Source organism: Silene latifolia, unplaced genomic scaffold (assembly GCF_048544455.1).
Source record: "Silene latifolia isolate original U9 population unplaced genomic scaffold, ASM4854445v1 scaffold_70, whole genome shotgun sequence".
NCBI classification, from domain to species: domain Eukaryota; kingdom Viridiplantae; phylum Streptophyta; class Magnoliopsida; order Caryophyllales; family Caryophyllaceae; genus Silene; species Silene latifolia.
The window spans coordinates 391,687-463,775 of NW_027413609.1; the positions used below are offsets into that span (position 1 = coordinate 391,687).

General features: G+C 39.8%; 2 protein-coding genes and 2 long non-coding RNA genes across 4 annotated transcripts in view; 2 read left to right on the top strand and 2 right to left on the bottom strand.

Annotated features, from left to right (window-relative positions):
• Positions 1-10,563: 10,563 nt before the first annotated feature.
• On the top strand, positions 10,564-12,444 carry LOC141640018 (uncharacterized). Its single transcript, XM_074448979.1, has 4 exons — positions 10,564-10,707; positions 10,753-11,236; positions 11,346-12,187; positions 12,244-12,444. Exons 1-4 carry the CDS (start codon positions 10,564-10,566, stop codon positions 12,442-12,444), a joined length of 1,671 nt encoding a protein of 556 aa, XP_074305080.1.
• A 63-nt stretch (positions 12,445-12,507) lies between these two features.
• Positions 12,508-14,119, top strand: LOC141640019 (uncharacterized). The gene is made up of 5 exons (XM_074448980.1): positions 12,508-12,700; positions 12,896-13,056; positions 13,176-13,492; positions 13,735-13,813; positions 13,946-14,119. Exons 1-5 carry the CDS (start codon positions 12,508-12,510, stop codon positions 14,117-14,119), a joined length of 924 nt encoding a protein of 307 aa, XP_074305081.1.
• Positions 14,120-28,115: 13,996 nt separating this feature from the next.
• On the bottom strand, positions 28,116-30,090 carry LOC141640001 (uncharacterized). The gene is made up of 3 exons (XR_012542796.1): positions 29,970-30,090; positions 29,390-29,450; positions 28,116-28,295 (listed from the first exon to the last, which is right to left on the bottom strand). It is a non-coding gene; the product is annotated as an uncharacterized LOC141640001 (long non-coding RNA).
• Positions 30,091-63,790: 33,700 nt separating this feature from the next.
• LOC141639996 (uncharacterized) overlaps positions 63,791-72,089 on the bottom strand; it is a 9,570-nt gene continuing 1,271 nt past the window's right edge. The window contains exon 3 of the long non-coding RNA XR_012542788.1: positions 63,791-63,912. This is a non-coding gene — a long non-coding RNA (uncharacterized LOC141639996). The remainder of the gene's footprint in view (positions 63,913-72,089) is intronic.

Sequence of the window (72,089 nt, forward strand, 5' to 3'; positions counted from 1 at the left end):
ATTCTTGTTAAGTCCTCCATTAATTTTCCACATCGATTATGTCGTCACGTTCATCAAATTATAGTGGTTCATATTATTCATCCGCTGATGATGATGATGAAGAAGCATCATATGAACCTCTTGCAGGACCCCCAAGTAGATTTATGTACGCTAAACCCTTTACGTGCATCATTCACAATCTCCCGTATACAGAAGACGGGCATGGAAAGGCTATATTGTCGTATAGCCTTGACTGGTTAATAGGTTTGATTCGGTTTGTCGGATTTAATTTGGTTCAAACTATCTACTCGGACAATGATGCGCATGATGGCTTCAGGCGGTGCGCCCTCATCGAGTTTGGCGGGGGTGAGGAGCGGGAATGCTTTCGTCAGGCTCGCAAACTTGAGCGGGCATTCTATAACAATAACTCTTCGAGACTCTGGTTTGATCACGATGATCAGCAGGTAGGCCCATATTTATGGGTAGCGAATGAATCTGACCGTCTCCTACTACTTACGATTCTGCACCGCCAAGGTCGCATTGTCGAGCAGGGGACAATGTCGTTGAAACGGGAAAACAACTGTGTGGATTGGGCTGAAGGTGAAAGAGACATATATGGTGATATTGTCTCTGTATTCTAGAGGACGGGGTAATAAAAAACACTCCCTCCATTCAACTCCACACTACACATTTGCTTTTTCACGTTTGTCAACGTTTTTTTACGCGATTTTTTTTTTCTTTAGCTTGATATTTTAATGTACTCCTAAAAACCTAAGTCTTTATAATAAAAGTTTGATATTTTTTGGTGATATTGTCTCTGAATTCCAGAGGATGGGGTAACAAAAAACGTAACAAAAAACATAAATAATTAAACATTAATTCAAACCACCACCATAATCCAAATACAACTTAAAATGCCAGATAATAGTTAAAGACTTAAGTATTAGAATCTGATGAAATATTAGGATATTCATCATGAATTTCAGCATAGAGCAAGTCGTAGATGGCCCTTCATTATCACCGGGAAGCGCTGGTGGAATGGCCTCATTCTCCCATGACACAGGCACAGTGGCAAGAATGTGATGCTTCCTGTAATGTTTCAGTAGATGATGATCAAGATGGGTCGCAACTCATTGATAAGGGCCTTGTTGTTTATCATCCGAATAGAAGTCCTCTTTCGCCGCAAATCTAGCCCCTAATTTTATTGCCAGATGAAAACAACCATGGCAGTTGGCTTCGTCAAACACAATAAAAGCGAAGCCTACAAAACCTTACTTGTTTGTAGGCACATGGTACACTTTTTAACCGCGGTGAAACCAGAGTCATGAAGCATATGCGTCAACCACCGAAAATTTGGGTTTAAACCCCTTCCATTGACACCATAATGAACCGAGAGATTATGGGGAATGCAAGTATAAGGCTGTGCGTAACGAGAATGTGATTGTAGCTCCGATACACCAGCCATATTGTTTTTATATAGAAATTAAAGAGTAAATGTTTGATAATTTAGAATTTGACCTAAAACATTATGAATACCTATTTATAGAATTATTATTTTGGTCAAATTGATATTATTAGTCAAATTGAATTTTTCTTAAAGTTCTGATAAAGTTTTGAATGCAGTAGTCAAACTGAAAAATCTAATCAAATACTGACAACGGTTGAATTGAAAAACCGTTATTTCATAATAGAAAATAATAACGGTTACGAAAAATATGTAGCTATAACATAATAATGGGTAAAAAAAACCGCTGCTGGTGTAAATTTAGTAACGGTTCTCGAAATGCCGAAATCTTAAACTGGTAACGGTTTTCTAACAACCGTTGATAAGAGTGATTCTATAACAGGTTTTTGGAAACCGTTAAACGTGTTTGACAACGGTTTGTTAAGCAGTCGTTGTCATATTATAATAACAACGATTTTGGAGGGAAACCGTTATTCCTATTAGCGCGGTCTAGGTTTCCGCCAATATTTGGAAAATGGTAATCTAAATGTCGTTATTAAATGCATTAAATGTGATACGCTCCTTATTGATTGCCAGAATTGGCTTAGTGCTTCTTATCCAAAGCTTGGATGATCTCGCCAAGCACCAACCATGATGGATCCCAACTGTGCTCCATTTGCTTAACTATATGCACAAGGGTCATACTACCATACCCCTTTGACCCCTCCTTCTACAAGGCATCGACAAAGAGGTATGCATGCACTAGGCAAAAGGCACGTGCCTTCTCTTAGCCACCTCCGAGACATTGACATCCAACCGGTTTGAGAATATGTTGATGAGAGCCAACATATCCACACCATGGGGAGCAAGGAAAAAGTTCACTTGGCTCATTGACAAACCCAACATTGAGCGAAACTTCTCTTTGTAACACAATGGAGTCGGAGGAAGCACCAGAGTACAACCCGGCAACCCTCCAATGGCGCCCACTTCTTCGGCAAGAGGGCAAATTTCACCTTTCGGGAAAACAAAAACATGATGTTTCGGATCCTAAAACCGAGAGCACCAACAATTGACCAACTCCCATTACAACGAGTTGATACTTTTCGAGAGGCGACAAATCCCGACACTAATGCCGCAACCTATTTTCGAATGTATCCATGAATTATTTTGTGGAAAAAGAAGAAAGGTTTTCGTAGAGATGTTTTTCGTGTTTCGGATGATGAAACAATGAAGCACAAGCATCCCTATTTATACAAAACAATCAACGCTTTTTCCCGAAAAAAGGGAGAAGCTCACTTGTATCGCCATTGGCCTCGCGCCTCTTTGGGCAGGTCCTCAGCATCCGCACCTTGATTTGTCCCTATCAAGTTGTGTTTCTTCCTGATACCTAGTTTTTCACGCCTTAGGGCTCGCGCCTCTTCGGGTCTATCCGGCAATTTTGTGTTTTCTCACACTCACATTTCCTTGTTTTCGTGTTTTACGAAATCCGACACGGTTTCCATGACGCAACTTTAAACATACGGGTTTTTTCTTTTTTTTAGAGGGGAAGGGCTAGTCGCACCGATCCACGATGGATCGTTTCCATGTCAGTCAAAAATTCTGAAATTTTTTCGCTATTTCGCATTTTCCACAAAATTCGTAAATTGATAACACGAAGTCAATTTTCTTCGAAAATTCAAACTCTTGTAAATCCGAGTCTTGACCTCGCAAATATCAAATCAAACACACTCGCAAAATTTGATGCAATTTAATTCAACAAGAGTTAATTGCTCAAAATATCAAATCGATTTCTTTTGAAAAATCCAAACGTGACGACTGGTCGCGGAATTTTCAAAATTTCTTTTCAAAATTCAATTTTTACTTCGAGTCATCGTGGTTATTTTTGTTTTCATCAAATACTTTTGCATGTTTAAGTGTGTATGAATGTGCTACCTAGTGCTAGTTTTCTACATTAACGATGCAGGAACAAATGCCGAAGCAAAAGGGAAATCAGCCGCTAACCATGCTTCTCCGAAACACAACACAAAAAAAAATCCAAACAAAATAAACTACAAACCAAAAACACATATATACAAACCGCCTCACGCAAAATGTACATATATACAAACAAAAGTTCAAAACACGGGCAAAACAACTACAACTACTCAACGCCTCCCGGTGGGCAGGTCTCGGTCTCAAGAGGAGTCGCGGGCAAAGCAGACACCACCTCCTTCTCGGGGCCCCTCTCAGGAGAACTCTCCAACATCTCGTACTCCATCATGACACGAAGCTCCTCCGCCGCCGCCAAGTGAGCCCTAAGAGAGGCAATCTCCGCATCTCGGCTCCGTAACTCGTCCTCTCGACGCTTCAGCTCCTGGTCCCAACTAATGATCCCCCCAGCTCCTGCACCTTGATCATCGACCTCGCTGCGTCCTAACTCAGCATAGACCAAAGCAAGCTCCGCCGGATACGCAGTACCCTGCAAAACACAATACAGGTCGTTAAGATCTAAAACATGAAATGCAACACAAAAACACACAAAACAAAAGGCACCTGCGCAAGCCGAGACTCCCTCGCAGCCAGGTCACCAGCATGTGCTCTCGACCGGTTAGCCATCCGCCATAGAGCCTGATGACTAACGCTCGACACCAACGACCAGAAAAGCCTTTCAATAAAGCAAAAACGCAAGGTAAAATACAAAGAAAAAGGAGGGTTCGAACCAGAAACTCACCCTCAAAACCGTCAACCTCCACTCCATGCCGACGTCGGTCACCTCAGGAACCACAGGCTCTGGTACACGTTGTTGTAGCTCTTTACCACCTGATCCTAAAAAATGGTCTGTGTCGGGAAAGCTGGGGGCTGGGTCCTCATGAGCGTATCAACACCCTATAACAGGAAGCCGTGTCGAAGGTAACAAACCCTTTTACCAAAACGCAAAAAGAGGCAACGAAATGAAGAACGGAGGAAAACATACCTCGATCGGGTGCCAAGAAAGCCTTGACAGACGGAAAATGTCGTAGTTGACCTCCTGTAACAGCAACTCATCACCTCCACGGCCGTGAAGTGCTCCTTAACCTCATCGGGTGTCGACTCTTGGAACAAAACCCTAGGCGGATCGACCGGCACCACGAAGGTCTCACTAAAACAATGAGGAGCTAAACGCTCACCCAGGTACTAGACCGGCTCGATCGCCGTCTCAAGGTACTAATGCTGGCAACTGCAAGGTCGCAGACACTCCCTGACAGCGGCCGATACACCCATGTAGTGCTCCAAAGGCAACCTGACAAACTGCACTCAAGGTAAAGTTAATCACCTAACTAGGGGCTTTCTAAGCTACCTAATCATCCTATCTCTATCCTTTTTCTACAAAACAAAAGAGATAAGAAGCAACAGCTTACATCACCAACCCTGAGGGCGTTCACCCGACGCCTGCAGTCCTCGTAAGTCGACTTCTTCCGAGCCACCGTCCAACCCCTCACAGTAGAGTAAACTGAAGGCACGTCACCCGTTCTCTACAGACGCAGGGGACGAAGTACCCAAACAGCCAAGGCAGTAACAAAACACAACAACCAAAAATCAGCCAATTTTTCAAAAAAAAACTGCCAAAACTCAATAATCAGAATCTATCAAAACAAAAAAATCATCTCGTACCTCCAAGATGAGGCCGGGACCAACCAAAGCGGGAGAAATCCCATCCCCAATCACCTCCGGGCGAATCGCAACGTGCAAGTAACGGGTAAAACTCGCCAAAGCCGGCGTCACCCTGTCGTACTGACCTAAGGCGTCTAGGTCAGCAAGCAGAGGAAATACCTTGGTCGACAAGCGCTCACCTTTGTCACCAAAGTACGTGGAACCCAAGAAGTACCACAACCACAACCGCGTCTCCTCCGCGTCAGCTCTAGCCTCAGCCTCCGGACTCGCTAACGACGTCGGAACAAAACAAGCCACTCTCCCTCTGAAGTGATCCCTCACATAGGAGTTCACTATGAGGAAAGGAGCGATGTCATTCGGCGGGGGCAAAACATTGCCGATCAAAACCATGACCACAGGCGTCTCGCCACAGGGAAGGCCCGATATCATGGCAAAGTCCTCCAAAGTGATACTAACATTCTCAAACTCCATATGGAACGACGACGTCCTGTCTCAGTAACGGTCCAGCATGGCGCGAATCAAACACAGGTTCGATCTAATCGAAGCCTTATGAATCTCGCGACGCTGCCACCAACTGCCCCATAGCCGACCTCTCTATCAACGCCCTCGAACCGGGCCAGAGAACGTCATAAAAACCCATGCAAGTCGAGAAGCCTAAGAAAGTCCTCATGGTAGCAATCTCCTGAAATTGGGAAACAAACAACATCAGAACACCTGTTCAGGTCTGAAACAACAAAAAACTAAACAAGGCAGCAGACTCACCAAGCCCTCGTGTGCACGGTAGGAGATGTGAGTGTATAACCGCAACACCAACTGGCTACCATCAAAGCCCTCAGCCCAAGCAGGCGTCGTCCGCAGGTTTAACCGTCGCGGAGCCATAGCCCGTCTAGCCTTCCAGTTCTCAACGAAGACGTTATCTGCCTCCGTCTCCACTCTTCGCCTCTTCGTCCTGCGAGACTGCACGGGGCAAGGAGGATCCCTCTCAATGATCCGTGTAACGTTCTGGAGCCTCTGTCTAGAGACCTCAGGACCCCTCCTCCTCGTACTAATCCTCCTCCCGGAGGTACCGGCCTCAGACCCCATCTGAGTCCTCCCACCACCAGCAGCCTCAACAACGGGCTCCTCCCGAACCCCCGTGTCTCTTTCAGCACCAACGGCCCAGACAACGACCTCCTCACGAGCCTTCGTAGCTCCCTCGGCTCTAACAGCCTCCTCAGTGGGCTCCTCCTTGGAAGCGTCCTCTCCCACCACCTAGGGCGCACTTGCCGGAGTACTAACCGGTCCAGTCCCAAACAAGAGCTCTAAAGCCTCAGCAACGGACCCAGTGGGCCCAGAACACTCGCCTGGAATCAGGAAAAAACAAAAACGTCAGTCAAAATTCCGGCATTACGACGGCATAAAATGGACAAGATCCGAAAAATACAAACCACATGAAAAAAAACAACAAGGGCAAACTCGCCCAAACCCATACAGCAAAACAGTTGACAAAAATCGCAAAAAAAAAAAAAACGACCCGATCTTCTTTTCAAGCAAAAAATGAGTCAAAACAACGTGATTTAATCACGTCTTAAAATAAACTGGGTATTTTTCAACAAAAATAAACAACAAAAATTCCCGACACAACTGGGTATTTTTCACAGCTCAAAAAAGCAATTTTACACAAATTCGGCCACAAACAGGTCAAAAATTTCAAAACATGACCACTACAAAACAACGTTATTTAATCACGTCTCAAAGTGACCTAAACTACCGTTAAGGTCCATTTCAAGAAAAACCGGCTTAGTTTGAGCCCAAACAGAGGCTTATTTCGTCAGCATAAGACCGTCTCACAAAGAGAAAAATTCAAATTTTGTCCACAACGCCCAACGAAGGTTCAATATAGCAAAGACGATCTTCCCCGACCACAATGCAACCTAGTGGGGCCCACAACTCAAGCAAACAAACACGGCATTGTGAAATAACACGAATTTCCGTCTCATTCACGTTTTTCGAGCCTAGGGAACGGGGACCAAAATGCAAACGAAAAGCACCCCTATACTCCTAATTAGGTTTCTAACCTAATGCAATAATCAATTTAACTCAAAAATGGGCTAAACAAAAACGCCCAAATCGATTTTCGAAGGGTTAGGGTTTCGCCCTAATTCAATTAACAAAAAAAACAAACAAATTCAAATGGATTCAAGAGGATTGACATACCTTGAGATGACATGATGTTTGTAGCACGAAAGCAAGCAAAGGAAGAGATCATAAATGGCGATTTTTTTGGTCAAATTCGGGTTTGTGACGAAGAAGACGAAGGAAATGAAGAGCAAAGCCTTCTCGCGTCTATTTACAGAAAAAATGGAAAGCCCCCTTGCCTCGCAGGAAGGCTCGCGCCTCTTTGAGGTGTTCCCTGCTTATTCAGCGGAATTTTGGGCTTTGACCTAATTCCCACACCATTTCCACAATTTTCAAGAACGACATAATTAAAAACTTCATTTTTTTCAAATCATAAAAACAAAATAGTGAAATTCAAATTCACCATTTTCACAAATTTCAAACGATGCAATTAAAAAAACCGTCATTTTCTTAAGCAAATACAAAATAGTAAAATTCAAATTCGCTATTTCCACAAATTTCAAATTTTCAACGACGGCATTAAAAATTTCAAACAAAAATAAATAGTGAAATTCAAATTCGCTATTTTCACAAAATTTTCAACAAAATTTTCAAAACACAAAAACAAATAGTGAAATTCAAATTCGCTGTTTTTAAATTTCAAACAAACGGCATTAAAAACCGTCACACCTTCAAACAGGATAGTGAAAATCACCACTCTTCACAAATTTCAAATCACGGGGAGACGGAATCAAAACTGTTGTCCCCTAAACCCAAATCAAATAGCAAAATACACATCTGCCCTTTTCTACAAACTTCCAACAAACGGCAATAAAAACCGTTACCTCTCTTCGGGATTCGAAACCACCGCCGTCCACAGGAGCTAGGCTCACAAGCCCATCTTTTTCCGGCACTATGAACATCCAATATGAACACCGAAATTCCCAAGCAGGATATCGAAGGCCTCCCCACGGAGCTCGCTAAACTCAACGACTTCTCGAAATAGGCCCGTCTCACACGGCTATTTCCTACTGTCAATGTCATTCAACATGGCTGGCAGGCCTCGAAACGCACCAACTTCAACATGGCTGGTGAGCCTAAAAAAAGCATCACATTCAACATAGCTGGCAAGCCTCACAACGCACACTCAACATAGCTGGCGAGCCTCATAACGCACATTCAACATGGCTGGCGAGGCTCACAACGTAACCTCTACGCGGTTAGCGATCCCCATCATATCCGCAGGACGGCTGGCAAGCCTTTGCCCCGAAACAAGAAACAACTCAAGGACATATCCTGAAGATGCCTCAAGTATGACTCATTATTATGGTTGGCGAGCCTTTGTACGTAATCCAACAGACTTAAAACGACCCACACGGACAGTCGATAGACTCTAAACTGTTCCCGATGACAGGTCCTTGACTAGTATCCCAGAGTCGCCTTGGCGTCGCCCTTCCCGACGGCAGGTCCTTGGCCCGAATCCTTTCGAGCCGCCTCGACGTCGCTTCGGTCTCCAGGTTGTAATCTTTGATTTACCTGGGGGCTATACTTTGACTTTCGCCCTGTCCAAGCCTTAGTTAAAGTGGGGGCTCTGTAGATACCCAATATCTGTCGAGTCTCCAACCAACACCCAATGATTATTGGACTACAACATGCTTAAGAATTGCAGCGTTTAATCGACAGTTTTGTATAACTATACGTCGGAAAACTCAAAACGATTTCGAAAACAAAACATCTCAAAACTTTTTAAAAGTAGCTGGAGTGTTTTATGCACGACGACGGGGTCGCAATGACACTAACTAGAGTCAAAACAGACACCGGACCAAAAACTGACTCAAAAATTAAAGTCCCGACTACAACAACGAGTCAAACCAGGTCAAACACAAAAAACAAACTTCTCAAAACCTCCATGTTAAGTATTCCCAGAAAACTTTAATGGTCAAGTACAAATCATGCCATCTAAAACATAGGATAGAACAAATCATGATTTAAATTGCGTGATAGTGACAAGACAGCTCGAAGACCCACGAAATGGCTCGCGCCTCATCGAGTAGCCCATACGGCCACGTCGCTCAAAACGCACACAACCACCCATTTCTCTATAAATACCCCTCAAAGGCCACCATTTGAAGGTACACGAGTGTCCACCCCATCATCTCTCCCTTAAAATTCTCGACTCGACTTCTAACGTCACAAACCGACATGTATTTTTTACCTACCGATCAAAAATGCAAGCCATACACATTGTTTGGTACCGTCATCGTGCATTAAATCACTTGACCGACCATCTCGACCAACTACACCATCACTAAACTTAACAAACACTCTTTACATTGTTAAAACGGTTTTCAACCGAGTTTTCCGACCTAACAAGTTGTTACAAGATTTCTCGTCTCAAGCCTAGCATGTAAGTATGAGGGTGTAAAAATCCTCTTCTTTCATGTCCATTTATCTGTTTTATGACTATAACATGCTAAAACTTGAAAAACATGGTCCAAAATACGAATCGAATGTGCCAAAACCGAGTTTTGACCAAAGTAGAAGGCCCTAAACACCACTAGGTGCATCGCGCCTCAATGGGTGCCCTGGTCAGAACTCAAACATGTTCGAGTTCATTCTTTCCATTTTTCAAACAGGTTTTTACCATTTCAAATCATTTTTATCATGAATCTTTTTAACCATAAAACATTTTCACCCTTGGATACTTTTACCATGATGGTTTAGTCCGTGTTTCGGTGATAATATTTGGTTAAAGACATTTTAAAAGGTATTTTAAAACCTATTATTTCTTTTCTTTAAATTTCAAAAAATAATATATTAGACATAAATACAAAGTCATCCTTGGTTGACTAAGAAAAGCCCTAGAGATAGAAAGAGAAAGAGATGAACCCTACGCAGACATTTATTTCTTCCTCTAGGGCATTAATTTCCGCTTGATTTTCAACATAATGGCACGTAATTCATCGAGTAAAACTAAATCAAACCATGCAAGGAGGATTCCTTCGTTGAAATCTGCTGGAAAACAAGTGAAACAACTACAGAATGTTAAGCAACGTGGTCCTAATGAAGATGAGGTTGTTAAAACAAAGAGCTCTCAGGAAGTGAATGGTGTCCCTGGTCTTAATTTTGACGATGACTTATAGGTGACAGACGTTGCAGACACTCTAGAAGTGGCAGAAGTGGAGAACTCTCTGTGGATTACACATCGAGGAAAGAAAAAAGTAATACAAGAGGATGAAGAGGAGCCTGAAGAAGGACTTCTTCAGTTCTCCAAGGAGGATACACAGGATGAGATTGAATATTGGAGCAATGCCATATACTGTTTCGTTTTAGGAGCAAATCCTTAATGGGAGATCTTGAATGGATTTCTTAGACGTATTTGGTCCAAGCATAATATTGATAAAGTGTCCTTCATGCCAAATGGGATAGTTTTGGTTCGTTGTAAGGAGGCTAAGGATAAAGAGGGGGTTTTGAATGCAGGGCATTTTGATAACAAGCCACTGATTGTTAGGGCCTGGACTGCTGAGGTTGAACTAACTAAGGAAAATATAAAGGATGTACCTGCATGGATTCGTATTCATGACTTGCCTCTACGTTTTTAGGGTAAATGCTTACCTGCCATTGCAGGGTTGGTGGGTACATACCAGAAGTCTGACCAGGCTACAATGGAAAAAACTCGTCTGGGATATGCAAGAGTGATGGTTGAACTGACCGTGGGCAACAAATTCCCGTCTAAAGTCAGATTTAGAGATGAGACTGGTAGCATTGTGTCCCTCCCTGTGGAGTATGAGTGGAAGCCTTCTTTTTGTGCTAAATGCAAGGGGATTGGGCATGAGACTGCTACTTGTCGGAAAGAATTGAAGCCACGGAAGAAACCTATGCATACAGTGCAGGTCTGGAGACCTGTGAAGGCTTCAGGACTTATATGCAATCCTGAGAAGAGTATTAAGTTCAGTTCGCTGGCTAAGAACTCACAGCAAACAGCTAGTGGCCAGAGTGTTAGTGTTGCCTTAGTTACTCATGAGAAATCATACAAAGAAGCTACAGATGGTTCAGTCACACCAAAGGTGGGTATTGGACAAACAGGTGACCCCGATTCACCCAAAATAAATGCATAGCATAGGATTCTGGAATATGAGAGGGTTAAATAGTGTAAATAAGCAGAATAATGTTAAATGGTTTTTGCATAATAAAGGGGTTGGCCTGTTTGGGCTACTTGAGACCAAAATTAGTTCAAATAAAATTAATAATGTTTCTACAACTATGCTTGATGGATGGAGTGTTACTACTAATGCTTCTTATCACAAAGGAGGCAGAGTGTGGCTTTTGTGGAAAGCTGACATGTATGATGTACATGTCCTAAAATATGATTCTCAGTTTGTGCATGCTCTAGTCACTGAAAGGTGCTCCCTGTCTCATTTTTACATCACTATGGTTTATGCATTTAATGATGGCTCTGAGAGAAGGGACTTATGGATGAAGTTGGATTTGGTTCATAGTGCTACTGCTGGGCCATGGGTGGTTGCTGGGGACTTCAACACTGTCATTAACCCTTTAGAAAGGCTTGGGGGTAATACCAAACCGTGTGATATGGATGAATTTATAGATTGCATTGCTAATTGTGGCTTGACTGACATTCATACTACTGGTGCTTTTTATACCTGGACTAATAAGCAGGAAACTCTAAAAAGGGTATACAGTAGACTGGACAGGTTCTTGGTTAACCAGGACTGGGCTCAACAATTTCCTAATATGACTGCCCACTTCTATCCTTCTGGTTATTTTGATCATTGTCCATGTGTAGTGAGTGATAATCAGCTGGATGCTATTAGAAAAGCCAATTTCAAATATTTTAACATGTGGAGTAAGACCCCTCCTTTCCTTACTACAGTCCAAGAGGAGTGGCAAAAGAGTTATTCTGGATATCCTATGTATTGTGTTACTAGGAAATTGAAAGCTTTAAAGGGGAAACTTAAGGAGTTGAATAAGGAGTGTTATTCTGATGTAGAGAACTCTGCAATTCTTGCTGAAAAGGAGGTGATAAATATACAGGGAAGCTGAAACAAGATCCCCTAAATGCTGAACTGATCTAGGAGGAAATTACAGCTCTGAAATCTTTTAAGGAGCTCAATGATGTAAGACAAAGTTACCTCAGACAGAAAGCTAAGACTCAATGGTTGGAGGATGGAGATGCTAACACTGCCTATTCTCATGGCGCCATTAAGAAGAGATGTTCTATGAATAAGGTGATTCAGATTGAAGATCATAATGGCCATAATTGTACTACCAGCTAGAGTATTCAGGATGCTTTTCTTACTTATTATCAAGAACTGCTGGGAACTTCTAAACCTACTGAAATGGTAAGGCAGCAAGTGCTTAATACTTGTAAATGCTGCACTGAAGCTCAAAAGAAGATCCTGAATAAACCAGTCTCTAATGAGGAGATTAAAGAAGCTTTCTTTAAGCTGCTTATTGACAAATCACCTGGGCCTGATGGCTATACCAGTGGTTTTTTCAAGGATAGCAGGGATATTATGGGGAGTGACATTTGTACTGCTATTTAAGACTTCTTCTCTACTGGTAAGCTACTTAAGTAAATCAATGCTACCACTATCACACTTATTCCTAAATGTGAGAGACCTACAACTGTTAAACAATTTAGACCCATTGCTTGGTTTAACCTGATTTACAAGGTCATTTCAAAACTGCATTGCAATAGATTATCTATGGTTCTGCCTGATCTAGTTAGTGAGAATCAAGGTGCTTTAATTAAAGGCAGGTCCATTATTGAGATTGTGCTAATCTGCCAAGATATAGTCAAGATGTATAATAGGCAAGCTGTCTCTCCAAGATGCCTATTTAAAATTGACTTGCAAAAAGCTTATGATACATTTGAGTGGAGTTTTGTAGCACAATTGCTTGATGGTATGGGCTTTCGCTCAGAATTCTCCCAAAAAGTCATGAGTTGTATTCAAACCACCTCCTATTTTTTGAACTTAAATGGAAGTTGCTTTGGTTTTTTCAGAGGAAAGAGGTTCTTAGACAGGGTGATCCTATCTCACCTCTCATGTTTGCCTTGTGTATGGATTATTTAACCAGGATGATGCAAATTGCTACTGATAGATGGCCTTTCCAGTACCATCCTCTTTGCAAGAATCTCAAATTGAATCACTTAATCTTTGCTGATGATTTGTTGATGTTTTGTAAAGGTAATGTCCACTCCATAATGCTGATGATGAGAGCCTTTTCTTCTTTTTCTAAAGCCTTTGGTCTATCCATGAATAGCTCCAAATCAGAGGTGTACTACAATGGAGTAGCTCAAGCTGTTAAAGATGACATTAAGTAGGTCACAGGGTTTACTGACGGTTCCATGCCTTTTAGATACCTGGGGGTGCCTCTTCAAGCTACCAGATTAACTAAAATTGAATGCAACATTCTAGTGGAGAAAATGGTTAGCAGAATTCGTAGCTTAGGAGCTAAAAATTGTCTTATTTAGGCAAACTTGTATTGATTAATTCTGTTTTGAATACTCTTCGTAACTACTGGTCTGGCATTTTCCTTATTTTTAAATGTGTTGTTAAAAGCATTGAGGCAGTTTGCAGGAACTACCTCTGGGATGGGTCAGCTGATTATCATAGAGTACCCTCTGTTGGCTGGGATGAAGTCACTCTTCCAAAGGAAGAAGGATGATTAGGAATTAAAAGGACTGCAGTTTGGAACATTGCTTCTGTGGCCAAGCTAGTTGACTGGTTGTACTGTAAAGCTGATAAGCTTTGGATTAGATGGGTGAATCAGGCTCATATCAAGGGAAGGAGTTGGCATGACAACCAACCTCCTGCTGATGTAGCTTGGTCATGGAAAAATGTCTGTAAGGTTAAAGATCTGATTAAAGATGCTTATGTTGAGGATCAATGGGCTCCTGATAGTAATGGCTTCACTATCAGGCGCTACTATGATTGCTCCTCATAATTGGGCACTGATACCGTCGTCAGGTACCAAAAATAAAATACCTAGTTACACTAACAGAAGCTAGCAGTAAGTAGGGTCGATCTCCACAGGGAGACGGTCACTATCTACTTGTCAAATTCGGTCTATCTATGGTCACAGTGGGGGTTCTGAATTGTTTTAACTAAACTAACGAGATTAAGGTAAGAGAAAGGAACAATCGAGATTAACAATAAAGGAAGAGAGGTAGGATTGTCGGGTCATCAATGAATATCGGTTAGTTGAAGTTAAGGTCACAGACCAGTCAAAGGGGCAATGAATATCTTCTTCCGGTCTCAATTCGCTCTAAAATACTATTAGCTTTGCTTCCGCCCTCACTAAAGCATTTTATTGTTCACTGCGGGTCTCACCCCTTCCAACCTTCCGGTCCAGGTCAAGGCTTACCAAAATTAAAAAGGCTAATTGCATCGATTCAATCAGCAAGATACAATTAAAGCAGCGATTAACAACATAGACTTAAACAACAACGACAAATCTATAAACTAATTAGCAATTAACATTCATTCATCGAATCCCCTAATCCTAGAAAGATAAATTAGCTAGACATAAATAAGAAAAGAATAAAAACAAGGTACAAAAGAATAATAGACATCGTAAATTAAAGAGAGAAAAAGGGAAAGAGAAAGTTACAGAGTAGGGATTCGGTGTTGGGGTTGGTGTCCTTAACAGTTAGTGCAAGGACTTATAAATCTCTAAAAGGATCAAAGGGTATACTTTGTATCATAATCAGTTGATCCACGTTTATCAATAACGGTTGGCTTGCTAGATAAGTTTGACGTTATTGTCATACAGATGGCGGTGATCAACTGGTCCCTAAAAGTCACACCTATAGGATACGTTTTGAGTAATGTGACGGTATGAAAATACGATCACATAGATGCCAATTTTGACTAACCAGATTAGTCCGAGTTATTTGACTAGTAATTAGTCTAATATGGGATGTTGAGATATTATATTTAATACGGATTAAATATCATGTGCTAAAGCAAAGGCGAACTAACCGATTAATTCGTAAAATTAAATATAAGCGTTTTATATTTAATTAAAATGTATATTGAATATAATTATACAATCTTTGTTTTGTCGGACATGTATTAATAATTCAACTAACCCGTATTATTAGTTGATGCCTTAATTTCCGATAACCGATAACAGATTATAATGAAACCGCGTCGTATACACTTAGCGAGCTATGGACCGGACCACGAGTTTAAGTGAAGAGGAAATGAAAAGCCCATTTCCCCTCTCTCACTCGGTTTGGCCGAGACTTACATAGACAAAAGGAGAGCTTCTCCTCTTGTCTAACCGAATTGATCATTTGCTAATCAAAATTAGGGTTTTGGGAATTGTGCCTCCTAAATCCCGGATCTCTCATCCAACTAAAAACTCACAAAACAATCCCCTCGATATTGCAAGGCAATTAGGGGATTCTCTCTAGCACAAGGGCATTACTCGGACATCTTGGGTGCAACGATTAGGAGGAGATCTAACTTGATCTCTCATTGCCTTTTGCACTAGGACCGAAGGTTATTTCTATATCTTTGTCGTTTCCTTGTTGTTTTCGTTTTATGACTATAAACTACATATAAATTTTACGTTATAATCCTTAATTCGAAGGGTAGTATACGGATATTAACCTTCAAGTGGTATCAGAGCGAGGCCACGTAAATTTTTATATGTGTTTTTCATCAAACGATTGTTGAAACGATGAATTTTGGTTAAAATTTTGTCTCGGCACAATCTGTTTTTGGCTCGGCAAAAAATTTTTTTTTTTTGCTGCGTTTTTTTTGTTGTTTTTGTGCCTTGGGATCCGTGTCTTGTATACATGGATCGATAATTTTTTTTGAAGCTAATTCCACACGGCTGGAATTTTTTTTCTCTTTCACGGTTTTTTCATTTTTTTTGCACGGCTGTTTTGATTTTCGTGCCATGTTTTCGTTATTGTTATCGATTTTATCTTTGCATATTATTTTGTAATCGATATTCAATATAATGTGTTAAAGATCTATCAATTGCTATTTCATTTCTATACGGATTAGGTGATATCGCAATTGGTTTTTATCAAATCGATAATTGTTTGTATAAAATTTTGATAAAACCGTGTGGCATGTTGGTCTCGACATTTCTACATGTCACGGCCTGTTTTGTGCATTGGGAACCGTGTCCCAGTTTTTACGGTTGTTTTGTGATGATTTTTTCTGTCTTGTTTTTGATTCGTTCTTTGCGAATTGTTGTTTTAAACGATAATTACAACAATATGTGAAGAACATGTCAATTGTAATTTTGTTTTAATCCGGATTAGGATAAATTGCAATTGTGTTTTTATCAAACCGTTTTGTTTTGATATTTCATTGCTCACGTTTTGAGCCGTGTAAAATTTTTTTTTTTTGCTTTTTGATGCTCCCGTTTTTTTTTACAGCATTTAAAAAAAAAAAAAAAAAAATTTTTGGGGTACTGGTACTGTTCACGTACAGCAGTACAGTAAGAAAAAAAAAAAAAAATTTTCTGTTTTTTTTGGCCCTTTTTTTTTTATTGCATAAAACGTTTTTATGCTCTCGCTTGTTAGTGAAACGGTTCACCCACGTAAAATAAAGTTACTTTAACATGATTTATTGTAACGGATTATCTCGGATTAAAATTAACTTGACTAAAGCGGTTTTGTCATGTAATTTTAATTATCTTTGGTGGTTTGGATAAAAATTTAACATAATTACGGAATTATGTCACGAATAAATTTAATTTTTAGTTGATGCATTTTATTTTATCGTTCTTGTTTATATTTTGAATGTTTTGAATGCCTTTTAATTACGTATTTAATTATTTTGCAAACGGTTGTAACTTAGTGTGGCCTTAGTAGAACGTGTTACCGTAATGATGGAACACGGTCTTGGTTGTATTTTGAGATTTCGTATCTCCATTTTATTTCTTTTAATTACAGTTTTTATTTAGAATGTAAATAGGTTTATATTTGTAAATTTTAATTGTAATTTTTGAGAAGACTAAAGATGGAGACCGGATGATCACTCCCGCTACATGGACACAGATGGAACACCAAGACAAGCTTTCGGGTCCAACGGTGGATTCCAAAGTTGTATTTTGTTCTTTTTACTAGGATAGGCCACACTAGGAATTTTTATTTACGTATCGCATTCATTTATTTATTTTATTGTAACGATAGTATGCATCATATTCCGCCTAAAAACCAAACCACCTAATTATTGCATGAAAACTGACACATATAGAGGTCACGAGTTAGTTTTCTATGACATTCGCATGTCACACGATTTTAAAGCCATCACCTAAATTAATTCATTCACGCAAACGCTAGTTATTCGTTCACTTAAAATGAATTATAATTAAGCTGATGGGATCTTCCTCGTATAAACCAAAATTGAGAACGGTCTTTATAGGTCAAACTCCAATGACTCCCTTCTTCGTCGGTAGGCATACTATGACCCCTTCTACGTCGGGTAAATTGGAACCGATTGACCTATTTTATCTCAACACTATGGTCACTCGTACGATCCTGTGACTATGGTGGACTATAGATAGGATTTACGGAAATCTATCGACCAAGAGTTCTTCCGGAAGAATTAGCTAAACAGTTGGCTTATCAATTTACAGAAATTGAGTCTTGGGATCACTTGTATCATTCTTGAGGGAGATCGATTATGCAAGTGCATTGAGTCTACATGTTAAAATGAATTTTAAAATAGACTTAAATCACCTCGATGAGTTGCTTATTTCGTTTTGTTTTTCTTTCTTTTCAGTGTAGATCACGTTCTTTAACTGCAAAATAACAAATGGCTGGTCACTTGAACGACCCAATGCCTAGTGCCACATTGGACCGTGAGTCCTGGCTTCGGATCTTCATGAACCAGATGAATCAGTCAACTCGACTGAAGAATGATGGATCAAACTTCATGACGGGAGGCGGCATTACGGAATGCTGCCGCTGCTGACGGGAAGCTCAGATATCTGCTTGAGCCCATGCCGTCACACCCAGGCCCCACGGCCGGAGTTAACGAGATCGACAAGTATAACGATTTCGCCTTGGAAGCGGGTGCGATTAAAAACGTACTCATTTTTGCAATGGAACCCAATTTGCAGAAACGCTTCATAGCCCAAGGTGCAAACAAGATTTTCACCACGCTCACCAAGGAATTCTCGAAAGCACCGAGAATCGTGACCTATGAGCATACCACTCGCTTCTTTGATGCGAGACTCCAGAAGGGCCAACCGGTTAGCCCACACATTCTCAGCATGATTGAGAATGTCGAGAAACTGGAGACCTTTAACTGTAACATCAGCGAGAACATTGTTATCGACCGCATTCTTCACTCACTCCACGATGGTTATTCGCAATTTAGAGCGAATTACTATATGAATGATTTGAAGAAAACTCCCCATGAACCGCACTCCTCCTCGTATGCACCGAGAAGGACATGAAGTTCGGTGGGAGCATGAAACAGGATGTTCTCGTTGTGTCAAATAAAGGGAAAGGTAAGGGCAAAGCTCAGGCAAACCTAGCAAAGAGGTAAACCGAAGTTTAAGAAGTCGGGTCCAGGTAAGAGTGGGCCTGGTGAGTCGAGCAACTCATCAGGCGCGACAAAGAGCAAAACCGAAAACATAGAATGCCATCACCGCCACAAGATGGGCATTGGAGGCGGACATGTCCTGTTTATCATGAGGACATAAAAGCGGGTCGCGTTAAACCGGTTGGTATGTCTTCTTCTTCTACTTTTATTCATATGATTGAGATTAACCATGCAAGTTACGGAACTTGGGTACTAGATACTGGTTGTGGTTCTCATCTGTGTAATCATGTGCAGGGCCTCCGAAATCTCGAGCCTCTCGTAAAGGGTGAGGTTGACCTGCGTGTTGGGAATGGAGCAAGAGTGGCTGCCATCTCAAAGGGGACATATGTGATCCAGCTTCCTAGCGGATTTGAGTTATCATTATATGATTGCTATTATGTTCCTAGTCTTTCGAAAAACATTATTTCAGTTTCTGCACTTGACAAACTTGGTTTTTCATTTGTAATAGAAAATAATGCTTGCATTTTCTCTTTACACAATATGATTTATGGCAAGGCAGTCTCCTTGAACGGAATTTATGTTTTAGATCGACGATAGAAATATTACACGTAATGAATAAAAAGTTAAAGGTAGGTGATAAAGATCAAACATATCTATGGCATCGCCGCATGGGACACATTAATGAGAAACGCGTAAAACAGCTCATTAAAAATGGAGCTATCTCGGCCTTTGATTTTCAATCATTTGGCACGTGTGAATCATGTCTCATCGGTAAGATGACTCGTATTTCCTTCAAAGGTGTTGGAATGCGCGCTGCTGACCTATTAGGGCTCATACACACGGATGTATGTGGTCCTATGTCAATCACCGCACGAGAAGGCTATAGGTATTTCATCACTTTCACGGATGATTTAAGTAGATATGGCTATGTCTATTTAATGAAGCACAAAAGTGAATCTTTTGAGAAATTCAAAGAATACCAAAATAGGGTACAGAACCTACTTGGTAGAAAGATAAAAACACTACGTTCAGATCGTGGTGGCGAGTATCTTTCTCACGAGTTTGATCAACACCTTAAAGAGATGTGGGATCGTCCTAGTTGTTAACTCCACCTGGAACACCTCATTTGAATGGTGTGTCCGAACGGAGAAATCGAACACTACTTGATATGGTTCGATCCATGATGAGTCACACGGTTTTACCTGATTCATTATGGGGTTATGCTCTTTTGTCAGCTGCTCTAATACTTAACCGAAGTCCGTCTAAAGCTGTTGACAAGACTCCATATGAACTATGGAAGGGAACGGTCCCTAACTTGTCCTTTATACGGGTTTGGGGCTGCGAGGCTTATGTCAAGTGGAGACCTGAAGATAAGCTCGGCCCGCGATCGGTCAAGACATACTTTATAGGTTATCCTAAAGGATCACGTGGTCATTACTTCTATTCGCCAACCGAACAACGTGTTTTTGTTGCGGCTAGTGCGACATTCTTAGAGAAGGAATTTCTCGAGAATGCAAAGAGTGATAGAACCTTCGACCTGTCGGAGATTCCAGAACCAAACACCGAGCAACCATTGGAGGAACCTATTCCTTCAATCCCAGCTGCGGTGAATATTCCTCAGGAACCTAGGAGGTCGGGAAGAGTCTCTATTCCTCCAGACAGATACATTGGTATGGTCGAGGAACATGATATAGATGACGTTCTACTCTTAACGAGTAGTGAACCCGCAACCTATAAAGGTGCCATGACTAGTTCTGACTCAAAGCTATGGCTTGAGGCCATGCAATCCGAGATGGACTCTATGTATGAGAACAACGTATGGGATCTTGTTGACTTACCTGCTAAGGTTCGTCCCCTTCAATGCAAATGGCTTTACAAGATAAAGCATTATGTGGAAGGTCAACAAGATATCTATAAAGCACGACTTGTTGCTAAAGGTTTCACCCAAGTGCCAGGTTTGCACTACGATGAGATTTTTGCACCCGTAGTCATGCTGCGTTCCATTCGGATTATCTTAGCGATTGCCGCTTTCCATGACTATGAAATTTGGCAAATGGACGTGAAAACCGCCTTCTTAAACGGTTTTTTGGAGGAAGAGTTGTACATGGTACAACCGAAGGTTTCATCGATCCAGAACATCCTAAGAAAGTGTGCAAGCTTAAGCGTTCCATTTATGGACTTAAGCAAGCATCAAGGAGTTGGAATCATCGCTTCGACCAAGTGATAAAAGAAAATGGATTCACTCGATCAGTCGAGGAACCATGTTTATATATCAAGTCGAGTGGGAGCAAGATTGTCTTCCTAATATTGTATGTTGACGACATACTCCTGATTGGGAATGACATACCTCTCTTAACTTCGGTGAAAGTATGGTTGAAAAACCATTTCCAGATGAAAGATCTGGGAGAGGCACAAAGAATTCTAGGCATCCGTATCTATCGAGATAGATCACGACGGATGCTATCTCTCGATCAGAGTCTTACATAGACAAAGTCCTAGAGAGATTCAGCATGACTAACTCCAAGAAGGGGTTCCTTCCTATGTCTCCAGGGGTGCATTTGAGCAAGTCTCAGGCACCAGAGACACCGGAAGAGAAAGAGCGCATGACCCGGATTCCTTATGCTTCGGCTATAGGATCAATCATGTATGCCATGATATGCACACGTCCAGACGTGGCATATGCATTGAGTATGACAAGTCGATTCCAACAGCATCCAGGTGAATCACATTGGCTGGCTGTCAAGAACATTCTTAAGTACCTACGGAGGACTAAAGATTGGGCATTGACTTATGGAGGCTCTCAAAAGCTATGCGCAACTGGTTACGCAGATGCTAGCTTCCAAACGGATCGTGATGACTCGAAATCTCGACCTGGATTCGTTTTTACTCTTAATGGCGCTGCGATCACTGGAAGAGTTCGAAACAAACTGTTACAAAGAGATTCTACGATCGAGTCCGAGTACTATGCCGCGTCTGAAGCTACAAAGGAAGCGATATGGATGCGTCAATTCTTACATGGGCTATCTGTAGTGCCTAGTTCGAATGACCCGATCACCATCTATTGCGACAATAGTGGTGCCATCTTCCAAGCTAAGGAGCCAAAGTCTAGCAACAAGTCTAGACATGTACAACGGAAAGCTCATCTAATCCGGGATTACGTGGAGCAAAAGACAGTAGTGATAGAAAAGATTGCTACAGATGATAACATAGCAGATCCTCTCACTAAAGCATTACGACAAGATAAGCATGAAGGGCACGTTAATTCCATGGGAATTAAACGTGTTCCTAAGTTGTAGTACTCTTTCATGGATTAGATTCATTCGCTTTTGTACTCTATACAACATCATCGTTTTGATATTTTATATATATATTTTGTTTTTCATGTGGATTTGTACGACAAATTTTGAACACCACAAAGTGAATCGCAAGAACATTATATTTTTTTAGTCCTTAATTGCCCACATGAGCGATAACTCGCAATTATTTTGTGACGTTGGTTGATGGTGGGTTCAACTAGCCATAAGTCAACAAAGTTGGTGACCAATCACGAGAGGCGTTTTATACGGATATTTCGTAGGACACAATTGTGACAACGACGTGGAGTCCTAAATGTTTTATAACATTCGGTGCCGGTCGTGGATAGGACCTCCATGGTGATCCTAAGAGTCGATTCTTTTGACTATCGATTGTCTCTTGAGACTAAGGCAGATTTTGGGTGACTTTGGTTTCTTTCTCACGGTCATCCGTAACAGGGGGCCAAGTAGATTTTTTCTGGGTCATTTCATGCTGTGCTTAGATCGGAAGGAGTCGAGTTGAAGGAAATATTCAGCCTTTATCAGGTACTCGATTTTTCTCAGGGCCACTCGAGGAGCCTGAATCGAAATGCATGGCCATGCTCGGATACGGATTCGTTTTATCAGTTAAGTTACTCTCTAGTCGGGGAAACCACTCTTGATCCAGATCGATTGTAAAATACGACCTTTGTGGATCCAGATCTGCAAATTGTTTTACATTGAGTGGGAGAAATTTTAAATGAATATGAGAATCGGTTATCGCACATACACTTGTACGGACAAGTGGGAGTTTGTTGGAGCTTGTGTCCTCCAGTTAGTGCGGATAACGTCATTGCACATACACTTGTACGGACAAGTGGGAGCTTGTTGGGGTTGGTGTCCTTAACAGTTAGTGCAAGGACTTATAAATCTCTAAAAGGATCAAAGGGTATACTTTGTATCATAATCTGTTGATCCACGTTTATCAATAACGGTTGGCTTGCTAGATAAGTTTGACGTTATTGTCATACGAGATGGCGGTGATCAACTGGTCCCTAAAAGTCACACCTATAGGATACGTTTTGAGTAATGTGACGGTATGAAAATACAAATCACATAGATGCCAATTTTGACTAACCAGTTAGTCCGAGTTATTTGACTAGTAATTAGTCTAATATGGGATGTTGAGATATTATATTTAATACGGATTAAATATCATGTGCTAAAGGCGAACTAACCAGTTAATTCGTAAAATTAAATATAAGCGTTTTATATTTAATTAAAATGTATATTGAATATAATTATACAATACTGTTTTGTCGGACATGTATTAATAATTCAACTAACCCGTATTATTAGTTGATGCCTTAATTTCCGATAACCGATAACAGTTTATAATGAAACCGCGTCGTATACACTTAGCGAGCTATGGACCGGACCACGAGTTTAAGTGAAGAGGAAATGAAAAGCCCATTTCCCCTCTCTCACTCGGTTTGGCCGAGACTTACATAGACAAAAGGAGAGCTTCTCCTCTTGTCTAACCGAATTGATCATTTGCTAATCAAAATTAGGGTTTTGGGAATTGTGCCTCCTAAATCCCGGATCTCTCATCCAACTAAAAACTCACAAAACAATCCCCTCGATATTGCAAGGCAATTAGGGGATTCTCTCTAGCACAAGGGCATTACTCGGACATCTTGGGTGCAACGATTAGGAGGAGATCTAACTTGATCTCTCATTGCCTTTTGCACTAGGACCGAAGGTTATTTCTATATCTTTGTCGTTTCCTTGTTGTTTTCGTTTTATGACTATAAACTACATATAAATTTTACGTTATAATCCTTAATTCGAAGGGTAGTATACGGATATTAACCTTCATTCGGAAAAAGAGAGAAAAGCCGAGAACAGTAACAAGAGGAAAAGTAACGTATGATGTATAACAGAGAAAAAATGAGAGTCCATAATGTATATCTCGTCTTCCTATTTATAGGAAAGACGATTTTATTTGACCTAAAAACAAATTAAAGCTAAAAAGCCCGAGCCCAATAGAGATTTACTCGATCGAGCACTTTTATATCACTCGATCGAGCAAAACCAAGCTAAAACCTCTCGATCGAGTACTTAAATTACTCTATCGAACACTTATTAAATAGGCACTACTCGATCGAGTAGAAAAAGGAGTCGATCGAACACACTTGTACTCGATCGAGTACTTTCCAGCGCACAATTCCTGCTTCGCGCACTGAACTTCAAACGGCTGCCATTTCTTCGTTAGTTGGGCAAACAGGGCGTTTCCGGTGGCGTTGGAAAGCTAAGAGGACAAGATTTCATCTCCAATAGAAGTTACCTGAAAATCAGCTGTATAACTAGATATATGGCTCTTCAAAGTACGCATTAGCAATTTGAAGTTCTTCCTTTGCTCGCCTAGCTAACTTACTTCTTTGCGCATCTCAAAATAGTAGTCTTAAGGCTCCGACTCAACTCATCTCCTAAATGAATGCATAAGGACATGTATTAAGCTTGATTATGCTCCTTTCCGGTTTATACCTGTAAATAATACAAGAGAAACCAAAGTAGACGATTCGGGGGACATTTGTAGCTAAACACTACACAAAATGCATTGAAATGCATGCAAATAAAGTACAAAATACCTATATAAAATGCACGCATCAAATCTCTCCAAACCAAATCTTTGCTTGTCCCCAAGAAAACTATATGCAAAACTAATGGAACGGAAAAAGAAAGCTCAGAGCTAGCTATAACTTGTCTACTTGAACCAATTTAATGCAACAGAAATCAACAGTTACAGCTACAACGGTCAACACACAATCGAGTTATAAGATGTCCATAAATAAAGCTGACCTATCGACCTTGCAAGACCAAAAAAATCGGACTCTCATGTGGTCACTCTTCTCTCATGAAGCAAAGGGTGAATTATATATGTATAAGAGAGAAAGAGAAATAGTCACTCACCTAAACTGCGGCCTACATAACATGCATGCAACAAAAATGATAGACGATTCAAGTACCATACATACATTCAACCAAAAATAACCAGGAAATTAATATATGACTTTTAGGCTTTATGGGGCGTACATTGTGACGTAACCCAAAGAAGACCACCCTTGGAAGTAAGTATTCAACCGACTCCAAGTGGTTGAGCAACACAGCCTAGGACTCAATCACAACTGGCGACATTACAACCTCAGGAAGCATGGACATGATGTTTGATCGGCGTAGCGCAGCATGCCTACTGAACCAAGATATTGATTCGCTTCAGTGAAACCCACGTATAGTAATCAATTAAATATAGAAATTGATTAAAAATTCAATATCGTAATTATTTGAACAGGTTTTAACAATTTGAGAGATACTAACGTATTTTCAAAGTTGTGGTCCGTAAAAAGGTGGAGACAACAAGAGTCTGAGAACCAGCAGCCCACAACCGATTGAGCATCCCAGACCATCCCCCCGCCTTGAGGGCGGCTCCTTACGACTGATATGGGTTCGCTTCCTGAAGACTGCAGGTATGACCACAGGGCTCCCTTCCGCATGTATGACTACAGGTATGACAACGGGGTTTCCTTATTCACGGTTAGGGGGTGGGTTTGAGGTACGGGGCTGCTTATTGTAAGTAATATCTTCCTTATCGTCCATATTCTGCTTCTGAGCAGCATTCGAGCCCAAATTCAGAACATGAGCATGCGTTTCTTTGAATTGGGACATCCTTTGCCGCACATCTTCCCTCACTTCGTTAAGGTCACTCAGGACCAGGATCGAGACAATTTCAGCCCGGATGAGGTTAATAACGTCCCTCTCCCCTAGGGCGCAGTCAAAAGGTTCCCACAGAAAAGCAACATGTGTATCATCATGTAAATCTCGCAGTCAAACCTCGAATAACCTGTACCTTGCCATTTAAATTCTATATTGACAAAACTAAACCCCCCAACCTTTGAACCTTTGGCAATACCTTTATACTCCAGAAACTTTCCCATTAGATCACACTGTAAAGGTATAAAAAAATAGTCAATTTAAGTACAACATTTACATTTCCAGAATACATATAAACTTAAGGTAATTTATGAATACAGTTTATAAATATTACCGCAATACGCGTAATTCCAAAATATGGATGTTTTTCAAAATCAGCATCGTAAGAACGGTTGTCCAGATACTATATCTACTCGGATGTGAAGTTTATGCAAGCACAGCTATAATGATGGTTCGGTTATAAACTCGTCGTCAAAAGCTACCAACCAAAACAATATTTATAACTTCACAAGCTACCACTACTACATTTAGATTCTATAGCAACACTTTGCTATTGTTGCATAATGTCATATAAATGTTGCAATAGAGTTTATGCAACACTTAATCAAGTGCTACATCAGGTCTTGTTGCATTAGGTCATTGCAACGCTTAATGCAACACTTTTTAATCTGAAGCAACACTTTTGAAAAGTGTTGCATTGGTCATGTTTATGCAACGCTTTTTCAATTGCAAATGCAACATTTTTTATCTTCTAATGCAACATTTCTTATGTAAAAAAAGCAACACTTCCTGAACTAATGCAATACTTTTCATGTTGATAAGCAACACTTATAATAAACAAATGCAACACTAATTTATTCAAAAACAACACTTAATAAAGTGCAACGACATAAGGACTTATAAGGCACGCAACAATTGTAATTCTCTCTAATTGTGCATTCAATTGATTCAGTCTCAAAAATATATGTCAATTACATTTCAAAAAAGGATAAAAAGTAGAACTTCAATCGCAAATGTTCAATTATTTAACTAAAACAAATATAACAAATGTTTAAATAGAACAAATAATAATTCTTAACGACTATTTGAAAGCTACTAATTATAAGTCTTCATTCTTGTATTGTGAGTACATATATGTTGCCATCCGGACAAAAAATCAACCTGTCATCATTGTTAATACCTCAAATGCAACCTGTAACATAAAAAATAGAACATTATTAGATTTGAGGATTCAAAGGCTCAATAGGCATAGATGATACATCACACTTAATTATCACGAAATAATAAATAATGCATTAAAGAACAACTAATTAACAAGGACGTGCAGAAAATAGAGTACGTGATTGTACACAAGGTGTAGCCTATGTGAAACGTTTGAGTTTGATCTGCAAAGGTAGGCCTGTCCAGCCATAATAATCACACCAAAGACTCAGAGACCCTCTGTTCTCGATAGCCAGGCCATTTTTCTACCTTCACAGGATAAGCATACTAACCTGCCTTACTCTAACCTGCCTTACTCTAATAATTCTGCATCATAAGTTCCAATCATAGCAGCCCTATTGACTACTCTATCTACCTACAGAATTTACTCTAACTACATACTCTGCCTCATGCTACTAATAAGTTTTATCAATGGTCTGAATGGTTCAGAGGTACACAAGCATGCACCAAAGATAGGTGACTGGTACAACAAAGATTGCCGGAATGGGTGGGTTAGTTGTGCCAAAAATCGTTTATGGGATGACAATATGCACTAGAAGCTCTGAATACGAATGACAAATGACAAACTGATCAAGTATGACATGGATATTGAGGATATATGCTACTTTTGTGGGCAAGCTGAGGAATGTATATCTCACATCTACTTTGAGTGTGCTTATAACAAGAGAGTTGTTCAGTGCGTGCCTGAACCAGGAAACTAACTGGAGATTCCCTGTGAGCAAACTAACTGGAGATTCCTTGGGTACCAAAAAGGAGTACAGGCAGCATTGGTTATGGGACAAATGTAAAATGATTGTGTGCTCAAATTTCCAGAGAAGATCGAGAGTGGATTCACAAGATGAAGTTAAATGGTGGCTAGGACTGCAGCTAGAAATGATTTAGCACATCTAGGGATAGGGAGCTAAATGGTGATCAGAGGATTATTATATATTTATTACTTAAAAGAGATTCAGAGCTGTGCAAATATTATGACTACTACTACTACTGTTTCTCAAAGAGCCACACATTACTGAGCTATAACTGTAACTCTGTTAGTTATTGTTAGAACTTATAGTTACCAACCCTGGTAAAAAAGTAGATAAATAAAAGTAGATACAAATTAAAAGTAGATCAAGTAGAATTAAGAACATATAGATGTGATAGGAAATATAAGAAAAACACCCTTCATTCCTCTTTGACTTGTTAGAAATCCCATCAAAACGGAGAATAATGAATGATATATACCTTGAGAGTTAATTCAGCACCAAACCATATACATTTCCAGACACCTTGAAGCTATCTAGATCAATGATACTAGGAAGTAGGAATAGACTTGAGACAGCTCAAGAATTTGCTGACCTGTTCATCAAATCAATTGTTAGAAATAGCTCAATGAAATATTATAAGTTTATATCAACAGAAGTCGTCTCTCAATTATAAGTTTATAACACTAGATAACTGAAAATAAAGAATCGCTCCCTAGCTTATCAGCACATGACAGCCTCATAAAGTTCTATTATACATGTAATATCAATAAATTTGATCCTCAAAGTAACGCATTTTTAATTTCAACAACTACAAAGAGGTAAACCTTGGATCTTCATCGAAATATTTCCATATTTTATGTTCTAGGTGCTTAAGTAACTTGTCATTCAGATAGCAAAATCAAAAATTATCTAAGTTTCAACAATTTTTAATTGAATTGCACAATAACCATCAGTAAACCAGCTTCACCCCAGATGAAGCAATAAATAGGTCACAATCAAAATGAATTGCCCAGTAAATTTGTAAGTTCCTGACCTTTTGTATTGCTTTCATATTTTCAGTAAATTTGCTCAGTGGCGAAAGCATTCTCTTTATTAACAACAAATGATGGTTTCGCCAGATTTCTGATCCAAAGAGTTCATCTACAATCAGCCCAATCAACTGTGACCAGAAACAGTGGCATCATATACCAGGGCACTTTATACAGCTGCGAATCATATATTATGCTTTGTCAGATAGTATGAAGTTATCTATTGAAATGAGAGCACTACTTGTGGCTGCTTTGACAATAACCAAGCTGCAACTGGAAATAGGTCAGTAATATTAAGCGTGCACATCAAAACGCCAAAATTGGGAAGACATGAATAAGATTCATAAGTTATAAGTATTATTTATATATCACCGGAATAGTTGATATCTATGCTTCTGGATCATGGCCATTCTGTGATATTTCATGTTGTTGTTTCAAGATGAAGTGTCTTGTGGTTTGAGAACAAGCCTGCTATACGCAACCAAAATGAACTCAAAGTAGTCTGACTTGCCATCATTTGGATTTGGGTTGAATCTTGAGGCAAAATTTCAACATCCCAAATTTCATTAGTATAATTAGTACATAAAATGAATTATACTAATGCACATTTACCAAGCCAATGGTAGAACAAAAGTTATACTGGAAGTATAAATCTTACTTCTACAGAAGGCAAAACGAAACAACTGCTCATACTCCTCAGTCCTCAGCGGAATCGACAACTGAATGCAAATTGGAAGCACGTCAAATTCAAATATCGTAAACCAGCACAAATTCAGAAACAAAAGGGAAACTAAAGTAACAAATTCAAACTCAAATCCCACTCAAAATTCACCAAAATCGAAGGAAATAAACCTAAAACAACGGATTGTCACGCCTCCAGGACATAATTTCAGTCACACAACCCAGATCAAATTTAGAAAATATTAAAACAAATTAATAACCTAAAATTAACATAATCAGACTCAAATCTAACGCAAAATTTGCGAAAATGAAGGAAAAAATTAAACCTGAGAATAAGAGAATCGAGAAGATCCAGATAAGCAATTAACCAATAACCCTAATTCATATTCTACCAAAAATCCCTAAATCAATACAACTTAACACCAAAATTCGTCATAATTACAATCAACAAATTACCAATCCTAATAAATTCTGGAAAACTAAGAATGAATTTATGTCTAATTAAAAAGAAACACAAAAAAAATTTCGAATAGAAAAAAGAAAGAGAGAAAACGGACCTTAACTTGGAAGGATATCAGAATCAGACGACCGTAGTGGTTGGCGAGCAAGGCGGCTCGTGGTAGTTGAAGCGAAGTGACGGTGCAGGGAAGATGATTGTTGAGGATGATCTAAAATGAAGTGTTAACTGTAAAAGTAGATGGTAATCTTATTTTTAGTTGGGGTTAAATGTTAGGGTTTAGGGAGATGAACAATCTACTAGGCGTGCGTTGGTTTGTGTACATTAACCAAATTCTCTTTGTTACAGCGTTTATGTTAAACCGATGAGAATACTTAATTGCTTTCACATCGATTTTAACAAAACCGATGTTAGAACTGTTGATACTAATATTCTATTACATTGCTTTTTAAAAGTAACCAACATAAATAAAAAAAATGCAATCAATTGACATCGGATTTTGAAAGAATCGATGTTATTTACGAACATTTACATCGTTTCAACTATAAGCGATGTTATTGTGGCGATGTCAATAGGACTAATTATACTAGTGATGTTGCTATTGTTGCTTAAAGTGTTGCGACAAAATGCAACATTTGTGTCAAAACGTTGCATTTATAACAATACAATGCAACACTTCTCTTAAAGTGATGCCCTATATCAATAAAAGCAATATTTTTGAATAAAGTGTTGCATGATTAACTAAAATGCAACATAAAAAACAAAGTGTTGCAGATGAAATGTTGCATTACATCAATTTTTGTAGTAGTGTACTTTTAGTAAAGAGATAAGTAAAGGTCTGATCCCAGGGGACGGGTATTGATGTAGGATTCTCAATTTTAGAAAGCTCTGTCTTAGGATGTCACAATTTGGGTTGAAGAAGGAGATATACTAAACTAATCAAGAAGATGAATAAAAACAAAGTAAAGCAATTAAAGAGGTTGTAAACAATTGATTAAAAGCACTAGGGTGTCATGGGTTCATAGGGGATTCATGGGAGTTGATCATACAAACATGTTCTTAAATAGATGCAAGCACTTATTGTTGGGATGGGATCGAGTTAGTGTATATCTTACAATCCCTAAGAAAGTTTGGGTCCCGGAGCCGAATCGATTAGATTATACAACACCTACAAGTCGACTTCATTGTTCCTATCCAACTATATGCATGGTCTAATAAGGCTCGAGTTGGTGTATAAGCTTACAAGCCTCATTGAAAAGATAGGTGATGGATAAAAAAATGCAAGGATTCATAGGCTCGCATTTCATCAAACATAACATGTGCATAAGTTGAAATCACAACAAGCAAGCAAATTAATTATGAAACTAATCACTCCTGATCAAGTTTAGCATGCTAATAAGGTTGCCAATCATACTAACAAAGCAAAACATGATGAATAAATGAAAGTGATTAACAATAATTAAACAAGATTAAGACGGAATTATACATATGGAGATGATCCAAAATAATAAAGAAATGAATAATTGAAGTACTTGAAGATTGATGAAAGGTTGTCAATCCTCCAAATAAACCCAAATAATCTTATAATTACCCAAAATAAAGGAAGAACAATAGAGAAATTAAGGAAAGATTAAGATGTGATTAATATTGAGAAATGTATTACAACTAAATTAAGACTAATTAAGATGAGATTAAGAGATGGTTAAGGAATGATTAAGAGGTGATGCTAATCTAGGTAGTACAAAGGGGTATTTATACTAATGATTAGGTGCAAAGATTAGGATTACTAAGGGCTTAAATGACTATTAAGACCCTAAGAAAAGTTGAGGAAATGCTACTCCCGAGGGAAATGAGCGGATCCTCCTTGCTAGTCCTACCTCGATCCGCTTGTCCTGTTGTATGGCACGAGCTATTCTGCCTTGTGATCTGCTCGGATCCTGTGGGGAGACGCTCAGATCCTAGCACTGCAAGCCGCTCGTCCTGGGAACAAGACGCTCGGATCCTAGTGCTCTGAGCCGCTCGGATCGTGCTCGATCCGCTTGGTTTCCTGGACAATGTACTTCTCTTCTTTTGCTCCTTAACAATCCGCAAGGATCATGTTAGAGATGCAAGGATCCTTTCATCATTGCCCATTTCATTTTATTATCTACTTAGGCCTCTAGTGTTGGTCTTCTCTTTGATACTTGGTTATTAGGTGCGATCCATTTAGCTCCATTTTACCTCATAAATGCAAGGTTAGCAATCCTTTCCTACCAAGGAGACAAAACCTCAAAGAATATGAAAAAGTAAATGACCCAAATAAGTGCTATAAAGCATAGGAACGAGGTTAATTTGGGGACTAAATGTGCTCAAATATGAGTCACATTAAACATCCCCAAACCGAACCTTTGCTCGTCCCGATTAAAGAGGTGACTAAAACTAGGACCTTTATTTAAACTAACCTACTAATATAGCCGATATGAGACAATTAGCGGGTCTCACTCTGCCCCTTCAACTCACAACAAGACAACCATGAGGTAGGATGCCTTCTTGCAAGGCAAGGTGGGGCTTGCCAAAATGGCGATACATCCAAGCATTAAGCACACAAAAGCAAGTAATGGATGCATATAAAAAAATGAATAACCACTTTTCTCATCTAAGTGGCGGAAATTATCTAAAAGAGAAGCAATATAAGGGTACACATTCCATCATAGATATGGTTTTTTCAAACTACTAAGCCTAGAAGGATACCAATAAATCACCTCCAAGTTGTGTCAAGCTAGGGTACCTTTGTCCTCAATTGTTAAATGCTTTCGTCAAGAGTAGACTCCCTATGGTGTTAGAAACACTGAAGGATCGCGGAATTCCCCTTCTTGCCTAGACAAGAAGAAGGGTTGTCCCCTCTCTACCATACACAAAAGTGGATTCGATGGTTAAAGGGATGAATGCGTTTTGAGTTTCATATGGGAGTTTACTTTTGTTGTTGTTTTTCCCCCAAATTTCTTGTAGCATTTGACATTTGAGAACAATTTCTTTTTACCATTTCTTTGATGTTTGGCATTTCAATACTTGATAACTTTCAACTTTTTGCATTTTCTTTTGACCATTTTCAAAGTCACCCCAATTTTAAACGAACGTGCTTTTATTTGTAGAATATGAGTTCTAATTTTTGTACTCTTTTTTTTAATGCATTTTGCAAACTTTTTGACTTTTATTTCAATGCTTGAACTCAATTTTGACATATTTTTTGTGCCCATTCCCTTTTTGTTGACAAAATGTGATAGATGTAGAAGATGGTTGCATGGTTTCAAGGGTCACCTTGGAATAAACGGTAGCCAAGGAGTTATCACACCACAAGGTACTCTTGACTAGTCCTTAATCCATGGGTCAAAGGATACTATCATGACACGTCCTAGGGTGTTTTAGAAGCATTCTAATGAGAAATGTTTTAAGAAGAAAAAGTATCTACAAGGGCCTTATATACACTTGTCAAGCTTCCCAAATAGATGTTTTCACAAAAAATTTCCAAAAATGCAACTACATGCCATGATGCAACTAACATATATACAACCTAATACAAATGCTCCTATCAACTAGTATGCCATATAAGCTAAATGCAACTCCTAGAATCACATTGGTGTATACCGCATCAATCAAAATAAAGTCACATAGTCATTAACATAGAGAGGAAAAAGGAAATTGGAAAGATCATACCATGTGGTTTTCATATTCCTCATGCCTTGGATGTGACGTAGTCGATCAATGTGATAGAAGGATAAACAAACACATAACTATATACAAAATATAGAATTCTACACTATAAAGGAATGAACATGCTTTTGGTTTTTCAATTTTTCAAATTTTTATGGTTTTTGTGTTTATGAAATAAAGGAACTTGTTTTTATATTTTTCAAAAATTTTCAATTTTTATCATTTTTGATTTAAAAGTCAAGTTAGAATTTCCCATCCCCACACTAGTGTGGGCATTGTCCTCAATGGCCAAAACGATAGGAAATTATGCAAGCTAAATGAGAATGCATGATTTCTATACCAATATGCAGACTATATGACATATACACAAGTGATGCACTCTAAGCTACACTATATGATGCATGAATTTATTAGTTGGAGTGTTAATTTAGATTAACTCCCAATGCTTGTGCTTGAACTTCCCAAAACCAAGTAAGACACTATTTCTAGTGTAAAAATAGGGGAGTTCATGCACAAGTATGGAATGCATGAAACTAGTTGTCATTTTGGATTTTGAAAAGTGGGAACAATAAATTTATCATCACCTTGATGTTGCTAAGGTGGAAAAATAGTCCTTAACTTTTACAAAGACACCACTAGAGTTTGAAACAATTAGATGTTAATCAAGTTAGAAATCATGAATTTTTTTTTACAACAAAAATGAGGGGGAATATAAGAGTTTCACCTAGGCCGTGGTGGGTGCCTCATGCCTGCTCCACCAAGCTCGTGAACATCTTCATTGGTTACTATCGTCCCCTCCAAGATCACTATCCCATTGTGCTTGTGATGCATCGCTTTCATAGAAGTCCATAAATTCATCCCCCTCGCTATTGACCTCGACCGTATCACCGCCACTTGAGCTTTCTCCTTCTCCTTCTCCATGTCCATGTGTTCCACCGTTGGCATGCTCCGAGTTTAGAAAAAGGATATCCATTTGAGCCCAAGAGGGAAGCATTCCCTCTTCACTATTATGCCCTTGATGGGCCAACCGGTGAAATTGTGGATATAGAGCATAGTAATTGTCCACCCTTGCTTCATATTGCTTTTGGTGCATGTTTTGGAGTAGACCCGTGACAAAGTCATCTCTAGGAAGGATGAAGGGATTTATGTGATTATAAGGTTGATATTGAAAGGGATAAGGCGGGATGACAACTTTTTCTTTTTCATTTGCTTGAGGTTCATTTTGTTGAGGTTGAGTAGAAGGTGGGGTTCGATTTGCTTGACTTGGACGAGTTGAGACAAGGTAAGATAGCACTTGTGATAGGGGATCCCTTCTAGGTGATAATCTTGTTAAACCTTCCATAGGAAGGAAAATGGGGGTGCTCCCTTTAGTGAGCCACTTGATCTTTCACTCATATCCTTCAAGGGTGATCCAATGGTGTTCTCGAAAAATCAATATCTCATCAATCTTGGTGTTGCCCGGAAGAGGTATATAGGCATTGTTATTGTTGAAATTGGGATTGAAGAATTTTGCAAGCCTTGTTATTAGTCCCCCATTGACAATGTGGTTCATACCATCATCAATTCAATTCCGTAACTTTTCCCATCTTTCAAGAAGTACTAAGGGGGGGTTGAAGTGATAACCGCTCCTCCCTTGTATCTTTAGGTAGGACTCCATAAAAACTAGATCGAGTTCATTCACAACCGCGGGATCACGGCGGCCTATGAGAGTGCTTGTGATAAATCGGTAAGTGAGCCGAATAATGGGGATTTGAATGTAAGAGGCCGAGCATTCCTTAATGAAATAGAAATCGTGACCCGTCATGGCTCGCCATAGAGGTGTTATGCTATAATTCCGAGGTTTTGATGTACGGGTAGGCGATACATCAAGACCCAACACACTAGCAAACTCCACAAGAGTCATCATTCGAGTTGTGTTCTTTAATCTAAACTCCACACAAATTGTCTTGTTCAAGGTAAAAATCTTTAGAAAAATCAAGAATTCAAGGACTAAGGGGCGATAAGTGAGCTCACGTATGTTGAACATGGTTGAAAGACCAAATAATTCAAAGAGCGCCTCGGTTTGATGTTAAATGCCTAGTTTCCTTAATGTCTCATGGCACTTGAATTTAGTAGGAAGAATGTTCTTAAAAAGGAGACGATGAATGACGATTCTTTGGGCATCATTAACAAATTCTATGTTGGAGAACTCATTAAGTCTTGAGAGATCAACTATTTCTTCATTCTCTCTCCTCAATGTGTTGAGGTGAGATGTTGAGGAGCTTCCAATTACTCTTGTTCTTCATCTTTCTCTCGGCAAGGGCCCTCTTGTTCTCATCTTAAAAGTAGATATTCAAGTTTTGCTTGTTGGAGATGAGGATATTCTTTGTAATTGAGATCCTTCTTGAAACCCTAGGTTTTGGGGTTTTTTTTAATTTAGAGAGGTAAATGAGTGCTCTTGGTGTGTTTTGAGTCATATCGGAGGGGGTTTTATGTTTTAATAGAGGAAAGAAGGATGAGGTGTCATAACATGTGTGGTGGGAAGGAGATTGCATTTATCGAAAATAGGAGAGCAACACGAGAGGGAGATGCGCAGGCCGTGCTCGGGACGGGCGGATCCGTGCTTTGTAGAAAAATCATATGAGCATATAGGGACGGGAAGATCGAGCTAAGGACACTCGGATCCTCAGTCATTGCACTCTGGAATTTCCAACCCGTGCTGGACGCGCGGGTTTTGATCTAGTCAAGCGGATCTCTGTTGGGGACGCTCAGCTGCACCGGAGGACGTGCATATTTACAAACAGCGTGAAATCATTATTTTGAAGCATGCCAGGACGCTCGGATCTTCCTCAAGACGGGCAGCTCAAGGTCTAGGTCGAGCGTCTTGCATATGATCTGTTCAGATTTTGTGGCAGACACCTTTCTTCAATTCCTGCTCTTCCAAGACCCGCGTCCTAAGGCCAGGACGCTCGGATCTCTCTCTGGGATGCCCGGATCGTCTGCAGTTCCCACGGGCTCAGGTCTGCCCTTGGGGGTTTCCTCCTTTTTGTTCTTCTTCTTCCTTATTTGATAAGAGTGCTTCCCCACACATGAATTGCCAACTCCTTCATTCATCAAATGAGTTAGTAACACTCCCTCACCAACTCTCATGTCAAAAATCATGCTTTGTTGAAAAAGCAAAAAAAGTTAAAAATACAAGTGATAAGAGTTAGTATATTTACAAATGGTGGTTTGGAGGGGACTCCACCAAACTCTCTCTTTGATGGTCCTTTCATGGTGGGAGGGGCTCGAGGCGGATGACCTCTACCTCTCCGATAAATGCCCCTTCATAATATGGTTTCAACCTTTGGCCGTTAACTTTGAACTTGTTTCCATCTTCCGACTTTACTTCAAAGTCGCCATATTTTCCCACTTCGGTGATTACATAGGGTCCCATCCATCTTGAGTTTAACTTCCCGGGAAAGAGTCGATATCGGGAGTTAAATAGAAGGACTTTGTCTCCCTTGTGGAAGGCTTTTTGCTTGATTCTCTTGTCATGGAGCATTTTTGTTCTTTCTGTGTAGATCTTTGCATTTTCATAGGATTGTAGTCGGAATTCCTCCAATTCTTGAATTTGCATTATCCTCTTTTGAGCACTTAACTTGAGATCAAGGTTGAAAGCTTTAATTGCCCAAAAAGCTTTGTATTCCAATTCGATTGGCAAATGGCATGCCTTTCCATAAACTAGCTTATGAGGGGAGGCTCCTATGGGAGTCTTATAGGCCGTCCTATAAGCCCAAAGAGTGTCTCAAGCTTCATGCTCCAATCCTTACGAGTCTTGTTGACCACCTTCTCAAGAATTTGCTTGATCTCTCTATTCGAAACTTCAACTTGACCGCTTGTTTGAGGATGGTATCCCAAACCGGTTCTATGTTGAACGCCATATTTTGTCAAAAGACATGTGAGCTTCTTTTCATGGAAATGTGTCCCTCCATCACTAATGATTGCTCTAGGGACTCTGAATCTTGGGAAGATTACTTTCTTGAGGAGTTTAGTAGCCGTCTTGGAGTCATCGATCGGAGTAACCAATGCTTCTACCCATTTTGATACATAATCGACAGCTACAAGAATGTACATGTTTCCTTGAGATGATACAAATGGTCCTTGGTAGTCAATTCCCCATACATCGAAAATTTTTACCTCCAATATTCCTCGTTGTGGTATCTCATTTCTCAAAGAAATTTTCCCTGTTCTTTGGCAAGGATCACAATGGAGAATAAATTCTCTAGAATCTTCAAACATGGTAGGCCAAAAGAAGCCCGATTGAAGGACTTTAGAAATAGTTCTTCGTGGTCCATGGTGTCCTCCATAAGGTGATTAATGACATCCTTCTAAAACACCTTGAACCTCCCATTGGGGTATGCATCTTCGGTAAAGTCCATCACTACATTCTTTGTAAAGATTGGGATCATCCCAAAAGTATCTCTTTACTTCAAACAAGAATCTCTTTCTTTGATTGTAGTTCAAGTTTGGAGTAAGAACTCATCCAACAATGTAATTAGCATAGTCGGCGAACCATGGCGTGGTGTGCTTCTCAAGTTGTGAATGGATGGCCATCAAAATACCGTCGGGGAACGTGTCATTGGTTGGTGTCTCTCCCTCATCATCATGGAATCGAATTCTTGACAAGTGATCCGCTACTAAATTCTCGGCTCCCTTCTTATCCCTTATCTCCAAATCAAATTCTTGGAGTAGCAAAATCCATCTCAATAACCTTGGTTTTGCCTCTTTCTTTATCAAGAGATGTATAAGAGCATGGTGATCCGAGACAACAATTACTTTTGATCTAAGCAAATAGGAACGGAATTTGTCTAAAGCATAGACAATGGCAAGGAGTTCCTTCTTGGTAGTGTCATAGTTCACTTGGGAGGCATCAAGAGTCTTACTTATGTAATAGATAGCATGTAAAGCCTTCCCTACCCGTTGGTCAAGAACCGCTCCAACGGCATAGTTACTCGCATCGCACATGATCTCAAATGGTAGTTCCCAATTTGGTGGTTGGATGATCGGTGCCGAGATCAATGCTTCCTTAATTCTATCAAAGGCTTCAACACACTCATTAGTGAATTGGAATTGGGCATCCTTAAGCAAAAGTTGAGTGAGGGGTTTCGCGATTTTTGAGAAATATTTTATGAAACGGCTATAGAAACCCGCGTGACCGAGAAAGCTCCTCACCCCTCTAACAGTCACGAGAGGTGGGAGTTTCTCTATCACCTCAACTTTGGCTTTATCAATTTCGATGCCCTTTTCCGAGATTAAATGACCCAAAACAATACCTTCATTGACCATAAAGTGACACTTTTCCCAATTCAAGACAAGGCTAACAACTTCACAATTTTGCAATACAAAAGAAAGGTAATGCAAGCAAGACTCAGAATCTTTTCCATAAACGCTAAAATCATCCATAAAAACTTCCATTATGGTTTCTATATAATCGGAGAAGACACTCATCATGAATCTATGGAAAGTAGCAGGGGCATTACATAGTCCGAAAGGCATTCTCCTACATGCAAAAGTACCGTAGGACATATGAAAGTGGTCTTGTGTTGGTCAACCGGGTGTATCGGGATTTGGAAGAATCCCAAGTACCCATCAAGGTAGCAAAAGAATTTGTTAGAGGCTAACCTCTCAAGCATTTGGTCAATGAATGGTAGGGGGAAATGATCCTTTCTTGTTGTGGAATTCAATTTACGATAGTCAATACACATACGCCAACCGGTGATCTTCCTTGTAGGTATTAGCTCATTCTTATCATTTGTGACCACCGTGGTACCTCCTTTCTTGGGTACCACTTAAACGGGGCTAACCAACAAAGAATACGATTTAGGATAAATGATTCCCGCATCAAGTAATTTCATAACCTCTGCTTTTAAAACTTCTTTCATATGGGGGTTTAGTCTCCTTTGGGCTTGGTTGGTAGGCCTATGGTTTTCTTCTAGATGAATTCTATGCATGCGAAAATTGGGGCTTATTCACTTAAGGTCATCTAGACTATAGCCTATAGCCTTTCATGTTCTTTTAACACATCAAGCAAGCTTTCCAAATGATTTTCATCAAGTTTTTCATTAACAATCACGGGTTTAGTTTTAGATTCATTAAGGTAAGCATATTTCAAATTTGGGGGAAGGGGTTTTAGAGTTGGAGTTTGTGCCTCACTTTCTACCATTGAAGATTCACTAAGCACATGCTCCATCTCCATTAAACATTCCATTCTCATGGCATATTCGACTTGGTCCTCAAGCTCTTCATACTCAAATTCCATGACATATTCATCTAGCTCCATGGCTTATATGGTATGATCATTGGTTACTTGGTCTTGTTTACTGGATTGTGATGCTTCCTCGAGAATGTCAATTATCAACATGGATTGCTCATAGGTGAGCTCTTTGTTGGCTAGAGCGGCTTCTAGGAAATCTACTTCCAATTCCCAATGCTTGTTTTTGGCCTCACTTGCTTCTAAGGCTTCCAATGCTTGCAAAGGGTCTTTGATGAGAGTAGTACTCATATGGTCCTCTAAAAAACAATCTATAATATCCATCTTGCAAAGTACACTAAGAGAAAAAGGTGAGAAGTACCTTGAGGAAGTTCTCTCTCTCAAGGTAAAGAAAGACACAACAAAAAACAATTAACGAAAATTAAACCAGTTTAACACCGGCCCCGGCAACGGGCCATTTTTTTGGTTCGATTATAAACTTGTCGTCAAAAGCTAACAACCAAAACAATATTTATAACTTCACAAACTACTCTTAGTAAAGAGTTAAATAAAGGTCAGATCCCAAGGGACGGGTATTGATGTAGGATTCTCAATTGTAGAAAGCTATGTCTTAGGGTGTCACAATTTGGGTTGAAGTAGGAGATAAACTAAACTAATCAACAAGATTAATAAAAACAAAGTAAAGCAATTAAAGAGGTTGTAAACAATTGATTAAAGGCACTAGGTATTAGAAATCTAGATCTCTTTATTCAACATATTCATATATGTTATAATTTTAATTTAGTCATAAAATTAAAAGGTGATCTTATGCATGCAAACAAAATATAATTAAAGAAGAAATCATCATCCTTACATTGTTATTTTGGATCAAAGGGCACAAGAGAGTTCTCCTACTCTCTTATTCTTGAGCTCTACTTAAATGGATGAACAAAGGATACAAGTATAGTATCCCTCCCAAGGAATAATACCCAAGATATACTCTTAATAAAATTAATAATATTAATACTAGAATAATATTAATTTAAATAAAATGACCCTAAAATATTTTGTCTTCTTTGGATTTCGGTCAAGAAGAGGAAGAAGAAGGAAGAAATATTTTTATCTCTCTAAAAATATTTTTATGATGTTAGAATGAATTTTTTTTTCACACACTTTGCATGTAGTGAATAAGAGTCTAAAAACGCAAAAGACCCTTGGCTCTTTTTCAAGGAAATCCGGGTAGGAGGGTGGAAAGAAGGCCAATGTATGAGCTTGGTGCTCTTCACAAGAGGGACTAGGTTTGCATGGCTAGCTTTACGAAAAATAATCATGTTTTCCACTAACTCAATTAACATAATATCTATTGTTAATACCACCCAATATTTCAGTCCATATAGAGATAAAATGGATTCCATTTTATCTTTGTCAATTTGTCACATGTCACATGTAAAATTGTTGTATTTTTAACATATTAAAAATCAACGCATTAATAAAAATACGTCATACACAAAATTGACTTAGTAATTCACAATTACTTGTACCAAAATAATTTACCAATTATAAATCACAACATCTTGTATTTATAATAATTTATTCATTCAATTTCAATTGTTTCCTTAAACAATAATTTCATCCAAGTAATAAAACAATTCGATCACTTAGACCGTATCTTATTTAATCAGATTATAATGAGATACGTAAATTTTACTTCCAAAATTGTCCGTCAATTTTCAAGTAATTTAATTAACTCGTAACGTTATACGATTAATTAAATGATCAATTAAGAGTATTATCCTTTAGGTATGACCTAGGGGATCAACTGACCACCACCGTCGCACGACGCTAAAAGTAATGTCAAACTCTAGTCACCAATCATTACCGATATGTGTGGACCAGTTGACAGTAAAAATACTTCCCAATTGTATTCTTTAAAATGAGACTTAAACATGTGATCATCATGATCAACAGTTGTGATCGCATTATTGTCGGAGGACACATATTCCAACAATCTCCCACTTGTCCTCGACAAATGTGCGTCACCAATTCTCTTGTCCTATTACTATCTCCCACTCAATGCAAGGTGTCTTTCAGGTCGTACTTGCAAGTGATCATATCGAGAGTGGTTTCCTCGATCTGGAGAATAACTGATTGACCGGATTTATCCACCATGGATTCATTCCGAGCGTGGCCACGCATTTCCAGTTCATTACTCCTCGAGTGGCCCTAAGATATTGTTATAACCCTGACTAGGGGTGGCAATTCATATCGCACTCATTCCCTTCGACTAGCCACAGCCATCATAACCCAAAATATGCCCATTTGACCCCATTTACGAAGGTCGTAGTAACACAAGTCAAAGTTAATCTGAAACTGTGCCATCTTAGGCGAATAGTCTTTAGTCAAAAGAATCGACTCATTAGACTACTATTGTAGCTCTCGCCACGACCAGGCTATATAAATTTGCCAGAACTCTATAAACGGTCATAAGGCCCGACAAAATGTTCCTAACAGTCTGCCTATGTGATCGACTAGTCATCTCACATGACTCTATGGCACTTGAACTTGCCATCAATCGCATCACACTCTAGTCACTTCGAGACGTCACCTCATACAACTGACTATGGGCAAATACTATGTTAATCCGTGTTCACTTTAACAGGGTTCAATTGTCAGTACAACCCGTTTGGATGTAACAATGTATAAATTAAAGATAAAAGACAAATGTGATTGTGAACATGAACAAAAACAACACTTTTATTTCATTTCAAAATCTAACAAAAACTTGGTACACGTTTAAGTCCCATGGACGCAACATGTCCATCATGCTTGGCCTGCGATAAAGGCTTGGTGAGCGGATTGGCTATGTTGTCATCCGTCCCAACCTTACAAATCACAAATTCCTTTCTTTCAATGAAATCTCTAATTACATGATATTTTCTAAGTACATGTCTAGATCTATTACTAGACTTTAGCTCCTTAGCTTGGAAGATCGTCCCACTATTATCACAATAGAGAGTGATGGGATCATTGGCGGTAGGTACTACTCTTAGACCTTCCGTGAATTGCTCGATCCACACACTTCCTTGGCGGCCTTCGATCTTTGCAATGTACTCAGCCTCCGTTGTTGAATCCGCGGTCACAGCTTCCTTGAAGCTTCTCCAGCTAACGGCACCACCATTGAGCATGAAAACAAAACCAGCTTGTGATTTCATGTCATCTCTATCTGTTTGAAAACTCGAGTCCGTGTATCCATTAACACGGAGTTCGGTGTCTCCTCCAAACACTAAGATAGAATCCTTAGTCCTTCTCAAGTACTTAAGGATGTTATTGACGGCAATCCAGTGACTCTCACCTGGATTTCCTTAATATCTACTCGTCATGCTCAAAGCATACGAGACATCAGGACGTGTGCATATCATGGCGTATATGATTGATCCAACAGTGGAAGCATAAGGGATCATCTTCATGCGTTCAACATCATGGGGTTCAGAGGGAGATTGAGTCTTACTCAATATAGTCCCAGTTACCATAGGTACCAATCCCCTTTTAGATTTGTCCATGCTGAACCGTCGAAGAATCTTATCAACATAAGACTCTTGACTTAGTGCCAATATCCTCTTGGATCTATCTCTATGGATCCGGATACCTAATATGCGTTGTGCTTCTCCTAAATCCTTCATTTGGAAGTGGTTACCAAGCACTTCTTAACATAAGACAACATTGGAATATCATTACCAATGAGTAGTATGTCATCGACATACAAGATTAGGAACACAACATTGCTCCCACTAAATTTCATGTATAAACATGGCTCCTCAACACTTCGAGTGAAACCATTCTCCTTTATAACATGATTGAATCGATGATTCCAACTTCTAGATGCTTGCTTAAGACCATAAATGGATCTCTTAAGCTTGCACACTTTGTTAGGATTTTTAGAATCAACAAAACCTTCGGGTTGAATCATGTACACCTCCTCTTCTAAATGCCCATTTAGAAAAGCGGTTTTGACATCCATTTGCCATATTTCATAATCATGAAATGCGGCGATCGGTAACAAAATCCGTATGGATCTTAGCATGGCTACGGGTGCGAAGGTCTCATCATAATGGAGACCTTGGACTTGGGTAAATCCTTTTGCCACTAGCCTAGCGTTGTAGACATCATCATGTCCTCCTATGCCATTTTTGACTTTGAATATCCATTTGCATTGAAGAGGTCTTGCCCCTTTAGGCAAATCTACCAAGTCCCAAACTTGGTTTTCATGCATATAATCCATTTCGGACTTCATGGTTTCTAGCCATAAGGAGGAATTAGGACTAGAGATTGCGGCCTTGTAGGTAGCAGGCTCGTCACTCTCTAAAAGCAACACATCGAGTGTTCCATCTTCTTCGATAAGTCCCACATATCGATCAGGATGGCGAATAACTCGACTCGTTCTTCTTAGTAGGGGAGCGTCAACCGCGTTAGACGACGAAGGAACATCTTCTTGCGTCTCTATCTCGGTTTGTGGCTCTTGATCTTCATCAAGTTCAAAATTTCTCCCACTCTGTCTCTTAGAAAAAAAGTCTCTTTCTAAGAAGACAGCCTCGCAAGACACAAACACTTTGTTATCTTGAGGTTTGTAGAAGTTGTATCCTCGAGAATTCGAGGGGTAACCTACAATGGTTCATCTTTCGGATCTTGGGGCAAGCTTGTTGTCATTCTTTGTCTTGACGTAAGCATCACATCCCCAAATTTTCATGTAGGATAGATTAGGAACTCTTCCTCTCCACATCTCAAATGGAGTCTTTCCGGTGGCCTTAGTGGGACTATTATTAAAAGATATAATTGCAGTTTGGATTGTAAATCCCCAAAACGAGTTTGGTAACTCGGTTTGACTCATCATGGATCGAACCATATCAAGTAGGGTTCGATTTCTCCTTTAGGCAACACCATTGAATTGTGGTGTTCCAGGTGGAGAAAGTTGTGATATAATACCATAACCTTTCAAGTGTGAATCGAATTCAAGGCTAAGATATTCTCCACCACGATAGGAACGTAGTGCTTTTATCTTTTTGTCCAATTGGTTCTCTACTTTGTTTTGAAATTCCTTGAACTTCTCAAACACTTCACTCTTATGTTTCATTAAATAGACATACCCATATCTACTTAAGTCGTCGGTGAAGGTTATGAAGTAGTCATAATTTCCACGAGCGGTGATACTCATTGGTCCACACACATCGGTATGTATGAGTCCCAATAGTTCACTAGCTCGTGTCCCTTTACCACTAAAAGGATTACGAGTCATAATGCCAAGAAGGCAATATTCGCATGTTCCATATGATTGAAAATCAAATGGTGTAATCACATTAGTCGAAATTAATCTTTTGATGCGATTCTCGTTTATGTGACCTAATCGACAATACCAAATGAACGCTTCACTTGGGTCACTTGATTTGAGTTTCTTTGATTGAATGTTATAGATATCATTAGTCGGATTTGAGGTCTCTAAAATGTAAATGCCATTGATGGAAGAAGCTTGGCCTATAACCAAATCATTCCTTGAAATAGTACAACGATTGTTCTTAATGAAAAAACAAAAACCGTCCATGTCTAGCATGGTGATTGAAATAATATTTTTAGATAGTGTAGGCACATAAAAACAATTATGTAAATACAACTCAAACCCGTTAGGCAAAGCTAAAACATAAGTTCCTTTGGATTCGGCCGCTATTCGAGCTCCATTTCCAAGGCGTAGATCCACATCTTCCTTGCTAAGCCTCTTCACGTTTTAAGTGAACTAAAGTGGTGAACTACGATAATTTTAATTGACACGGTCGGTAAACTCGATTAAATGATGATGCATGTTTTAGTTATGGCGATTTAGCGATGCATGTGACATATAAATAAAATGCAAAATATAAAATAAATCCTAGTATGGCCTTCCTAAAATAGAAAATCTAATTAACTATTACCTATTCGGAAACCAACTCCATTGGTCCCTTGAACTTCGGTTGTGGCACGCATCTCGAGGTAACACCGTCTTTATGTATCGCCATCTTTTGTGACACCGTCTTCAAGGAACTCCGGAATAAATAAATTACATAATAAATTACATAGTTTCCTATTATACATTTTTAATTAAAATAAAATAAATCTATTAAATTACAAAACGGTGATACGAGATCACAATAAATTACAACCGAATCGATATTTCCATACATTTCGGGTAATACCAATTGAAAACTAAGGCCATACTAAGTAAAAATTACATAAAATAAAATTACATAAAATAAAATAATGACAATCATAAATAAAATGCAGCATTATAATATGTATGAACATGCCCAATTTTATGCTAAATCGCCTTTAAGGAGCCAATATCGTATATTACACGGTTTTTACGGATTTGCGTGATTCAACGTTTTATAATCACGATAATTACATAAATTCATATTTATGCACAAGTTAATTACCCTAACCTCTTAGGACTCAAAATTAGTCTTCACTAACTATTTGACTATAATTAACTTATATTTCTTAAAAATTTTCATTAATGGACCTAAAAATACAATAAAATGCTTTAAACTTCAAATAAATCACAAAATTCCAAATAAATTCAAAATGTGAAATTTAAACTTATGAACATTCTGGAAAAATACCATGACACTCATAATGTTCAAAAACTTAGGTTAAAATTTCGTAAATTATTGGAAAAACTATGTTGCGGTTTATCGGATTTATCAATAAAAATCATAAAAACATGAGAAAAATTGGATTCATAAACTTTTCAATTTTAGATCTGAAAAAGATAATAAAATGCAACACGTGAAGTTTTTCCTTAGTCATGGAGTATGTTTTAGCAATTATTTACTAATTAAGTCACTATTTATGCTATTTTTCATCAAAAATACATAAATCATGCATAAAGACTTCAATATAGCCTATTATTTTACACACATCTTGTAAAATTTCATGGGACAACATACTAAATTTCTATGACCAGATTCGAAATTTATCTGATATTAACCTATTTGTTTATTTAAATTTGATTTTTATCATGAAAAATCCATATTTCGAGCATAAGAACTCCAAAAATTATGAAAATTTACAGGTCATCTCAAAATAATATATGTGATAACATATCCAAAAATTACTGGAAAAATCAAAGTTTAGCTAATTTTGGTCCGAAAATGACATTTTAATCATAAAATCATATATTTAATGCCATTATTATATAAGATGAACAATAAAAATCCATAAATTAACCAAAATATCCTAAAAACATTTTAGGACCAGAAACTTTAACATGCATAGTTTTATTTCGTGATATATCATAATAACACAAATTTACATGTTTTATGTGTTAATCGTATAACTCGGAAAAACTATAACCGATTTGCATGCAAATAACCAAGGCGGTCTGATACCGTTTGTTAGAAATCTAGATCTCTTTATTCAACATATTCATATATTTTATAATTTTAATTTAGTCATAAAATTAAAAGGTGATCTTATGCATGCAAACAAAATATAATTAAAGAAGAAATCATTATCCTTACATTGTTATTTCGGATCAAAGGGCACAAGAGAGTTCTCCTACTCTCTTGTTCTTGAGCTCTCCTTAAATGGATTAACAAAGGATACAAGTATAATATCCCTCCCAAGGAATAATACCCAAGATATACTCCTAATAAAATTAATATTATTAATACTAGAATAATATTAATTTAAATAAAATGACCCAAAAATATTTTATCCTCTTTGGATTTCGGTCAAGAGGAGGAAGAAGAAGGAAGAAATATTTTTATCTCTCTAAAAATATTTTTATGATGTAAGAATGAATTTTTTTTTTCACACACTTTGCATGTAGTGAATAAGAGTCTAAAAACGCAAAAGACCCTTGGCTCTTTTTCAAGGAAAACTGGGTAGGAGGATGGGAAGAAGGGCAATGCATGAGCTTGATGCACTTTACAAGAGGCACTAGGTTTGCAAGGCTAGCTTTAGGAAAAATAATCATGTTTTCCACTAACTCAATTAACATAATATATATTGTTAATACCACCCAATATTTCGGTCCATATAGAGATAAAATGGATTCCATTTTATCTTTGTCAATTTGTCAATTTGTCACATATCACATGTAAAATTGTGATGTATTTTTAACATATTAAAAATCAACGCATTAATAAAAATACGTCATACACAAAATTGACTTAGTAATTCACAATTACTTATACCAAAATAATTTACCAATTATAAATCACAACATCTTGTATTTATAATAATTTATTCATTCAATTTCAATTGTTTCCTTAAACAATAATTTCATCCAAGTAATAAAATAATTCGATCACTTAGACCGTATCTTATTTAATCAGATTATAATGAGATACGTAAATTTTACTTCCAAAATCGTCCGTCAATTTTCAAGTAATTTAATTAACTCGTAACGTTATACGATTAATTAAATGATCAATTAAGAGTATTATCCTTTAGGTATGACCTAGGGGATCAACTGATCACCACCGTCGCACGACAGTAATGTCAAACTCTAGTCAGCCAATCATTACCGATATGTGTGGACCAGTTGACAGTAAAAATACTTCCCAATTGTATTCTTTAAAATGAGACTTAAACATGTGATCATCATGATCAACAATTGTGATCGCATTATTGTCGGAGGACACATATTCCAACACTAGGGTGTCATGGGTTCATAGGGGATTCATGGGAGTTGAATGCACAAACATGTTCTCAACTAGATACAAGCACTTATTGTTATGATGGGATCGAGTTAGTGTATATCTTACAATCCCTAAGAAGGTTTGGGTCCCGGAGCCGAATCGATTAGATTGTAAAACACCTAAAAGTCGACTTAATCCATGCTATCCAACTATATGCGTGGTCTAACGAGGCTCGAGTTGGTGTATAAGCTTACAAGCCTCATTGAAGAGATAGGTGATGGATAAAAGAATGCAAGGATTCATAGGCTCGCATTTCATCAAACATAACATGTGCATAAGTTGAAATCACAACCAGCAAGCAAATTAATTATGAAAACATATTAGATTAAACATAGATCAATCCCCATGTTTATTTCCCCTAATCCCCCATTAACCCTAGCTAATGAAACTACTCACTCATGATCAAGTTTAGCAGGCTAATAAGGTTGTCAATCATACTAACAAAGCAAAACATGATGAATAAATGAAAGTTATTAACAATAATTAAACAAGATTAAGAGAGAATTATACCTATGGAGATGATCTAAAATAATAAAGCAAAGAATAATAGAAGTACTTGATGATTGATGGAAGGTTGTCAATCCTCCAAATAAACCCAAATAATCTTCTAATTACCCAAAACAAAGGAAGAACAATAGAGAAATTAAGGAAAGATTAAGATGTGATTAATATTGAGAAATGTATTACAACTAACTTAAGACTAATTAAGATGAGATTAAGAGATGGTTAAGGGATGATTAAGAGGTGATGCTAATCCAGGTAGTACAAAGGGGTATTTATACTAAAAATTAGGTACAAGGATTCGGGTTACTAAGAGCTTAAATGACTATTAAGACCTTAAGAAAAGTTGAGGAAGTGCTACTCCCGAGGGAAATGAGCGGATCCTCCTTGTTAGTCCTGCCTCGGTCCGCTCATCCCGTTGTATGGCACGGGTTGTTCTGCCTTGTGATCCGCTCGGATCTAGGGGGAGACGCTCGGATCCTGGCACTGCAAGCCGTTCGTCTTGGGAACAAGACGCTCAGATCCTGGTGCTCTGAGCCACTCGGATCGTGCTCGATCTGCTTGGTTTCCTGGACAGAGTACTTCTCTTCTTTCGCCCCTTAGCAATCCGCAAGGATCATGTTGGGGATGCAAGGATCCTTTCATCATTGTCCATTTCACTTTATTATCTACTTAGGCCTCTAGTGTTGGTCTTCTCTTTGATGCTTGGTCATTAGGTTCGATCCATTTACCTCCATTTTGCCTCATAAATGCAAGGTTAGCAATCCTTTCCTACCAAGGAGACAAAACCTCAAAGAATATGCAAAATGGGAAACTAAAGATAGTAAATGACCCAAATAAGTGCTATAAAGCATAGGAACGAGGTTAATTCGGAGACTAAATGTGCTCAAATATGAGTCACATCAAATGATCATTATTGCCAGATAAAACCGGGATGAAGACCTAGAGCATGTGAGAACAATGCTATAACAGTTACACTTCACAATAGTTCACATTTACACATTTCATATGATCACATTTAAACTATATATCTATATCATCACATTCCATATTATAACATTTACACTATCCATATCATCACTTTTACATTTTCCATATTATAACACTTCCACTATCCATATAATCACATTTACACTTTCTATTTAATCACATTTACACTTTCCATATGATCAAATAACACTTTCAATTTAATACATTTACACTTTCTATTTAATCACATTTACACTTTCCATATGATAACATTTACACTTTCTAATTAATCACATTTACACTTTCTATTTAATCACATTTACACTTTCCATATTATAACATTTACACTTTCTATTTAATCACATTTACACTTTCCATATGATCACATAACACTTTCTATCTAATAACATTTACACTTTTTATTTAATCACATTTACACTTTCCATATGATAACATTTACACTTTCTATTTAATCACATTTACACTTTCCATATGATAATATTTGCACTTTCTATTTAATCACATTTACACTTTCTATTTAATCACATTTACACTTTTGGTTATTGACCAAATCTACTCTTCCAATGACACTTCCATCTGAATGACACTTTTACACTTACACTTACCATATCAGAATCAAGTTGAAATGGAGACACACAAGATTGAATCCAAGCATCCCAGTCAGACCAGATGTCATCTGTTTTGTCCAGAACTATTCCCTTCTTCATGGCGTTCCAAATAGCCAGGGCAGCACTCTATTCAAACGAAGGGCAGTACTATTAAAGTTACACACTTACGTTACAATTAAAGTAAAAACTATACAAATGGAACTGAGTGAGGATAGGACACGTACGGTGTGACTAAGCTAGAAGAAACAACGAGAGGATGCAACTGGTGCAGTTTGGTCATACATCATTTTATTGATTAGTAAGCACCAACAATCAATAACATAAGACATAACTTCCTGTCCAGGTTCGAGGGTTAAGATGTCTTCCCGTGAGACGAAAGAAAAGTCGGTAAATACTGCATATTTTTCCCTACAAAAAAACCCTTTATTAGGCAAAAATGTATACAACGACTTATAGGCTGCTTCAGAACGGTCCCAATATTACTATGTTTGACATCGAAGTTAATGGACATACCCATTTAAAAATGATTATGATATGTTAAATACGTAGTCCAGGACGTCTTTCCTCACACTAAAAACAATGCTGAATAAATTCTTATTGCGCTGCAGATCTGCCGTAATAAAGTCCTGCTCGGGCATGGGTAACCCACAATCAATGTTACAACCAAGATTCTTAGGGACCACATGTAATACAACGGTTTTCTATGTCTGTGGGTACTCTATCGAGTGGGACTTACTCTGTCGAGTAAGTATCTTTTTACCCAAAAGAGTAGCTGACCTGACGGGTCCTCGATCGAGTAAGTGTGACACTCGATCAAGTAAGGGACACTAGATCAAGTAACTCACTTACTCGATCGAGTAAATGTGCCTTACGGGATTGTTTAGCCGGGTTTTGTTAATAATGCGAGGTCAATATAAAAAGGATTCCGTCACTTTTTTTAATCACCTTTAACATTCTAAAACCTTTCAAGAGAAGAACAAGAGTTACGTTTATCGCATCTATCGCATTATTAGCAAATCCCAAGGCTAGGATCGTCGGATTATCTCGTTCGTTATACCGTTATGATCGTCGCGTCAAGGGTAAGCTTCTTGTATAATTTTTATAATGACTGAGTAAGTTTGTTTGAAACCCTAATTGGGTAGATTTAGGAGTTTTGGGGGTATTATGATGATGAGATGGTAACTATGTGATTATATGTTATAGGAGGAGGATTCGTAGAGGAAAGGTTTTGATTAGCTGCTGAGACGGTCTCGTGTGATTGCTATTTCCAGGTAGGGTTTCCCTACTCAATATTGATTACATAATGTGTTGGTGGTTGTTTGTTGTTGTTGTGTTTCATATTGGAATTGGATTTGGAATTGGTGATTATTGATAGTATAATGTGATTGTTGTATAATTGTCTGTGGTTTGCGAGGTGCGTCCTCGGCTGAGTGGAGTCACTTGCGGGAGTGGCTTCACGCCCTTGATTCCCCTTCTGTGGAACCCGCCACAAAAGGAATGTGCTCATTTAGGAACTTGGGTTTATCGCTCGGATGAGATGAGCGGGGCTTAGGTGGGAACGGCTGCGGTCCCCCACTGGCGTTATGGAATACTTTTTGCTATGAGTATTCTGGCAGGACTACACACTTTAGTGTGTAGTCAGGTGTGTGGTGTTATGATGGAGTTTGGTTGATTGGATTGGACTGTAGCATTGTTTTATTACAGTTGTTTGTTTTGTGTAATCAGTACTGACCCCGTTTAATTATTTTAAAAACTGTGGTGATCCATTCGGGGATGGTGAGCAGTTATTGAGCAGGTATGAAATGATGCGCATGGGATAGCTGGGTTGAGTCATCACGAGTTGTTTAATAGTCTTACGTTGTGTCATGAACTAGTTTATTTCATTTGGTTTAGCATTTTTGAGAACGGTTGTATTTTACATTATCACTTTTGGTTTTGAACTTTTATCACGTTAAAATATTTATTAAAGTATGTTTCTTTATGGTCTATTTGATATTCATTACATCGGGTAACCAAGATGGTAGCATTCTCATGCCTTAAGTGGTCCTGGCAAGGCACTTGGAGTATGAGGGTGTTACAAAGTGGCATTAGAGCGACGATTTTGGAACCTGTAACTAATGAACCCAATGAACTTAGGGAGTCGAAATAAAATGAACCTGGGTTGAAGTTGTTTGGAGCTAATGCAAAGACTTGGGAGACGTCCTAAAGTCGCAATCTCGCCCTACAACTTTGAACTGGTCACAATGGGGTGTGTCATGGGAACGTTATGTGTTTGTCTAAGTATGTTGCATGTTTATATAGAATGTGAATTGGTGGTTGAATGCATGTGGAGGATAGGAGATGCGTGGTGAAAAATGATGATGATATGAGTACATATGTTGTTGATTGAGTAAAAGGATTGTATGATGAATGATTTATAGCGTGGCATTGTTAGAAACATGTGGAGTAGGATGTTGTCTGTGATATATATATATATATATATATATATATATATAGTGTGTATGTTTGTCGTTTGTCATTTTGCATATAAACATAGTTGGTTGGAAGTGATGATGAGATACGCATGCGGGTAGTATACGAGTCAGCATGACTCGATCGAGTGGGGGGCACTCGATCGAGTGGGTGTGACTCGATCGAGTGGGTTGTTTTTCGTTTTTGGGCAGTAGTCTGTTTTTGGGCACTGAATCGAGCAGATTTGGGCACTCGATCGAGTAAGTTTGAGGATCGATCGAGTATGTTTTTGGATGCTTTCTGGTCAGGTTCTGGAGTCGAGGCACTCGATCGAGTAAGTGGGCAACTCGATCGAGTGGCCTCAACTCGATCGAGTGGGTTGTGGTACTCGATCGAGTAGGTCCTGCACAGGTCGTTTTCATGTTTGAGTATGGGATGTGTGTTTATGTTTACCTTTTCTTATATAGTTTCAAGATGCCGCCAAAGAGAAACGCGTTATTTGCCAGGGTTGAGAACATGAGCATAGATGAGATAGTTAAGATGTTGGAGCACCGAGATGCTCTCACTGAGGCTCTAAAGAAGTTCGGGAAAGACAAAGAGACGGGTGTGGATTTCGCCAAGATGAGTATAAACATAGCGAGGTTTAACCCAAATGAGTACATGGGCACGGGTGTGCCAATTTTGCTGGATAATTGGCATAGGGAGATGGAAAACATACTCAATGTGATTCATTGCCCAAAGGATTTTAGAGTTGAACAAGCTGCGTTCTACTTGAGGGAAGTTGCCGGAGAGTGGTGGGACAAGGTTAGGGAGAGTGCTCTAGACATATATGTGAGACAGGGGTTATCTGGTATACCTTGGGTCGAGTTTAAGAAAGCTATGAGGCGAGAGGTTGTGCCAGAACATGTGCGTAGTAAGTTGAGAGAGGAGTTTGATGACTTCAAGATAACTTATGATAAGACAGTGGCTGAGTATTATCACAAGTTCAACGAGAAGTCTAGATATGGAGAGGATATGGGGCTAAACCAAGAGAACTTGACGTTGAGGTTTGAGAAGGGGTTGACACCCAAGATTATGGAGAAGCTGTCGGTAGGAATCCTTACAGATGTTAAGGAAGTATATGAGCGTGCCGGGAGAGCTTAGAGGTTAGTTTAGATGGCTAAGGAGAACAGAGAGAGAGCTTCTGAGAAGAGGAAGGCTGAGAGCGAGGGTGGTGGTCAGTCTAGTTACAAGAGGGGTGGCCATAACCAAGTGAGAGCTTACTCTTCGAGGTCGGGGTTCAGTGGTGGAGCTTCTTATGGGCATGGCCGGGGTGGTGGTAGTAGCAGCTGGGGTTTATCTTGTTTTAACTATGGTGGTGTGGGCCACAAGAGATATGAGTTTACCAGTGCTGTGGGTAGGGGTTTCCAGAGGCAGTCACAGCGGAGTTTCTCTCAGGGTCCATCTCAGAGCTATTCTAGTAACAGGCTGGCTGGGTCGTGGAATAATCAGGGTGGTCAGAGGAACAACAATGGTGGGACTAACCGCAATGGCGATAATTCATATAAGAGACCAGCAGCGAACAACAACCAGGGGTCTGGGCCGGCTGCTCAGTCGTCTACTTCTGCTAGTACTGTCCAGGGAGGTGGACAGAAGACCCGTGGTAAGCTGTTTATGATGGAGAAGAAAGCAGCTGTGGATGATGCTCACGTTATCACGGGTACTTTTCTTGTTAATGGAGTCTTTACCTTTGCTTTGTTTGATTCGGGGGCGTCACAGTCGTTTGTATCATCGAGTCATGCTAAGATTTTGGGTTTGAGAGAGTATGAGTCTCTAAAAGAGGAAGTTTTTATACCGTCGGGTGAGTCTGTATCTTGTGGGCGGTTATATAGGGGTGTGTCTATGATAGTTATACAGGTTGACCTTACAGTGGACTTGTTAAAGTTTCTATTGGATGGTTTTGAGATGATAGTTGGTATGGACTGGTTGGGTAAGTACAAGGCTAGAATAGACTGTCATCAAAAGAGAGTCTCTTTGAGAGGTCCTAAGGGAGTTAGTGTGTCTTATCGTGGGTTTGTTGTCAAACCCAAAGTTAAGTTGAGTGCAGTAGTGACCTTGAAGTCTTATCTAAGGAAGGGGTGTTCATTGATCTTACGCCATGTGAGAGACCATAGTATGGTGAGTCCGACAGCTGAGCAGATACCAGTGGTGGGAGAGTTTCCATATGTTTTTCCAGATGAGATACCGGGTTTGCCACCGAAGAGGGAGATAGATTTTTGTGTGGAGCTGAAACCAGGGACGGGACCAATCTCTAAGGCCCCGTACCGCATGGGTTCTAAGGAGTTGGAGGAGCTGAAGAAATAGTTGGATGATTTGATCGAGAAGGGGTTTATTAGACCTAGTGTATCACCGTGGGGAGCTCCAATTCTGTTTGTGAAAAAGAAAAATGGAAGTTTGAGGTTATGCATTGATTACGAAGAGCTGAACAAGGTTACAGTGAAGAACAAGTGTCCTTTACCGAGGATAGATGATTTGTTTGATCAGTTGAATAGGGAAACCGTCTTTTATAAGATTGATATGAGGTCGGGGTACCATCAGATGAAGATTCGGGATGAGGACGTACCGAAGATAGCTTTTACATCGAGATATGGTAACTATGAGTATGTAGTGATTCCGTTTAGATTGTCTAATGCACCTGTAGTGTTTATGGATTTGATGAACCGGGTCTTCAGTCAGTTTTTGGATCGGTTTGTGGTGGTCTTTATCGATGATATCTTAGTCTACTCTAAGACTAAGGAGGAGCATGAGGAGCATTTGAGGTTGGTGTTGCAGACTTTACAAGACAATCAGCTGTATGCAAAGTTGTCTAAGTGTGAGTTCTGGTTAGAGGAGGTTGCTTATCTGGGGCATGTGATTTCGAAGAAGGGTGTTGCTGTGGATCCTGCAAAGATAGAGGCAGTTACTCGATGGGAAGCACCGAAGAATGTGGCAGAGATTAGGAGTTTCGTGGGTTTGGCAGGGTACTATCGTCGGTTTGTGAAAGATTTTTCCAAGATAGCCAGACCTATAATAACTTTGATGAGGAAAGAGAACAGGTTTCGTTGGGATGAAAGTTGTGAGACGGCGTTCCAAACATTAAAGGAGCGTTTGACCACAGCTCCAATCTTAGCATTACCTGAAGGGTGTGAGAACTTTAAAGTGACACAGATGCTTTAAAGAATGGTTGAGGATGTGTGTTGCTGCAGAACGGGAAAGTAATTGCCTATGCTTCTAGGAAATTGAAGCCTTATGAGGAGAACTATCCGACACATGATCTGGAGTTGGGTGTAGTTGTCTTTGCTCTCAAGATTTGGGGGCACTATCTTTATGGGGCGACCTTTAAGGTGTTTTAAGATCATAAGAGTCTCAAGTACATCTTCACTCAAAAGGAGTTGAACATGAGACAGAGGAGGTGGATGGAGCTAATTGGGGATTATGACATGGATATTATATACCATGAAGGGAAGGCTAATGTGGTTGCAGATGCGTTGAGCAGGAAGAGTGTGCATTCTCTTTGCACAGCTATGTCTTTGATGAGGTTGAGGGATGAGGTGGGGAAGATGGGGATACATATGATACAGTAATGGGATTCTAAGGGAGACTTGACAGTGGAGCCAGATCTTTATGATGATATTAGCAGGAAACAGGCTTTGGATCCTAAGATCGAGGAGTGGAGACCTAGAGTAGAGAAAGGGACAATGTCTAGATTCTCTATTCATACAGATGGCAGTGTGAAATTTGATGACAGGTGGTGTGTTTCTAATGATGAGGAATTGAGGAAGATGATCATGACAGAGGCTCATTGCACACCATATTCGGTACATCCAAGCGGTGACAAGTTATATAAATATTTGAAAAAGACTTTATGGTGGACTGGGATGAAGAAGGAAACAGCTGAGTTTGTGGCTCGTTGTTTGACTTGTCAGAGGGTTAAGGGAGTGCAGCGACGACCACAAGGTAAGATTCAGTCTCTTTAGGTACCTGGGTGGAAATGGGAGTCTATCTCTATGGATTTTATAGTGGGTTTGCCGAGGAGTCAATAAGGTAACAACATGATATGGGTTATAGTTGATCATTTGACCAAGTCAGCTCACTTTATGCTGATGAAAGACACTTGTACCAAGATACGGTTAGATTTGGCTTATAGGAATTATGTGGTTCGTTTGCATGGGGTGCCTAAGGATATAGTGTCAAATAGAGATGCGAGATTCATATCACGATTTTGGAAAGATTTACAGGAGTTCATGGGAACTACTTTGATGATGAGTACGGCATTCCATCCTGCGACATATGGACAGACAGAGAGGACCATCAAGTCTTTGGAGGATATGTTGCGAGCTTGTGTTATGGATTTGGTGGTAGCTGGGAGGAGAGATTGGATCTTATTGAGTTTTCTTATAACAACAGCTATCACACGAGTATTGGTATGGCACCTTTTGAGGCTTTGTATGGGAGGAGGTGTAGGAGTCCGATTTGCTGGGATGATAGGGTTGAGGCAGTAGTTTTAGGACCACAGATGGTACAGGAGATGGTAGAACATTATAAGCTGATCAGACAAAAGATGAAAGCGGCCCAGGATCGACAAAAGAGTTATGTAGATTTACATCGTCATGACATAGAGTTTCAGGTTGAGGACATGGTTCTTTTGAAAGTGTCTCCTATGCGTGGGGTCATGAGATTTGGTAAGAAAGGGAAGCTGAGCCAGAACTTTATCGGACCATATGAGATTTTGGATCGCGTGGGTGAGGTTGCTTACCGGTTAGCATTGCCAGCAGCTTTGGATAGAGTGCATAATGTGTTTCATGTGTCTCAATTACGGAAATATGTGAGTGACCCTTCACATGTGTTAGATGTAAAGAAAATCTAGTTACATGAGTCCTTGTCTTATCTTGAGGTACCAAAACAGATTCTTGATCACAACGTTCGGAAAACTAGACATGGGGAAACAGTGTTGCTTAAGGTTCTTTGGTCTAACCACGAGGTTGAGGAGGCTACTTGGGAAGCGGAAGAGGCTATGAGGGAGTATCCGTCTCTTTTTGATCAGATATGTGTGGTTACGGGGACGTAACCATGATTCTTTTAAGGGGTAGGAGATGGTTGCATAAGGTTTTTGTATGTTTTATGTTGGTTTTTGTACAGTTAGTAGTTTCCTTGAGTCGGTTTGAGTGTTGTTTGGGAGTTGTCTTTTTGAGTTTTGTTTTGAGTTTTGGTTATGTTGTTGTGTCGGAGCGAAGATAGTATGATTTGTTTTTGTATATGGGTTGAACTTTGGGGACGAAGTTCTTTTTAAGGAGGGAAGACTGTAATACTACGGCTTTCTATATCTGTGGGTACTCTATCGAGTGGGACTTACTATGTCGAGTAAGTATCTTTTTACGCAAAACAGTAGCTGACCTGATGGGTACTCGATCGAGTAAGTGTGACACTCGATCGAGTAAGGGGCACTCGATCGAGTAAGTCACTTACTCGATCGAGTAAGTGTGCCTTACGGGATTGTTTAGCCGGGTTTTGTTAATAATGCGAGGTCAATATAAAAAGGATTCCGTCACTTTTTTTAATCACCTTTAACATTCTAAAACCTTTCAAGAGAAGAACAAGATTTACGTTTATCGCATCTATCGCATTATTAGCAAGTCCCAAGGCTAGGATCGTCGGATTGTCTCATTCGTTATACCATTGTGATCGTCCTGTCAAGGGTAAGCTTCTGGTATAATTTTTATAATGATTTAGTAAGTTTGTTTGAAACCCTAATTGGGTAGATTTAGGGGTTTTGGGTGTATTATGATGATTCGATGGTAATTATGTGATTATCTGTTATAGGAAGAGGATTCGTAGAGAAAAGGTTTTGATTAGCTGTTGAGACGGTCCCGGGTGATTGCTATTTCCAGGTAGGTTTTCCCTACTCGGTATTGATTACATAATGTGTTGGTGGTTGTTTTTTTTTGTTGTGATTCATATTGGAATTGGATTTAGAATTGGTGATTGTTGATAGTATAATGTGATTATTGTATAATTGTCTGTGGTTTACGAGGTGCGTCCTCGGCTGAGTGGAGTCACTTGCCGGAGTGGCTTCACGCCCTTGATTCGCCTTCTGTGGAACCCGCCACAGAAGGGATGCTCACAATTAAGAACTTAGGTTTATCGCTCAGATGAGATGAGCGGGGCTTAGGTGCATGGTAACGGATACGGTCCCCCACTGGCGGTGTGGAATATTTGTAGCGATGAGTATTCTGGCAGGACTATACACTTTAGTGGGTAGTCAGGTGTGTGGTGTTGTGATGGAGTTTGGTTGATTGGATTGGACTGTAGCATTGTTTTATTGCAGCTGTTTGTTTTGTGTAATCAGTACTGACCCCGTTTAATTGTTTTAAAAACTGTGGTGATCCGTTCGGGGATGGTGAGCAGTTATTGAGCAGGTATGAGATGATGCGCATGGGATAGCTGGGTTGAGTCATCACGAGCTGTTTAATAGTCTTTCGTTGTGCGGTTAAAAACTAGTTTATTTCATTTGTTTTAGCATTTTTTAGAACGGTTGTATTTTACATTATCAGTTTTGGTTTTGAACTTGTATCACGTTAAAACTATTTATTAAAGTATGTTTATGTATGGTCTATTTGATATTCATTGCCTCAGGTAACTGAGATGATAGCATTCTCATGCCTTATGTGGTCCTGGTAAGACACTTGGAGTATTGGGGTGTTACACCAAATCCATGCACTGCAGGTGCTCACTTGAATGAAATAAGAAAGGGTGGTGGTCCAGGTTACTCCGGGGGACATATATTTTTGGACCACCCGCGAGAACGGCTGGTTCAGAAGGGCCTCCCGTATCACCCGTTCCAAAATCCTCACCTGGAACCCCCCGAAATGTCTCATTTAGCTCTGCAGTAGAATAGAAGGTTAACTGAAATTTAGGCAACTTAATTTCAAAATAGGGTGCTTCATCAACCACCTTATCTGCTCCCTCTACAACATCCATAGCCACAACCTCATTCTGAAATGAGCCGGGACAAGTTGGTATTGCAAGAGGACCTTTTTCTAGCTCGTTGACCATTCCACAACCGATCTCTGATCCTTCTCGAGATGCATCTTTTAGGTCTGCGGTCGAAACAATTGTCGACTCAACCGCCGGAAACTTCGTTTCACTGAAGAGGGCTTGGTCAACAAGCTGGTCCGCTCCTTGGACACCGCTAACATCTACAGCCTCAATAGGAGCTGATCCATTCACCGGTGGTTCAGGTTTAAAGGGAGGCCCCTGTTCTTGCTCTACAGCCCGTGCACAACCAACATCTGGCACCCCCGGAAGGCCTCTTTAATTTCTGTAGTTGTATAAAAAGTCAACTCCATATTGGGCAGTTCCTGCGAATCATTATCCCCTGCTTGAGATGGTTCTATATCCATTCCCTGCACAAACTCATCCTGAGCTCTTTGTGCACTGACCACTGTCCCTTCACCGTCACCATCACTTTTTGATTTGGGGATCGCATCCCATTCTAATAAACCACGCAGCGCGTTCTCAATATTTGAAGTCGAAATAAATTTCAACTAAAATGAAGATGAACCATGTTCAGTTAACTGCAGTACCGTATCCACCTTATCCGCTACTTCTGATTCCTCCTTCTCAACAACATGTTCAGCCACCCCAGGGGGGCCACTAGTAACAGCCACTTCCCCTTCACCAATTTTCTGCTCCCATTTACTAAGGCCTTCATCAAAGCTTCCGAAACTTCAGCCGGGCTATAAATTGTCTCTAAAATCTGACGATCCGTTAATTGAGAAAAGTCAGTTTCGTCTCCACCACATTCCTCTTCCTCTCGTCGACAGGCTTCATTCAGTTCAGCGGTGTTATAAAAATCAAGGGTTTCCATAATCTGTGACACCACCCCATCACCTGCTTTGTCAACCAAATCAGCATCATCTTCAAGTGATACACCTCTACAGTAGACGTAAACTTGAATTTTTCAAGCATATTTTTTTTCTTGGCTGCCTTGGATTTTTCCTTGGCCACCATCCCAAGAGCTTTATCAAGAGATTTCTTCATTTGTGACGCTATATTTTCAACTTCTTCAACATATTCCTTCAGCTTTTCACCTTCAAAAAATTCTTATGTCGCTTATGAATGGAACAAGACCAGTTGAAGAATTAGCCCCTGTTGTTAAATTCTTGATCATTGACGTTGCATCCGCTTACCATGAATAGAAGGCCATAGCGTTCCTTTGAATCTTCAAGTACAGCTCATGTACACTATATGGGTAAAAATACCCTCTCATTTTCATCATGATGTGGCAACTCACAATTGGATAAAGTAAAGGCACACGGATCAGTAACCAAGGCAGCAGGCTGCTAGACGCAAGGAAGAACAAGGGGGGATGAACCTAGACATTCAAGTGATACAAAGGCCACGTCAGAATTAAATAACAAACAGCCAGCAGGAACGTTGAAATGGTCAGCAGGAACATTGTAGCGATCAGCAGAAGCTTTAACAAAGTCAGCAACCACTTCTTATTTCATTGGAAGTGGAGCGTATGGTTGAGCATATGTAGGGAGCATGTGCAACGACTCAAAGAAGGGCTATAAAAAGAGCAACAAACAACAGATTCAAGGCATTAATCATTGGCTCCACTCGAATCAATATCATTCGCCATCTGAAACAAATAATATCATCTACACACTTAGAAATTAATACATCGTTCATCTCAATTGTATTTCGTCGTTTGGAGATCATTGTTTTACCTCCTTATCGTTCCAGCTAGGTTCACCCTTGGATACTATTACTACTAGTGGATCATTGGTGGGATACCATTTTCCCCCGCGGTTTTTCCCACATTTTGGGTTTCCCGCGTCACCATTTTGCTTGTGTCACTTGTCTCTCTTTCTTTTTCGTTTGTCTTTCTTTCGTACTAGTTGTTTACTTTCATTCTCGCTATGTTCCTATTATAGATCTACTTAAGTCCTTAATATCGTATTTTAATTGGAATAGCCGCATTGACTCACGAATCTCTAGTCGGTAAAATCTTACCAAAAAAGTTTGGCGCCCACCGTGGGGCATTGTGGTTAAATCTTGGTTAAAATACCTCTTTTCGAAGGATCCAATCAGAACGTATCAAATACGATGAGTACATCAGTTCAAACACCAGTAGTAGGGGAGACGCGAGTAACCTCCGGTGTCCCAACAACGGCGGTCCCTACCACCAGAGTGACTGCAGGCGAGGCTCAGTCCCAAGTATCAGCAAAGCCTCCTTAATCCCCCAAAATCACAGATCAGGGAGCAGGGAAGGCTGAAAAATCACCAGTTATTAATCCTGTGCCAAAGCCTAATAATGATGGGAGTCCGCAGCGCCCAGGATCAACAGGACACCTGATAGGAGCCCGTTTTCAAGGAGCATCACAACCGGATCTGGTACAGTCGTTGCTCAAAGGGATGACATCCTTGCAACAGGTGGTGACAGGGTTACAAAGGGATAACCAGTCCTTGCAGGAGAAGATAGATGCAGTGTCACCCCTGGGAACGACCCGGCAGATGGCAAGCTCGACACTCGCCAGGGGAATGCCAGGGAGTACTCAGGGAGGCTACTGCCGCAGAATCTAGTAACCAGGCTCGATATGGATACGCTGCCACCAGGGGTAACCACACCACCCTAGCAAGCGAATCCAGCAGGAACGGTGGCCACCCAAGGTACAATCCAACCACCAGGGGTTCCACCACCACCAAGAATGCCATAAACGTACCCCATGGTACTCAATCCTGTGGGATTATGAGCACTGACACCAGATCCCATATCAACAACCAGCAGTACGTCTTTGGTACCAGGGAGCAACCCAGGGGAACAGTCAGCAAGAAACACATACCCCGGGATATGCTCCTATATGTCGTATACCGCAGACAATTAGTTCACGCCTATTGTGAACTCAACACCATTACCTGGAAGCTACATGGTACCTCCTTAAATGCCAGGAGGAACACCAAGTCCATATGGGATCTACTCAGTACCCCACAACCAGGGTATGGGGGTAGGAAGCCATGTAGAACAACAGTTGCAGGATATCAGGTCCCTACTCTGCAAGGTTCCAGGGTTACCACGTCCCATGGAGGTAGCAACCACGGAGTGTTATGCGGATTCCCTCTTTGTGGATAGCATTGCCCTTGTCAGCATGCCAAAAGGGTTCACCACACCAACAATGATGTTGTATGATGAAACAGAGGATCTGCTGGAGCACATCAACCAGTACAAACAGAAAATGATGGTGGTTGCAGCAACAGGGCTTGAGAAGGAGGCATGTATGTGCAAAGGATTCGGTTCCACCTTGTCATGAGCCGCACTCCAGTGGTTCATTAACCTTCCTAACAAATCTATTTCCAGCTTCGCAAAGTTAGTGAACGTTTTCAATCTATAGTTCGTAAGCAGTCACAAGCCAGGCCCAACCATCCCCACCTCCACCTTACTCAAAGGTCGTGAGCGTCATCACAGGGGGGCGGAGATATGTGGTCTCACTTATTCAGGAGCAAAGCCCCATGCAACCCAGACTAAAGGAGATAAACCAGAGTTCTTGTGACACACCGCGATAAAGCGGAAAGTAAACTACTAAATATATGCGAAAAACGTGAAGTTTTTAAAACTTTTATTTAGTAGATAGAGTTTAGCATGCGGGAGTCACTAACATTCGACAGAAGGAAAAACGGAAATAAAAATAAGGGTCCATACAAATAAAACGGTCAAAAGTGGGGAAAATATATCCCTCGAATGACATAAAGAAATAGGTGAGTCTAAGCGGTAAATAGGAAATCTAAAAGTCCGGGGTACTCGCTAGCTCACACGTCAAACCCCATATAAGCATCTTCACCAACCTGTCATTCATGTAAACATGAAAGCCACAGTCAGTGGGGAGTAACTCAAGGTTCTCCCAGCCACAAAACATCAAGATGAACATGACTAAGCACATAAACAAATGATCAGATTAAGTAAGATAAGGGTAAGCTGAATTGTAACTAAGCATATGATCTTACATGTTCAAAGATTCAAGAATAAGGAGAAGGAGTAAGATAGGCAAGTAAGCAAAACATAAAAAATGTCAAATAATGGAGGAAAATGTAAGAAGGCAAGATAAAGACCACTTAAACATGAGCACATAATTCAAGGAGATATGACCAATATAACCATCCAAAATGCTAACATTTACTACTCTTAGACTATAATTTCCCCGGGTAGGACTACGATAATGATACGGTCCTAGTCTAAATCTGCAGATTCTTGGGTGTACATCCCGATTCGACGTGCGCCAGCACAGCACGCACCCAAGACTCGACTCCTAATAGAGACCGAGTACCCCAATCGCCAGAACAGCACGAAAGTGGCGGAAAGACTAAGATATGACTCACTTGCCAAAGACAAAGACAAGTGGCCAAAACCATACTTGCCGAACAAAGACAGCGAGGCCAAACCCGTACTTGCCAGAACAGCACAAGTAGGGCGTAAATGAAAAAAAAGCATATATGGTAGTATCATGGCATTTCTACAAGAATACGACTCATACAGGTAATTATTTATAATCGTCTTTTCATATTTGAACATATAAAATAAACATTTCATTTTATATTTATACTTGTCGGTTAAATAAAATAAATAAAATATAACATGTGGTAATGGATAATTTACGTCATGTGGAAATTTACGAAATACAAACCATCCAACACAAATGACAAATTGAGCCCAAAAACTTAGGAATGGTGAGCCCACAACCATTAAGAATTTGAGTCCATGTAAAATAGAGAAGTGGGTCCAAAAGTGATCACAATTTGAGCCCAACACCAATAACCACAAAGTAAAAACATAAAAAAAAAAAAAAAAAAAAAAAATAAGAAGGGAATGGCATCAGCAGCATTCACGACATACAGGAAAGCAGTGGGTGAGCAGGGAATTTCGTTCAATGAAATCATACAGGGAAACAAAGAATGTGCGGCTCCTACTTGACGGTCCAAACTCGAGTTTTCCAAGCGGTAAAAATCGAGTATACATAGACACACCTATACCATTCATCACAACAGCCGACTACACTCCCTGCACTTTCAGATTTCCAACAATTGCAGACGACATTCAGCGGTGTTACTACCCAAATAAACGAGACCACAGCGCACATTACAGTCGAAATAAGGAGGAGAATAACGAGTGCACAGGTAAAGTACGAGCATGACGGTTCAGGTATGGGAAAACAGGCCCGAGAGACAGAGGTATCCGTCACAAAACAGGGGTAGGATGACGACATTCACAACAAAAACAGGTTCCTAGCAGTCCATTTGAACTCAACTCAAGAATGACCTTGAGAGTAGCAGTAGGACGGAAGTGCAACAGAATTTCGACAGTAAAAAAAAGAGACCGTGGCAGACAGAGAACTCGACTTCTTCCTCCTTACCCGAACTCAGCAAGAAAACGGACCAAAAGGGGTCCAAACAACCATGAAAAATGCGCACAAACACAACAAAATCAACTCCATCTATGGGGAAGCACATAAAGACTTCAACTTTGCGAAAAATAAGGCAAAAACGAGTAGAAAGGGGCGGAGTTTCCCGACGTTTGTCGAGTAACCTATCACGGTTACCTTAATTTTCTTCAATCTTCAAGGGAATGGTCTATTATGCCTTTCTTACCTTAAAAGATGAAGGAAGAGATAAGGAGAAGAATGGTGCAAGAATTATTGAGTTTGGTCGTAAATTGAGCGAGAAATCTAAGATTATAGGACCGCCATTAATGGGTTCTTTTTGTGAGCTTGCTCTAGTATTTGGTTTCCAGCTGCGGAAATGTTGGCGTGGTAGGGGTTCTATGCATTTACACAGTAGCTTTTTAAAAGAATGGTGTGTGTGGCGGGCTGTGATTGGGTGAGGAGAGTGTGAGAGAGTAAATTTATCATTATTATATTAGTTGGGTGCCAAAATTGAGGGGCGTGTTGTCGACCCGGGATAGGTCGAGAGTAGATAAGTTTAGCCTCACATGTGAGCATGTGACGGTTCTTTGCTAGCCGGAGGTTCGTCTTAAACCTACTATAATTTAAGACAGAATTTTATTATCAATATAGTTATTATTATTATTATTATGATTATTACTATCATTATTATTATTATTATTATTATTATTATTATTATTATTATTATTATTATTATTATTATTATTATTATTATTATTATTATTATTATTATTATTATTTCTATCCGACGAAAACGTATATTTTGTATAACGTAAGCTTTAAAACTTATAGCTTTAATTAAATTACTTTTATTAATATAATGAAATTAACTAGTTAAAGTAATGTAAAAGTATTATTTTTCTTTATGAAAAATTATACGAAAAGGGCGGGTGTTACAATCACCCCTCCTTTTAAAAAGTTTCGTCCTCGAAACTTGAAGTAAGAAAATTAACTTAAGAGAATAAATCCGGGTACTTGATACGCATAGAAGCTTCCGGTTCCCAAGTCACTTCTTCCACGTCACCGCACTTCCATAAAACTTTCAGTAAGGGGACAACTTTACTCCTCAACTTTTTGTCTTTCTTATCCAAAATGCGAATCGGTCTCTCTTCGAAAGAAAGACTAGGCTCAAGCTCGGGAATATCATTTTGCAACACATGACTCGGGTCACTAATGTACCTCCTAAGTTGAGATACATGGAACACATCATGAACTTTACCCAAACTCGGGGGTAAATCCAATTTGTAAGCCACGACACCAATCCTTTTTACCACATCAAAGGGTCCAATGTACTTTGGACTCAACTTTCCTTTAACTCCAAATCTCTTTACTCCTTTCATAGGGGAAACCTTCAAGAACACTTTATCACCAATTTCAAACTCCAAGGGTCGACGGCGAACATCGGCATAAGACTTTTGGCGATCTTGGGCGGCTTTCATTCTTTCTCGGATGATCTTCACTTGGTCAATTGTTTCGGCTAGCTTGTCGGGTCCTAGATCACGAACATCACTTGCTTGATTCCAACAAATCGGGCTACGGCACTTTCTTCCATACAAAGCTTCATAAGGAGCCATCTTGATGGAGGCATGGTAACTATTATTGTAGGAAAATTCCACCAAAGGTAGGCTCTTCTCCCAACTAATATGGAAATCAAGGGCACAAGCACGCAACAAATCTTCAAGAGTTTGAATCGTCCTTTCGGTTTGTCCATCGGTAGCGGCATGGAAAGCGGTACTCATCAACAACCTACTACCCATAGCATCTTGTAAAGCCTTCTAAAATCTTGAACAAAATCTTGGGTCACTATCCGACACGTTCTCCTTAGGGACACCATGGTAACGAACAATCTCCTCAACATAGGCACTAGCAAGCCTATCTAGACTCCAAGTCTCTTTAATGGGAATGAACCTAGCACACTTGGTCAATCTATCCACAATCACCCATACGGCATCCTTTCCACCAACGGTCTTAGGCAAGGCCATAACAAAATCCATAGAGATAGATTCCCATTTCCATAAAGGCACATCCAAGGGTTGTAGCAAACCTCCGGGTCTCTTATGCTCAATCTTCACTTGTTGACAAGTGAGACATTTCCCAACATAAGTCACAATGTCATTCTTCATGTTAGGCCACCAAAATTGAAGCTTCAAATCCTTATACATCTTGTCTCCTCCAGGGTGGATTGAATAAGGGGATAGATGGGCTTCATCAAGAACTCTCTTTCTCAAGTTACTGGCATCGGGGACATACATGCGGCTTTGGTAACGAAGGTATCCACTAGCATCAATCTCACAATCTTTAGCTTTCCCTTCAAGAAGCTTGGCTTGGAATCTTTTGAAAGTAGCATCATCCACAAGGTTATCACGGATCTCACGAAGAATAACGGGTTCGGCAACCATAGCACCAAGGTAATCAAAGCCACTTTCCACTATTTGCAAACTTAACTTACGAAACTCGGCACAAAGGTCATCGGGAAGCACACGGATGGCACTCAAGGAGTGAATTGACTTTCTACTAAGAGCATCGGCAACCACATTTGCCTTTCCTTCGTGATATAACAACTCCAAATCATAGTCATTCACTAATTCCAACCAACGGCGTTGTCTCATATTCAACTCCTTTTGGGTGAAAATATACCTCAAACTCTTATGATCGCTGTAGATACGGCAATGAACTCCAATGAGGTAGTGTCTCCACATCTTTAAGGCATGAACAACGGCGGCTAACTCAAGATCGTGAGTAGGGTAGTTCACTTCATGAACTCTCAATTGTCGCGAAGCATAAGCAACAACCTTCCTATTTTGCATGAGAACACAACCTAAACCCATCTTAGAAGCATCACAAAACACATCAAAGTCCACTCCATCCTCGGGTAAGGTCAACACGGGAGCGGTAGTCAATCTTCTCTTCAACTCTTGAAACGCTACTTCATAAGCTTCGGTCCACAAGAATTTGGTCTCTTTCTTCAAAAGTTGAGTCATCGGTCTAGCAAGCTTAGAAAAGTCCTTTACAAAGCGACGGTAATAACCCGCCAAACCCAAGAAACTACGGATCTCACCAACATTGGTCGGGCTCTTCCAATCCATCACGGCTTCAATCTTCGAAGGATCCACCATAACACCTTCCTTAGATATCACATGACCAAGAAATGACACCTTAGACAACCAAAATTCACACTTGGGAAATTTGGCAAACCACTTTTGACGACGAAGAATCTCTAAGATGGTACGAAGATGATCGGCATGCTCTTCCTCGGATTTAGAAAAGATGAGAATATCGTCGATGAAGACCACAATACACTTGTCCAAGAACTCACTAAAAGTTCAGTTCATTTGGTCCATGAAGATAGCGGGGGCATTGGTTAAACCAAAGGGCATCACCTTAAACTCGAAATGTCCATATCTCGTGCTAAAAGCGGTTTTTGGAATATCGGAATCACGAACGGGAATTTGATGATAACCGGATCTTAGATCAATCTTGGAGAATGTAGAGGCACCCTTGAGTTGATCGAACAAATCTTCAATCCTTGGTAGAGGGTACTTGTTCTTGATAGTAGCACGGTTAAGCTCACGATAATCGATACAAAGTCTAATGGATCCATCTTTCTTCTTCACAAAGAGAACGGGAGCACCCCAAGGTGAGGCACTAGGTCGAATAAATCCTTTCTCAATCATCTCATCAAGTTGCTTCCTTAACTCTTTAAGTTCGGTTGGAGCCATACGGTAAGGAGCTTTAGCAATCGGTCCGGTTCCGGGCACAAGGTCGATAGAAAATTCGACATCACGCTCGGGAGGTATCCCGGGCAACTCCTCGGGAAAAACATCGGCGAACTCACACACTACAGGTACTTCTTCAAGCTTCGGCAAAGGAGAAGAAGTAGAAGTCACGACACATAAAAAGACTTGGTGACCTTTCCTCTCCATACTCATCAACTTCAACGCGGAAATCAACTTCACACCTTCTTGAGAACGAACTCCTTTATAGGATACACGGGTTCCTAGCGGACTTTTGAGGCGAATCTTTTGATCTCTACACTCAAATCTTGCATCATACTTGGACAACCAATTCATACCCAAAATCACATCGAATTCCTCAAGTGGAAAACGAAGTAGGTTAGCGGGAAAAGATTTCCGAAATTATGATAGGGACATCGGGAAAGAAGTAGGAGCATGAAATGATTTCTCCGGAAGGTAAGGATATAGGGGTATCCTCACTAGGTATGGGCTCAAGAGCTAACTTTTCCGAAAACTTGGAAGAAATAAAAGATAAAGATGCGCCGGTATCGAAAAGTATAAGGCATGGTTGATCAAAAATTGAGAACATACCCGTAATGATGTCGGGATGAGCGGCGGCTTCGGCACGACTCATGACAAAGATGGTTCCTCTTGGCTTGGCTTTAGGAGTAGGATCATCCTTCTTCTCGGGACAAGCATTGGCACGATGTCCGGGCTTCTTACAAATGTAGCAATTCAAAGGTCGATTGTAGCATCCAACTCCGGGGTGAACGGCTTGCTTACAATTGAAGCACTTGCGAGCTTTCTCCAAATTGAGGTTGTTGTTGCTTGATTGGGAAACTTGCCCACTAGGCTCTTGCCTCCTTGGTTCTTGCACTCTTGGTTCTTGTGCTCTTGGTACGAACCTCTTGTTAGGATTGTTTTGTGAAGGAGAAGGCACAAAGGGTCTCTTGCCATGAAAGTTGGGACGGTAAGAAGTAGAGTGGGAACGAGTCTTGGCATCATTATCAATAGCCTTCAAGGAATTTTCGGCCCAAAGAGCATCATCATAGACCGCCACAAAGGTTGTGGAGTCTCTTCTCACCATACTTTCCAACTTGGGATTCAACTTGCTTCGGTAGAAGTAGACACGTTCATCTTCATCTTTCACAAACTTTGGGGCAAAGTGAGCAAGATCATTGACTTTGTTGGTGAAAGCTTGAACAGAAAGGCCTCCTTGCTTGAAATCGATGAACTCCTTCAATTTTTGTTGCTTGAGTTCCTTAGGGTAGAAACGAGTCTCCACAAGAGTCTTGAAACGGTTCCAATCAAAGGTGGGGTCTTGAGTGACGGAAGGTCCGGTAATAGTCCACCACCTATCGGCCTCCTTCACAAGGAAATGAGAGGCAAGCTTCACTTTGTCTCGATCTTGAACATCATAAAGAGAGAAATTCTTCTCCATGTCACGAAACCACTCGGAAAGTTCAATAGGATCCACTTCACCACCATAGGTCCTAGCCTTGTTTCTTGCTAGTTGACTTGCAATCCAAGAAAAACTTCCTTGATGATCTACCACTTGTGGAGCGGGATGGGCTTGAACATTGACATTTTGTTGATTTTGAAGAATTTGAGTAAGGGCTTGCAAGATAGTATTCTCCACATTGTTTGGTCGCACCATCTTCTTAAAGCACCAAAGAGAGTCAAACGAGTTAGTACTTAACAAATAGCATACACAAGAAGACTACCAACTTAGGTCCTTAGTTCTACCCATCTCTCATTCATTATTTCAAGGTCAAGTTCAAAATTTAAGTTGGGGTACACGTGTGTGCGTCGGGAGCTACAAAGGCTCTGATACCAACTGTGACACCCCGCGATAAAGCGGAAAGTAAACTACTAAATATATGCGAAAAACGTGAAGTTTTTAAACCTTTTATTTAGTAGATAGAGTTTAGCATGCGGGAGTCACTAACATTCGACAGAAGGAAAAACGGAAATAAAAATAAGGGTCCATACAAATAAAACGGTCAAAAGTGGGGAAAATATATCCCTCGAATGACATAAAGAAATAGGTGAGTCTAAGCGGTAAATAGGAAATCTAAAAGTCCGGGGTACTCGCTAGCTCACACATCAAACCCCATATAAGCATCTTCACCAACCTGTCATTCATGTAAACATGAAAGCCACAGTCAGTGGGGAGTAACTCAAGGTTCTCCCAGCCACAAAACATCAAGATGAACATGACTAAGCACATAAACAAATGATCAGATTAAGTAAGATAAGGGTAAGCTGAATTGTAACTAAGCATATGATCTTACATGTTCAAAGATTCAAGAATAAGGAGAAGGAGTAAGATAGGCAAGTATGCAAAACATAAACAATGTCAAATAATGGAGGAAAATGTAAGAAGGCAAGATAAAGACCACTTAAACATGAGCACGTAATTCAAGGAGATATGACCAATATAACCATCCAAAATGCTAACATTTACTACTCTTAGACTATAATTTCCCCGGGTAGGACTACGATAATGATACGGTCCTAGTCTAAATCTGCAGATTCTCGGGTGTACATCCCGATTCGACGTGCGCCAGCACAGCACGCACCCAAGACTCGACTCCTAATAGAGACCGAGTACCCCAATCGCCAGAACAGCACGAAAGTGGCGGAAAGACTAAGATATTACTCACTTGCCAGCACAGCACAAGTGGCCAAAACCATACTTGCCAGAACAGCACAAGCAGGCCAAACCCGTACTTGCCAGAACAGCACAAGTAGGGCGTAAATGAAAAAAAAGCATATATGGTAGTATCATGGCATTTCTACAAGAATACGACTCATACAGGTAATTATTTAT

Excerpts from the sequence above, each read along its gene's own strand:
- LOC141640019 (XM_074448980.1), top strand. The coding sequence starts at position 12,508 with ATGGTAAGGCAGCAAGTGCTTAATACTTGTAAATGCTGCACTGAAGCT. Across the intron at positions 13,057-13,175 it reads ATACATTTGAGTGGAGTTTT|AGGAAAGAGGTTCTTAGACA; the intron begins GTAGCACAATTG and ends TGGTTTTTTCAG. Across the intron at positions 13,814-13,945 it reads CCTCTGTTGGCTGGGATGAA|GCTCATATCAAGGGAAGGAG; the intron begins GTCACTCTTCCA and ends TGGGTGAATCAG.
- LOC141640018 (XM_074448979.1), top strand. The coding sequence starts at position 10,564 with ATGCCAAATGGGATAGTTTTGGTTCGTTGTAAGGAGGCTAAGGATAAA. Across the intron at positions 11,237-11,345 it reads GGTGGGTATTGGACAAACAG|GGGTTGGCCTGTTTGGGCTA; the intron begins GTGACCCCGATT and ends TGCATAATAAAG. Across the intron at positions 12,188-12,243 it reads CAATTCTTGCTGAAAAGGAG|GAGGAAATTACAGCTCTGAA; the intron begins GTGATAAATATA and ends GAACTGATCTAG.